Source organism: Mytilus trossulus, chromosome 11 (genome assembly GCF_036588685.1).
Source record: "Mytilus trossulus isolate FHL-02 chromosome 11, PNRI_Mtr1.1.1.hap1, whole genome shotgun sequence".
Classification (NCBI taxonomy): domain Eukaryota; kingdom Metazoa; phylum Mollusca; class Bivalvia; order Mytilida; family Mytilidae; genus Mytilus; species Mytilus trossulus.
The window spans coordinates 24,596,649-24,668,737 of NC_086383.1; the positions used below are offsets into that span (position 1 = coordinate 24,596,649).

Below are 72,089 nucleotides of genomic sequence, written 5' to 3' on the forward strand. Positions count from 1 at the left end.
TTTGTTATTCTTTCTTCGTTTCATGCGCACAAACGTTCCGTTTGCAGCTTGTTGGCCTCTACCCCATTTAGAATAAGTCATCAACTCCCCATCGTTAAATGTCCATTTGTTGGAAGGATTGACCATATTTGTGCCCTGTATACAGATAGATTGGTTATAAACTAGATTAATGTCAGCTGAAAAAAAATTGTGTAATTAATCTTTATATAGTGAAGTTTATAGTGAAAACAAACATGCATGCGCATATATCGCTCAAATCGTAAAAAAGATGTATTGTATTAAGAAGTCATCCAAAACTATAAGTCAAAAGTAGAAAGCATAGCACAAAATAGGAAAATAAGAAAAAAAACAACTTAAGATCCCTTTTTATAGATAAAAATGGTTTTAATTCCGGTAGATTATCTTGTACATTCTTTACGGTTTATCTTCTTTTGTTGTCATTCGTGGTACTATGTTTTGAAAACAAAAACTCTCTACCATATATCATACGTGTATCATACAGATTCGACATTTCTCAACTGAAACAGAACAATCGTGCATGTTCTTATTTTACGGACTAAAATGCCAGTACTGCATTATTTATACACAATCGTGTCCTGAATAGTAAGGCGGACGAATACGGTACTGGAATTGTAATCTACATTTGCAACACCGTTGTCCAACATGTCTTTGCATTCTAAGATCTTAATTATACAATGCATAACCTGTAAGGTCACTATCTGCAAATTTGTAACCCGAAATTAGGCTTCATTTATCTAATTCATTGTTCGATGGACCCGCCCGCACCTATTGATTTTCTAAATAGAGAAACACTTTTTTTTCAATATTCCCGCTTCCCGCATCCGGAATTGTAATCAGGTCCATTTTCATTGATTTGATTTGTTTTTATTATTTGTAGTTGCCCGTTCAATATCGTTTAACTAGAAAAGCATTCAACTTCTATTGTTTTTGAATAATACAGGAAAAATTCTAAACGAGGGGTTGAATATACCGAAAGGACAGTAAAACTCATAGATCGAAAATTAACTGTCAACGGCATGACCAAAATCTTAAGGATCGAAACTGTGGTCACAGCAAAATATGTGTAGTTTTTGCTAACAGTCTATGGTTCATATACGTGTAGTTTGATTAGCTATCTAAAACGTGAATATTTCACACAATACCTAATTGAAGCATGCAGATATATTTTACTTATACACAATGAAGATCATTAACCTTGTATTTTAAATCAAAATATATTTCCACCTTTAGGAGGTCATATTTTGACTCAGACAATTATACTTATGTCTACTACTGGATGAAATCTTTTTTTATCAAAGGCCCAAATAGTACTGGTTTTGCATTTGAAGAGACATGTATTGTCGAATTGCACATCTGCTGAAAGAAAAGTGGTACCGTTAATTTTATTGCAATTGTTTTAAACAAAGCCAAAAATAACGATAATCTGAACTTGATGATTGTACGTACAGTTTATAACCAATTATTTATACCTGTGATAATTTCTATATATTGTTGTCTTTCTTCCGAATCAATCCTCACTAGTTCTTCGCCAGGTGCATTACAAACCATTGCCACGTTAGCATCAGACGCATTAATGGTGGGTCCAAACTTAAAGCAAAGATCCAGATGTCGATAATAGAAGAAATCAGCTTTGCAGCTTCCATTTGCTTCTAAAAATGTAAACAACAAGTGTAACATGTGCCATTATCTATGTTTATTAATTTTGGTATCTATGATGAGTTTTACTAATATCTAACAATTCCAGTCTTTCTTTAATAAATTGATAACGTGCATATATATCGGACTAGCCACCTGCACTCCCTTAGATGCGGTATTTGGTCAGAACAGTTGATATATCTTTCAACATGTTCTATATGAATATAAAATTCTAAATTATCTACTTTGTCTGCTTGTCGATTTACATTTCTGCTGTTCTTATATTAACAACTTGTTCTATGAAGTAAATTGAAGGATAAAATACCAGTTCTGTAATTTAACAATTACAAGTTCTTCAACTTTGTATATTGCCTGTATCCCACATTACATGAAATGCAGAAATTAAAGAGTAACGAAATATTTAAAATCTTTAAAAAAAAATAGGTATTCACATGAACTAGACTTAAGGTGAATATCATCAGTCCGGATTAATTTCACATAAATCCTTGCTTCATATGTTGATGTGTCAATATATTTGTTTAACTTGTATTATTGGAAGTAAAATATCTTATGGATGTTAACCCCATATCTCCTATGGTATGATTTGTTTGTTGTATGGATGGTCGGCACGAGAAGTTAGAAGATAACAGTTTATTTCCATTAATATGCCTATTCTTATGTGCGTATAATTTAAATGGCATTGGTTGTCAAGTTCATGTTAAATTATTTGATCTAAATTATAATTTTCGATTCGAACATTCATTCATAGTAAAGATAGTCCTTAAAAAAGAGTCAACAACGAATGCACTCGCTTTAATGTTCAAGCATTTTTTGCATTTTAGACAAGGTGTCATCTTATATTTTATTTAGATGACCTACGGTCATATAACTCAATCCCAACCTTAATTGGAAGAAACAAATAAGTATGCGCAATTGTATAGTGACGATTATTTAAGTTTTTTTCAGTTTCTTTTTGTAGGTAGAATAATAAACCATATATATTTAAATGACAGATTTACCTTTAAAAACCATAACTTGTCGGTAAAATGTGTAAACGAAACTATAATTCTATTAATGATAACAATGATAAATATTTAAATATAATATACCATGTGTGTGCATAAATCAAAACCCTACTTTCAAGATCTACACTATATAACTGACATTTTAAAAATAATATTTCCTGCAATATTTGTAATCTCCAAGTAATGTTTTTTTTTTTTTATGCAAAACACTCTTCAATTCATCTGTTAATCAAAATATCATAGTGCTGAGTTAAGTTTCTAAATTAAGTAACCTTTCGTTTTTCTTACTTCAGGAGAAATAACTTTGAATTTGTGGACTTACTTATAATCGTTTGGAAAAATATCCAACCAGTTCCGAATTTTGTTCTTTTGGTGTATTTGAACGGGTCTGCATGTAGAATACACGTTTTTGTAATAGTATCGTAAAAAAACGATACACAGCGGTTATCCTTCAAACATTGTATTGAACATTGCATAGAAGATCCTACGTAAGATATACCAAGAGATTTTTCATTTTCGTAAGTTCCATCATACGCATGTACATGTTGAGAAGTTACCTCCCTTACACTAGTTCCTGTTATCAATTCAAAATATAGTAGAACGCAGAGCAAAACACTGCACGCGACTTCCATGTTGCTTTTGACAATAAGCACTACTTTCCCCAATAAGACGTTTTCTGTTTTGTTTCTATTTTTTCGCATTTGATAAGTCATGAATGCAAAGGGTCAATATAAAATAATACGCTGTATATAGATTTCAGGATTTTCCAAAAGTAAACTTTTATCGTCAAGATCAATTTTGGTGAACGGAAATGCATTACAAGGATTCTAAAAGGATACAAAAAAATGGTACCGATCGATATTTTCGTTTCATCGTTTCAAAACTTTTCTTTGATTGTAAATCAACCATTTGTCAAAAATATCAAAACCAATGTGTTGAAGAATATAAAAATTGATTGTCAATGTCTGGTTCTTTCTAAAAGCATGCATACATTGTTAGTTATCCATCATTTTGTATTTTTCTTCTATGAATGATGTTTGTTTGTGTTATATCAACAAACCACAAATAGATAGCAAATGACGTATATGAACTGCCTATTTATGTACGCATGATCTTTCAGATTTGTTACTTTTGTCATTTTTGTGATGTATCTGCATAGAAGATATTGAGACCATAGTTTGACCGGGTATATTTTAAACGTGGATGTATAGATCTTTTGAGTAGGTTGTCTACCTTTAACAAATCAATATGTATTCACAGTGATTGTTTGTAACGATGAAACTTTTTATAATAGACATAATTGATATTGAGATCAATTAATTGAAAAAAAAAACGTCATACTGTTTAGAAACCCGGGTTGTAAATCCCTCAAGCAAAGTTGACCTTAAATTGATTTAATTGTTCTTTTTTTTGCATATAGCTCTTTAACTTGTTTCGGTTATCATACATAGATTTCTGTTTGTTTATACTAGACGTTCAATTAAACATCGTCAAAACTTTGAGAAGATTCAAAAGAGCGGTTTTTTTCGTTTGGAAACTTCTACAATCAATATAATTAATAAAAAAAATCGGAAGTTAGTTTTACGTCATGTCTTCCAGCGTAGGATAAAGTCCGTTCTCCAGTTTTATGTTTGTTTATTCAAGAAGTTCAATTACGAAGTCATCTTCCTCAATTATATCCCTATAAATACTCAGTTTTATGACTACAAGTATGTAGAACAATGAACCTCCGAATTAACAGTGTCAATCAAAATTATAGGTACAAATGTACATTTACATTTTTAAAATTCGGATTGTTTTATTTAATATTTGCAACTGGATTCTATTATGCAAAAGGCTATCAATTTTGACATATTTAAAACCTTTTCCATGAAGTCCAAATACTTCCAAATGAGTCTTAGCTTTAAGGAAGTCATTGAATGTTTAAGTTTGTTTTCTGTATTTAAAAACAAAGTGTACATGCTTGTAACCACCACATGTATACACATATAGTGTTCTCCACGTATTCGATTAAACTCAAACTTATGAATAATGATGCATGTTTGGCTCTACATAGCATAGTGTTTTAGTTACAACTGCGCATTATAAACTCAAAGTATGTGTATTGTTCATAAACAACCATTCAAAGAAATGTTCACGTTTAGTATCATACAATAGAGGACATAACGTGTAAGAATCATTTTTGATTCTTATCTTTTGATAATGTTGATTATTCAAGTCTCCCAGCGTAATTTACGCTGTTGTTAAACTTTTGAAAAATGACGCATTAAAGTTGCAATTTGCAAATGTACCTATATGCATTGTATTATTTTGAATTTGTGAATTACAGCATGAAAAACATTTTTTCTTCGACTAACCCCTCCCAAATCCCCCGTATTACATGATAAATCATGTAGATATCCTCCTACAAAAACGACAAAATGTTTACACAAGGTTCTTAAAGTTATATCAGGAGCCACTGTGTAGTCCATAGCAGCGTAAAGTAAATTCGGCAAAAAATACAAGTTAAGTAATAATTTGCGCAACTTCGTATCCGCCATAAAAATTTACCGCATGACAAATTTAACAGAAAGAATCAACACCATTATCAACTTCAACATCAACATCACAATCAACATTATTATCAACTTCAACATCAACATCAAAAGCAACATCATTATCAACTTCAACATTAACATCAAAATCAACATTATTATCAACTTCAACATCAACATCAAAAGCAACATCATTATCAACTTCAAAATCAACATCAAAATCGACATTATTATCAACTTCAACATCAACATCATTATCAACTTCAAAATTAACATCAAAATCAACATCATCAATTTAAATTCAATGCTGTAAACGTCATTAAAAAATTTAATTGATAAACATGTGTCAACATCAACATCAACTTCAACCCAAATTTAAATTCAATACTGTCAACATCTAAACTATTTTATTCGTTGAAAGGGAAAAACAAACAATGAGGAAATTTAAAAAAAGTATTTTCAGAGCTCCATGAATCTGATTTAGGAATAAATCCAATTTTCTCTTATCCGACCTATGCATATATAGCTTTAATATGAGCGCAATCAATTGCTTCTATGACAATAGAAAAGCCAATTACCCGATTATATTTCTAGTACCCTGAAGTTAATTATTTTAGTACTATACGAGGTTTGTTCTTATATAATCTCTTGAAGCAGGCGATTTCCATCGACCTTTCAATTAAAACAATTTTATCTAACAAAGATTGTGTTGCAGTTTCAAAACATAAAGAGTGTATGAAATTCAGACGGATTGTAACCAAGAAAATTTCGTTAGAATTGCTTCTAATGATATATACAAAAACAAAAGCCAACACTAACAACTTGTTAGCCTTAAATGTTTTTTTTTATTTATTTCAATCGTTCATCATCAGTTTCTTCGTCTATTGAAACATTTTAATAATTTTCCTCAACATCGTATAAAAGAACGTGAAAAAACTTTTACCAGCCTTTTGAAATAAGCCGCGCCCATTAACTTGATATGGAATATACACGGTATCTAAGCGGCTGTTTATAACCAATAATAATCCTAAACACGAATTAAAGACGAAATGAATATTTGGACTCGTTAAGTAACTTTTTGCAGGTTCACCTTGTGTAATAAACTGTGGTGCCTTTTCAGCAATGTTTTTTTCGTACTGGTTAACATTTTCAATAATCTTTGGTATACAATGTATTAGCATTTGTGTAAATAAAAAAAACGTAAAAAAAGATACTCGAAATCACAACTTTTCTTGCGTACTGTAGCTTTTCTGATGAGCTATAATTTTTTTCTAATTCTTCGTAAATTTATCCCTTTCTGCATCCATTGTACAAAAAAAATAAACGTGTGGTTCATTTGATCTCAGATTTTCATTAGTTGTAATCCGATTATGACGTCGAAATTTCTTGCTCTTCTCTGAATGACCTATTGTGACGACATGAAAACAGGCGACCATGCCTGATGACATCACATAGAAAGAACACATCTTTTTGTACATCATTCGAAAAGGAGGAATACGTTTGCCTGCATATTGTTTGACAATCATTAGAGAAACAGATTATGTCACCATATCTCGTGTAATACAATATTTATCCTCTCTCGACAGTGAAATTTTAAATATTTAAAATGTTTGGCGAGCCTCGTGTTTTAAATTTGAAAATTTAACTGTCTCGAGTGGATAAATATCGTATCACACTCGATGCTTAATATACAAAATAATATACTAGACTCCAACAAATATGAGGGTATCACTATCAGCCTTCAATGTGACACAACAATTGAGGTATCTACTCAGATTTATTACTGGCACTTACATGTGTCCAATTTTAAAAGTAAATGTGTTTTTGGCAAATCAGATCGCCACATTCATCTTTTGATCAGAATTCTTTTAAGCAACCAGGTTGAAACCAACCCTGGCCCATCAAACTTGAATGACTCCAGTTACCCATGCTCTATTTGCTCGCATGAGTGTACCTGGGACAGTGATGCCATTATTTGTGATAATTGCGATAAATGGTGTCATATTGGATGTGTAAATATAAGTCCATCAATGTATGAAAAGTTTGGAAATTCATCAGCACTTTGGATATGCCCGATATGTGATACTCCTAATCACTCTAGAACCATTTTTCAATCATACCCCTCATCAGGTAATTCTATTTTGAACCCTAACTCATATTCAGTACTTTCAGATAGTTCAGCTTTTTCCTTAAGCTTTAATATAAATGATAGTCATTAAAACTTTGGAGACCCAGTTGCTACATCATCACCTAAACCACCAGTGACGAAGCAATTAAGAAATAAGAATATTAATAGACAAAACTCATTAAGAGTTCTTCAGATTAATTTTAGAAGTTGTAAAAATAAAGTTCCTCAAATTGAAAATTTATTAACATCATCTTAACCAGATATTATTATTGGTAATGAAACTTGGCTAAACAAAGATGTATTATCTTCTGAAATTTTTCCAAACACACTATTTGAAGATGTATTCCGAAACGACAGGGTCGGAAAAGAAGGTGGAGGTGTATTAATCGCCATTAAAAAAGGTATTATTTGCCAAGAAGTATATAAAAGCAAAAATGTAGAACTTATTGCTGCCCAAATTAATATAACTGATACTAAATCCTTAGTTATTATTTCTGCATATAGACCACCAAATAAAAATGATATAGACTATCTCAAACAAATGATCATTGAAATTAATGAACTTAAGTTCAAATTTAAAAATTCCACCTTCTGGCTTGGTGGTGACTTTAACCTTCCAGACATAAAATGGCCTGAGCAAAATATATCTGGCTCAATGTATTTTAAGGAGCTGAATGAAGCATTTATAGATATGCTGAACAACTTAGGAATTGAACAAATGGTTGATTTTCCAACTAGGAAAGATAATATACTTGACCTTTTCTGCACAAACCAACCTGCATTAATAACAAAAATAAAATCTATACCAGGTATATCTGACCATGATATTGTTTTAGTGGATGCAATCTGCAAGCCCCAAAGATCTAAACAAACACAACATAAAATTTATTTATGGAAAAAGGTAGATATTAAAAAGATAAAAGACGTAACACCTCATTTTATATCTGAACTTATATCTCAGACTAATGAAAATTTAAATATTGACCAATTATGGAATAAATTCAAAGAAGTTAGTAATAAAATAATAGATGATAATGTACCAAGCAAAATCACTAAATCTAAGTACACCAACCCTTGGGCAAATAGGGATATAGACCATTTATGTAAAAAAAACAACGTAAAGCTTACAACAAAGCCAAAAAAACTGGTAAACAAGAACATAAAGATAAATATAAAAATTTAAAAGCTACTGCTCAAAGAGAAATAAGAAGAGCCCAGAGCACATATATGCAAGAAATAATTAGCCCCCAGTTAGAAGAAAAACCTAAATCTTTCTGGCAATTTATTAAAAGCAAAAAAACAGAAACATCTGGAGTGTCACCATTAAGAGGAAAGGATGGCTTATTGTATAGTGAGCCGAATACACAAGCTAACATCCTAAACGAACAATTTAAAAAGGCTTTTACTACCGAAGATACATCCTCTATGCCAAATAAAGGTACAAGTCCCCACCCCACTATGCCAGACATATTTATTGGTAATAATGGCTTATTAAAGTTACATAAAAACTTAAATCCACATAAAGCCACTGGCCCTGATAATCTGCCAGCATATTTTTTACATAATTTTGCAGAAGAATTGTCTCCATTTTTGACATTCTTTTTCCAAAAATCTATTGATACTGGTAAAATCCCATATGATTGGAAGCAGGCTAATGTTGTACCTATATTTAAAAAGGGTGACAAGCATAACGCTATTAATTATAGACCAGTTTCATTAACTGCAATATGTTGCAAAATTTTAGAACATATTTTAACAAGCAACATAAGGAAACACCTTACAATTAATAACATATTAAATGATAGTCAGCATGGGTTTAGAAGCAAAAGGTCTTGTGAGACCCAACTTATCATCAGCATACAAGATCTTGCTAAATCATTGGGATATGGTAACCAAATAGATGTCATACTTTTAGATTTTTCCAAAGCTTTCGATAAAGTCCCCCATAAAAGATTAGCCCAGAAATTAGAATTTTATGGTATTAGAAATAAAAATTTAAATTGGATAAATGACTTTTTAGCTGACAGGCAACAGCAAGTACTACTAAACGGTGTAAAATCTTCAAAAGTAGAAGTTGATTCTGGTGTCCCTTAGGGAACAGTTTTAGGCCCAACATTATTTTTACTCTTCATAAATGACCTACCCGAACATGTAACTTGCAATGCAAGACTTTTTGCAGATGACTGTTTATTATATAGAAATGTAAATGAAAGTTCCGATGCACAATTACTTCAAAAAGATTTGTCTAGTTTAGTAAAATGGGAAGAGGATTGGCAAATGAATTTTAATCCTGAGAAGTGTTATGTAATTCATATTTCTAAAAAAAGTAAACCTTCCACTTTTGATTATATATTGCATAATCATATTTTAGAAGCAGTAAAAGACAGTAAATATTTAGGCGTAACTATAAGCCATGATCTTGATTGGGGAACGCATATTAACAATATTACTTGTAAGGCAAATAAAACCTTAGGTTTTCTTCGTAGGAACTTAAAAAACTGCACACGTAAGGTTAAAAACCTTACGTACACATCACTTGTCCGTCCGGTCGTCGAATACTCTTCCCCTGTCTGGGATCCGTACAAAAAACAACACATCACTCAGGTTGAGCAGGTACAGCGTAAGGCAGCCAGGTTTGTCTTCAATGATTATAAAGACAGATCACCTGGAGCAGTTTCAAATTTAATAAAATCATTGGAATGGGAAAATTTAGAATTAAGAAGGAAAAAGGCTAGATTAACTATGCTGTATAAAATAAATTGGGGGTTAGTTGAAGTTCCTAAGGACAACTTAACAATTTCTGATAGACGCACTAGGGGGAAACATAAATTTAGGCAAATATCCACAAATAAAGATTTCTATAAATTTTCATTTTATCCTCGCACTATTTCGGACTGGAACTCACTACCTGAAGCAATAGGTATGTCTGACACCCTGGAATCCTTCAAAAGTGGCATATCCACTCTAACACTTGAAGGATCCACAGCAACTTATTAAACTTTAAAGCCACTGTACATAATGTATATATGTTATTGATAACGATTTTTCATTGTCATATTATTTTTAAATTAAGTCCATATGTACATAGCACACAAGTTCCGGGAAGTTTTACACTCCTACCTAGGAGTCTACTCCCGTATTCGGAAGAAGAAGAAGAAGAAGAAGAAGAAGAAGATGCAGTTGAATAATCTATAGTGGGTCTCATTGGGGTATAAGCGTGACGCGGGATTGCCGATTTTTTGTAAGCGTGACACGTGAAAGTCAAATTATTATGTCGTGGAAACGGAAAATAAGGTCTTGCGGGACCTGGGAAATGACAAAAAAAATGAGAATTGCTTACGTGTATAGTGTAAGCGGGATACTGGAATATGACAAACCAATAAGCGGGATCCGGGATCGGAACCCCCAATGAGACCCCCTCTATATGGAAGAATCTCTTCACAAGTCAAGAAACATATATTTCTCGTAGGTCAGGGATCAGGCATTATAGGTTTCAATTTTTGTTTCTATTTCTAGAATCAGGCCCATGACATGACTTTGTAAACTTTTCATATTTAAAAAAAATATGTCTGACTTCCTTTAGCTTTATGTTTAATTTCATTAGTTTTTTAGGACTTCCTGTGTAATATTTTCAAGAAAAGAAAAGAAACGAAAATACATATTGTGGTTACCGCTCTTGTAACATAAGAAGAAGAAGATATTATATTTCCAATTATGGGCCCAAAAGGGCATAATCATTACAACATCAATAACTTTCATTATACAATACAAACAATGAGATAACAAAAAATATAGTATTGATAACTATTTAAGTTCTTTAAGAATAAATAACACAAAGTTGTTCAATCTCTTTTTTTATCCGCCATCGCAAGAAAAGTTTGCATTGCTTTCACTACAATCGGTAGTTTTATTTACGTCAAACTGTTCAGACCTAATTACAGCGGGTACCAAATTACCTATTTCAGCTAATAGTATCATACAACGTGTGTATCCACACTATCTTTAGACAGTTACACTTTGTTGACATCATTTTACCTGTACACCAGTATTAAAAGAAAAGACCAATTTATAAATCAGGAAATAAACAGATAGGTTTTCACAGATGTGTATTTATACAAGGATACGTGGGGGTATACATTACTGAGACAACAATCCAACGACGCATAAACAAGAAGATATCATACAGTTTGTATACATATGGCTGTCAAATATGTAAAGCGTCTAAAAATGATGTGGTTTGTGCAATAGAAACTTTCAACTATCTGTAACACAACTCGTTTATAGTTTCTATTGATTAACATTTAGGCAATTTGTATACGTACATAATAATAAAATTGTGTAATATGTTATATGTAAGCATAAACCAATGTGTTTTTATTTTAGTTACGGCTTGTGTTTCTGTCCAAATTGTAACATTTCTTGATTCGTATATATATTGTTTATTCAACAATTTCAGTTTGTTTGGAATCATAAAACATTTACCCTATTTTAGCTTATCTACCTTGTATGGTGTTTATATGTTTATATGAGACAGTTAGTAGATTAGTGTCATAAAGTTAAATGAAACTTTAAATAAAAAAAGTAATGCATATGTTGGTTTTTTTATAATTAAATGGCTAGTTATTAATATGAAACTTCTGAACATATACTTCTTTCTCAGGAAAATTCTATAATTTGTCCAAATTTTTTTTTTAATTGTTTGCTTCCATTAAACAATTCGTCTATATGTTTTCCGTATGCAGTGAACTAAGCGTGACAATCCGTAAACTATACGGAAAAATTATGGAAGAATTGTTTACTGGAAGCAAACAATTCGTCCATATGTTTTCCGTATGCAATGAACTAAACGTGACAATCCGTAAACTATGACTTGAAAACACGACATTTAATAAGCTGCCATATTTTCACATCATAACAAATCGAGAGAAAAAAAGACGCATACTTATACGATATGGGTGCGTTATAAATGATTACATCGTGCACGGAAGTTTATGAAATATATATGAATTTGTTCAAGAATTTGATGAACCTTATTTTTCACCAGTCACTCGTTTCCAATTACTTAAGGTAGCACAAAGATTTTATAACTCCAACTACCAAGTTTTAAAACGCTGTAACTTTCTTTATAATGCTTTATAAATTTATAAAAGTGGTAGTTTTGGATAGCTAACAGGTTACTCTTTCAAATTAATGCAATGTTAGCATTATGCAACAATTATGTAACCAATTATAATGTTAATGGTGTCTAAAATATTTTTCACCAAATTTCCACTTTCAAATGAAATTGGCTTCTGCATAGGTAACCCTAGAGGCTTGATTTTATTATATGTTGTTCCTATGGCCGATATCTACAAAAGGGTGTCTCAGATTTCAGATAGAATGTATAGAACAAATTTTACACCTAATTAAACATTATCTTCTTTTATGTGGTAAGGATGTTTCACTAATTGGAGATTTATGAGAAAATAGAATACCATAGAGACAATCTGAGACACCCTTTTGAAGCCCATGATGTGTTGATTAAGATTTCCTTAAAATTTTCTGTATAGTTAAAGAGATGAAAGAGCTAAATTCATTCAAGTGACCTTACCCAGATTTTGCCACTTATTACATAATAATTGATTACATAATGATTGCATAATAAAAATATTACATTCATTTAAAAGATTAATCTTTCATCTATCTATATGTACCTCTTTTATTATTTTCTATACATTCATAAGAAAGTTACAGCATTTCAAATGTTAGTGATTGGAAGTAAAAAAATCTTTGTATTGTGCTACCTTAAATAATGTTTATTCTCAAAATCAACGTTGTGTATCCATCTGCTTTGTGATCGGTTTCCGTCGGTTTAAGGTAGATATACATATTTAGTCTGATATTCGAAACTATATATTAAGTAATATTGAAAGGTAAATATTTTATTCATTTATCAAGTTTTTATTAATTTATTTGCAAAATTATAAAGTTTAAACTATTTCTTAGAATTGATCTATTTCATATAACTAAAAACAAACCAAATTCATACATGTTTTTGTTAAATACCAAGTTACCAGAACATTTTATTTAACGTTATTGATTTGACCTATCTGATATGAAATATATCACCCGATTAAATATACTCAATGATACGTGGTAAATTTTAATTAGATAACTTTCCAGCGATACAAATAGCACAAAGACAACTAGAGTACAACATACAGTTTTTATATAGTAAAACAATAGGTCATGCATGCAAAATATTCCGCAGTCTTAGAATGTTTGAATAAAGAATGTTGAACGTCATCAATCAAAGATCTGCAATCAGTACCATGGCATATTCTTCAAATAACAAAAAAAACCACAGATACGATAAATAAAGCTTTAGACTAAAATTGATAATGTATCTTAGCAGCTGATTAATTGATAAATCGGTAATAGTTAACGCCATTTCAGCACTAATGGCCATTTTGTGGCAGTCACCTTTTGTAAGAAACAGGAGGGAGCTGACAATCATATTCACTTAAGTTTGAGTCGAACGCGCCGTAATTTTCATGAAATTGTTGACAGGCTATAGTTGAAGAATAGAAAAAAATGGTTGAACTGCTTTCGATGCCCCCCTTTTCAATCGAAAAGAAAATGTTTTATTGAATGAATTATTTGAATAAATTGAATGAAATTATGCCTTCAAAAGATATCTACCGGTTAACTAAGTTTTAATTGTTGATTTATAAACAATGATTTTCCCTATTTCAATATATTCCTTATAACGTCCGTGTACATTTACGCCAAACATTTTTCATTTCAAAATGAAAAATAAATTTTCAAATTGCTCTGCAAATTTTAAAGGTAGTTGGATTTATAAATTTAACAAAAATCTATAGAAATCAATTTCGAAAAACCATTTTCTCTATGAGATTTGAAATTTGTTATTTTTATGAAATTACATTTTTGATTTAACGAAGATATTGAAATAAATAACAATAAGTTAAAAATGATTTTATTTTGTCAAAAGTTTAAAAATATTAAAACATTTTTATTTGCTTGCTTTATGAAACGAAATATATTTCAATCTCATTCTTAAAAGCAAATATTGAAAATACTGATCTTTAGCATTTTTCAATTTAGTTTACAATATCAAAAAATGGAAAATAATCTAACGTGGAGCTTTTTCAATTTGACTTACAATATTGAAAAATGAAAAATGCTCACGCGTGGAGCATTTTTCAATTTGTCTTCAAATATTGAAAAATGAAAAATGCTCCAATTTTTCATTTTTCATTTTACTGTGCAATATTTAAATTTGAAAAATGTTCATAATATTTAAATGTGTAATAATGAGATCGAAAATATAAATTGTTTCAAATAGGCGTTTTAAATGTTTAAATTGGTGACACTTTTTATAAAATATTTTACTTTTTCCGTTTTTTTTTCTAGTTTTAAGCGCAATATATCTTGAAGACCTTTTTAGGTTAAGGTGTGTGTGTATGTGTGTGAACTATGTGTGATATCAACAAATACCGAACAAAAATGGTACAATGACAAGTACGATAATGACCACAAAAAAAATCATTCTTTCTTTTTATCTATATATCTATCTGTCTTTGTAGCTTCTATAAGTTATATGGTTCGCAACTGACCCCCTACGGATCCATAGAAGGTTAGTAAAATCCATAGCAGGTGGGGCCGGAGGCCGAATCCCGTATGTATTTTATTCACCCTCTATGAATCCGTAGGGGGTCAGTAGTTAACCGTATAACGAATTTATCGTACGCTGGACTTTTTCTGCTGCGTTTTGTTGAAAAATAATCAAAGAAACACAACAACATTAATAGATGACGTCACCATTATCGCGTCACGAACCCCCTATGAAAACTAACCCCCTACGGTCTCATAGGGGGTCACCACATGACGGCGTTAAACCAACCACAACGTGATAATTTATCCGCGGTACGATTAATGTTTATATCTATCTTTCGATCTATCAATCTGTCATTCATTGTTTATATTAATCTGTCTATATATCTGACTTTTGTTTTTCTTTGTCATTTCTTTCTTTGAAAAAGAGGGACCAAAGATACCAAAGGGACAGTCAAACATCAGAAAACTTTGCTGGTGCGTTGCTGTTCTCCTATCTTTTCGGGGTTTGGTAATTAATGTGTATTTACGGGTTCACAAATACATACATGTGTATTATATTCAAAATATAAAAACAAAATTCCTTAAGTGAATGAATGAATCAGTAATTTGATTATCTTTTATATCAATTTCTTAACGATTACAAATTTGAATAATGCTACACACAAAAACATTTTCATATTTGAGAAAATTTTCTAAAAATGAAAATTCAACCAATTTTCATTTTTCAATATTTCAAGGCAAATTGAAAAATGCTCCACGTTGGAGCATTTTTCATTTTTCAATTTTGAAAGACAAATTGAAAAATGGTCCACGTTGGAGCATTTTTCATTTTTCAATTTGTATAGACAAATTTAAAAATGATCAAGGTAAGCAATTTCAATATTTTGTTCTTTAGAAGGAGATTGAAATTTATTTTTGTTCTAAAACTATCAAATTCAAATGTTTTAATTTATTCAAAATATTGATAAAATAAAGTGTTTTTAACACAAACTTATCATTTCTTTTGATATTATCCTCTTGGAATCAAATAATGTAATATCATGAAAATTATATATATCAAATCTCATAACGAATGTGTATTTTAAGAAGTGACTATAACAATTTTTTGTAACATTTATCAAACAAATTAACTTTTAAATTTGTAGAGTATTTTGCAAACTCTATATTTCAGATTAAAATGAAAAATGTTTGGCGTAAATATACACGGTCTCTATAACTTACACAGTATAATTTCCTTCATAATTCAAAACAGGATACAATATATTAAGTAAATTTCCGACTGTGTCTACACAAATGTCACGCGATATAAATATTCTTATCTTTAGAGGTAAATTTTCTTTTGATCTTACACACACTTAATCTGCCATTATGGAACCTAATTTGCTGAATTTTCCATGTGTAATTTATCTATTTTTGTTCATACAAAAGTCCACATGTTTTCTGCTGACGGGAATGAACCATGGATATGCCATCTATGTATGGAGAGACGGTTATGACCCAACGATACCCGGATGTAGCTTAAGTGACTTTCTGAACTGGGATAAACATTCAAAATGCTTTACACATACTTGGGACACTCACAGCAGACGACAATGGCTGTGGAACACATGTAAGGTTCAGGGCAGAGAAATTCGAAAGATATTTCTTGCGGACGTTCATCATAAATTACGAGATGGGTTTAATGCCAAATCGTGCGGAATACCTGGAATTCAACTGATAAAACAAACATTAAGTGAAGGTCATTCAACAGTACCTGGACTCCAGATATATGCACTATTTGCTGTTAGTGATATTGACGTTTCAGAAAAGGATTTGATTAAGCACGTGGTTTGGTACAACGATCATTGCGCAGGTATTGTACATATAGTATATAAAAAGTATAGGACAAATAGCAATCAGACAGTCATTTTTGACGATACATATGCATGTCTTCTAACGCATAGATATATCTGAACATTACATTTGTATTTAAATATATACAGGCAAAAAAATAAACATTTATATAAAGGCATGAAAGCGAACCAGTTTTTAAAATTTCAAATATACATGGTTTCATTGATACGATATATGCACTGCTAAATGATTTCGCATTAGATATTTGCAAAACAAAATAATCCAAATGAATTTGAGCGTCACCGCTTTGATTTCAATGCAAACAAACATATTTTATTGTCCCTACTTAACCTACTGCTGTCCTGTATACACCTGACATTTGAATCAAATCACAGAATGGAACTTAAAATCTATGTTACGGTAAATCAGACCGTTCGATTTTCTTTTTTCCCATTTTTTCTGTCAGTTTCTGTTAAAACATACACTACTAATAATTGTCTCTTTGTCAATACCACAATAATGTGTTTTTTTAACTAAACCTAAATTATTTTCCATTATGTCAATATTAAGCTGCAAATGAGAAGTTTGATGGAGTTGCAGTCAACAATGAAGCATATGCATCGATAAAATGTCACAGTGGACAGTCAAAAACAAACACGGTACCTACAAAACCTAAACATGATTAAAACGGAAGCCAGGAAACAAGTTCATGGTCATTTACTGACTCATTACTCTGGCACTGGGGACGCTGTGGTAGTACACAAAAACTGATTACGTACAACGGAAAAACACAAGATGCAGTCAGACACATGATTGACATTTTCGATAGTATCGATGTGCAGGTAAAATTATCCTTTGTTTAGACACAATTGTGTCTATAATTTAAACTAACCTAGCTACATGACAACTGCATAATTTAAACAAACACAAGGTCTGAAGACGGAAACAAAAAGAACAGAAACTAAACTCAAAACTGTGGACAGTTAAATATTGATAGACACCAAAGACTTGGTTTAGACCCAAATTGTTCACTCTTTATAGATATATGACAAGAAACTTTGAATAATGTTATCAGTTCTCTGTGCTCAAGACCATCGTTAACTCCTTTGAACAATATGTCTATATGTTTTAAAAGCATGACTGTACGATTGCAAGCAAATAAAGAAAAGAAGGTTTGTTTAATAAATATATCTATAATTATGTTGAGTTCATGTGGCCATTTGTTATCCCTTTCACAGATCGATATCAATAATTAATCAATGCTATATTTTTCAGGTTGGTTACATCACGTTCCCTCAAATATCTGACCGGACTAAACTGGCAGGATACCAGTATGCGTTAGATACCAGAAAGGAAGTATTCGTCACACTCTACACCAATAAGGTAAGATTGTACATACAAATGAAGTATATCACGTCTTCTAATGTTCCGACCTGTTGTCTCATGATCAGCGATTGTATATCAGAAATTAAGCTGAACAAGATGTAAGCATCGATGAAATTTGTTGTTTCTTGTGGAAACCTTTTGCCACGATATGTGTTTTTTTTTTTTTTTTAATTTCATCAATTCATGAATTTCAAATGTTCAGGCTTGAGCGTTATGTGCTTTTCCCTTTGAAAGTGATTTAAAAATCAGACAGGCGCCTATAAGGACGCACAACATTTATAATATGCTATTTTCATTTATAGTTAATTGGTAATTTTCAAATTGTAAAGAAAAACATATTGTTTGACATTACTATATTACGACGCTTTAATATTCAAAATTTAACCCTATTTCCAATATGACAGATATTGACCATACTTGTTGTTAAAAATGTGCTCCTTTCTGATTTTTTTATCTATAGATTTCATATCTTGCTTCAATTCAACTGTTTTAACATAGAAACTGTTTTGATTACATTTTCAGGGCGATCCTTGCCAGACAACTTTCTTTCCATCTCCTTGTAACAAAGGTAACCACACTGAGGCTGGAATGTTTGCTGTCTTTGATAATTTTAAGAATAATGTAATCGAGCACGCAAGTCCGTGTATTCACTATTTCAGAGGGATATATTCCAGTGGTGGGAACCCTGATTGGCCAAAACATTGACATAACAGACTGTTAACAACGGACATAAAACTTAATTCTTCATAAAGAGTTTGATATAAAAGTATGTTTTAAACTCTTTATTTATTTCAATTCTTAATTTATAAATGCTTGATTTTCGTACAAATTAATAACGTTGTATAGCTTCCGAACGTATGCTATGTAAGCGCCAAGTATTGATTTGTCTTATGCCTTCTTAAGCATTAGACTGGTACTTATTTAACATTTATTTATTGGTTTGTTATGACTTTAATATCTACCTCTGTTTGATGGGGTGTTAGGATGCACATCTCTTAATTCTAAACATCACAAAATGTGTACAATCATCTCATACATTCGAATAAACAGTGTAGCAGTTAAGATTAAAAAAAAAAGATTAAATGTACAGCTCGTAACTTGTTAACTTTTCGCGTTGTTTATCGTAGGTGTTCCGTAATTTGAACGGGTGCCACATTGGGAGCAGGATCTGATTTTCGTTCCGGTGCAATAGAGATTAATCCCGTTTTTATAGAGTTTGTGTTGCTCAGTCTTAATATGGTTTTCCATGTTGTATTTTGTATACATTTTGTACTTTTGAATTCCTTTTCTTCTTCATTTTGGTAAGGCGTTGTTAGTTGTCGACTTATGCGTTTGAGTGTCTTTTTGTCGTGTTTCCCTGTCTAAAGCATAATTATATTTTGCTAATACCAATGCTTACGTCTTACAATTGGGAGGAGGTATCTAAGGGCACTTATTGGGAGAGGATATAAAAGTGTCATCGTTGGTACAGGATACCTAACATAAAAAAGATCTCAACAAGCGACCAAATGACACATAATTTAACAACTATAGATCAACAAACCGCCTTCAACAATGAGCCCATAATGCATAGTCAGCTAAAAAATAAGTTTCTTTGAAACACATATATCGTTCTCGGATATAGAGAACATTCTACGGAAAATATTCTACTTAGACAGATTCGTTCAAAGGGACAGCAACTATCTAGTTTCTCGTATATGGTGGCCAAAATCTAACAACATACGAGAAAAACTGTGAAATTTTTATGAAGACTTTTAATGATGAAAAAAAATCTAAAAGAATCCTAGCAGTATAATCAAATAAGACACCAGTAAACACATACATCGCGTTATAGACAGAATTCCATTTATTAGATATTTCCGTTTGTTCTTTCTATGTTACATGACTAATCTCTCGCTGATACACTATTTGCAATTAACGCGCGTCTGGCGTATACAAAATTTAGTCCTGGTATCTATGGTGAGTTTATTTACTAATACCTTAAAGACAAATTGATTATGTAGCTACTAGTATATCATCACTACATTTAGTTTTTAATGGTGACTTTTGTCCGTCATTATTGTTGAGTGTATTGCTGTTTTCTACATCGCTATTTGTACCAGTTAATCTTTGGTGTGAACTATGGTTAGACTCAACGAAAATGCCGGAATCATTGGAGCTGCCATCTTTTGAAGAAATAACCTCATTGTTGTCAATCCCGCTGTAAAGGAGCTTTGATGTAGATGTATTCCCGTTTCTTTCGGTTATGACGTTATCAACTGTGTTATCAATAGAACCGACCGCGTTCGTTGTTTCTGTAAGCAAACCATTGTTAATGTTATCGGTAGAGCAGTGACAGTTTATCATCGATGGTTGTTCAGAAGGAATATATTCTCTATCCTGGTTTAAGGTGATATCTTTAATATCAACACAGGTAGTGTCATAAACAGGACAACAATCAGATGTGTCAGTTGTATTCTTTTTATTAGCTACATGTATACTAGTTGAGTCCAGTTTGCATTCGATGCCTTCTTTTGTCATCTTATTACTTAAACACACGTGTGAGCACAGTTGAATTGGTTGATAATTCTGGTGAATGTCTGTTATATCGCGCTCTATTTCTCTACGATGGACGCTATTGCACGACACTTTATCGTTGTAAAGAAGAGCATATCCTGATGTGTTCTCGTCCCAGACGTGGAGTGGACCTCGGAATCCATATTTATCTGGTCTGCATAAACTTCCATAAGGCGTAAAACATCCTAAAAAGTTATAACCTATCCCGTCAGTATCAGGTATACGAAGACCCGGTTGTTTTAAAATTTCAGAAAGACGCCATTTTTGTGTCTTTGTTACTTTTACATTGTTCGTCTTTTGAATTCGTGTTTGAACTTTTTCAGCACGACTTAAACTTTTCTTGGGTGAAACATCTGTGACTGCTTCCAAAATGTGGCATCTATTTAGCGTTGCATCAGACTGTTTCAAAAAGTTCATAGTACAACTAACAGCATGGTCCGCGAGCAGACGTACTTCCGCTTCCGTTTTCAACATGGCAATTTGATATTCATACGCAAACCCTAACTCTGACGCAATGTCTCTCAGTGTTTCCAATATATCATGATTAGGAATGTCTAGTAGTTTACTCTCTATTCGTGAAGCTCTTGCACGGCGTACAATCTGATAAATTTGACGGAAAAGTCCTTTTATACTATATGCACCCTTCATTCGACAGGCATTATTTATTTTATTTCTTTTTTCACTAACAATCATGTCAACTTCGTCTTCAAAAGTTGCACAGAAATTAACTGAACAGTTACTAAACGCTTCCGGAAGTGACGCTCCGTTCTCCTGAAGCAGTTTTGCATACTTCCGGTGTTTCTGAACAAATCTTGCTACAAAGCGGGTCACAAATACATTTCTTGTATGATCGATTTCCGGTAGTGTTGGATATGGCGAAATTTTTCTTTTGCTAATTTCCATAGATTCCACCATGACTCCTGTCAAAGAGAAAAATATAAATATATACAATAACAACAATCGTTTAACATGAAAAGCAAATGGGAAGGATGTCTTTAATCTATCTTACAGAACCTTCCGTTATTTTAATTTTTTTATATTCGAATAAAATCATTTTAAAAAAATATATGTAATGTAAAAGGTTAGTCGAAGATTGAAAAGTGTTGAGCACTCAAAATCCAAACACATGTGAGTATTACAGCTTAAGTTGTCGTGATAGATGCTTTCGTTTCTGTGTTCTGTGATATTTTAGGTCATTTGTTCCTGTACTCAGCAGACTTGTCATTTATTATCCCTTCTTCGTACTCAACCAAATATGTTATTTAAGGAATGACTGTAATATTTTATTCTGTCTATGAAAAAATAACATAACAAATGTGGTGCACACTGAATAACGAGCATAGCGGGTTATTTAACAGTGTGCACCACATTTTTATGTTATTTCGAATAGACAGAACAAATATTACAGTCGTTTCTTTTAATTTAATTCTAAATTCCATTTTAAACCGTAGAAAACCATGAAAAAACGTTGATAACGTCACGGTCACATGACTAAATTATGTCTATTGGGTCAAAACAAAATAACGTCAGCCAATCAGAAGACGCGTTACATCCAAAATTAAATTGTAAGATGATAGAATAATAGTATTGTAATGAGCTTTCTATATCGATATGTGAATACATTATCTGTATGTGCATGATTCAAATAAAATGATACGTCCTGCATTGATTATTTGATTTATTTTCCAATGTTTAACGCCACTTTCAACACTACTGGCTGTTTCGTGGCGGCCATACTTTTATTTGTAAAGGAATCCTGGTGAAACCGTCAATAACGTATCAAAAGCATAAGAGAGATGCTAGAAAAAGACTTCACAGTTGAATTTCACTACGTTTATAAAGAAGAGGTAAACAACGAAAGGGATACAAAAAGATAAACGTATGTCGAAGAAAAACAGACAATGTAATTTGTAATTTTTGAACATTTCGGGAAGACTCATATTAGTTTTTTAAGCGGTTAAGAATTTGTAACTTAAAACAAAATATAAGTTATGATTTGTTATCAGAAATCTCAGACTAAATATAGCTAAAATGTGAGGTTTCGAAGGACAATAAAAACATGCCTGCGTCAAAGGATAAGTTATTGAAGGGTTGGTAGATGCTGAACGTCCGGTGGCAAGTATTACATGCATCCTCATGACAATAAACTAAATGCCAACTGGATTCTCACATTTTGAAATTAAATTTCTTAGGAAAACATATAAAGGCAGACCCATATTCATGACTGACATGCCTTCGCTGTAACCTCTTGTAGGTTTACTTTTATAAATTGTTATTTGGATGGAGAGTTGTCTCATTGGCCTCACGCGCACCACATCATCCTATATCTGATTCTCGGCGGAGATACATAAAAGGCTTACCTAAAACCTATACACTATCCTTCCTACAGCGTTAGGGTTTATTTCTACTTTCTCTTTTAATGTACCGCGTCAATTATGCACCTACCGTGAAAACATATGGTTTATATTTGATTCTTTTTGTTGTTTGGTTGCTGACAAAAAGAATGTATTATACATGTTTTTTTACTTCGTATCTATTGAACACATATTAACTCAAAAATGTCGAAGTCCTAAAACGACTTCGAGGATCTATGTTCGAACCTTAAGGTTCATCAATTTGAATTAAGCCACGATGTATTTTCTGAATTCTAATCAAAATTGAAAATCTGAATCTTAAACGATTAACTTACAAGATTATTCAATACCCATGTATCGTAAATCCTAAATATGGCGTCAGATAAGAAAATGAAAATAACCTAATACAATTTCCGTGTACCTAATAATAAACTCTAATCAATTATCTTTATCAAATCGTGTGATCATGTCCTTGATGATGATTTCATTAAGGTAAACAAAATGCACACTATTTCAGTATTTTACATATTAAAATCACATATTTTGTATACATTTTTACATAAATCAAATCATGTATATTATTGCTTTCCGTGTTGTAGTTATAGTTTATTAAACATGTCAACGTATCAGTGTATAATATACGTGGGGAATTTGTTCATGTTTTATTTCAAACTATAATATTTGCTAGTGCGTCATTGATCATCTAGTTATTGTTTATATCTAATGAGAAGGTTCATATCAATACATTGTGAGGAAACATGTACATATTTTACAGTATTGGGAGATTCCTGCATGTCCGTACAGGGCGTTTTCATAAAATTGTTTATAACATATGTAAAGCGAGGGTGAATGGGATTTTAAAAAGAGAGAATAATGGGGGGGGGGGGGGATATAAAGAATAGAGAATAATGAGATGTTGCAATATAAAATTCATGAATACAGAAAAATTGACTATAAGTTATCAAACAGAAATTAGGGACCCTCCTCCATTCAGACCTTCATTAGAACCCATAGTGTAATGGTTATCGCATCTTCTTTTTTTTTTCTCTCTCTCTCCTGTTCCACAATTTGTGAGTATGGTCTTAAAAACAATGATAGTCCGTTGGAAGGGGCGATTAGTGGCTGAACCGTGTTATGAGAGAGCAATATCTCTTGCACATAAAGGACACCCTTGAAGATTTCGCAAAAGAGCAGGCAAATGCCGCTACGAAGCAGCACTCAAACCAGCCAAGTGGAAAGGTATTAAACAAAGTTGTATTTACTTGCTTTCCAATCCACTAAACTAAGTAAATAAGAAAATATAAATAATTAAATTATAAAATAAATGGTAATTTAATGTCGGTAGAAATCTAAAGTATGAAGCGATATCTTTATATATGTAATAATTTATACATCATGTATCTTTATGTATAGCAAATTGTATTTAATGAGGAGAAAACGCATTTACACAGTTCATTGACATAACTTGAGTTCACATTGTATATGAAGGTGGATACTTGTAGTTAAATATGTCATGCTTCAGTTGTTTTAAAATAGATGTTAAAAAAATCATCATATCCAATTGCTTTAAAATTGTTCTTCCGATATAGTGCTACTAAATACAACAAGTGATAGTTCAAATATCAATCAACTTACTTGTTTCGTAACCGCTAGTTCTCCACGAAACACATGTTACCGTAAAACAATCAACGTATGATATAACATGTACTATGCATTATAAATACGTAACATGCATAAGTCATAAGTAATGTATTGCCTGATGACACATTTAACAAAACAATTATTACTGCACACTTTTACCTTTTCTTTATGTGTGAAAATTGACAAGGGTTGACAACCTTAGTTATCCTGAGTCACACCTAACCTCGGATATTGTTATTGATTTAAGCAACAGAAGCTGGATTAAGAGGCTCTTGTGGGAATTGAATGAAAAATACATTTCATTATCGCCATGTCAGTCTATCGTTCAGCTAACACCAATGTGATAGTTATTGATTCCCATTTATCATAGAGTTAATTGTTAAGATTAAGTGCATCTATACCATCTTATTAATGAATAACGTCTAATGTACATAAAAATCAAACTTTTTTTTTACTAGTACTACAGCGTAACATTTGCAACCACTGTTAAAGTGTGTATGCACATTGAATTTTGTTTTTTTAAATTTTATATTTAAACAATATATAAAGAAATATAGTTTCCATTACTGCAAAGTTTGTGTAATGAGATCTTTAATATTTAAAGCGCTAGGCTTGTAGTGCCCTTTAAATAAAGTTCAACTGTTGAGAGTGGAGGATTAACGTGATACACGAGTTATTGTCACAGTGATGAAATCTGATTATGTAGTGATTTTTATCCTTCATTTCCGAAGATAGGTAGAACGTTGTGGTCCCGATATGTGGCATATTCATTCAGGCATGGTAGCTTTTTTCTCTAACAGTCACAATAGGAAATTCAAAAGTAAATGAAAACAATTAAATTTCGAACGATCATTTGCACAAAATATACAGAAATATAATTACCAATTAGAAATAAGAATACCACACCTTTAACAATCCACTGTGTGCATCTTTAAAAGAAGAACTTACTTCTGTAAATGAAACATCATGTAATTATGGAAAATGCTAATTGTGAAAAATTTTCCTAATTATTTATTTTTGGTAAATTCATTATACAATCATACCATATTTACTTATTTTTATATTGAAGATACATTGAAGGAAATGATTGTAGGCGTTAATACATGATAGTTTCCGGTTGGAAATATAACACCCTCTAATAATAAAAGTTACAAGGAAGCTCTTTAAGAACCACTATGCTATATAAGTGTACATTTTAACATCAAAGTAAAAATGTACTCTTAACATCTATATATTATATTACCATGTAAGGCATGGAAAATTGTCAAATCAGAAGTACTTTTAATATCAACGTTTATTTCTGCATTTTTTTTAAAAAGAATGGACGAAATAGCGTCAATAAGTGCTGCATGGACACAAATGATGCAATAACATGAGATTTGATCTTTTATTAACGTAATCCTACGCGATTTTCACAATAACATAAAAACAACAACAGCGCAATCATTTCTCAATTTACTACATTTTTAATATCTATAGAAAATTACAGGGTATGCATGTGCATTTGTGTTTACAAATTGCGACTTGGATGGAGGATTGTGTCATTAGCACATCTATCACAACTTCTTGATATTAACAAATGATCTAATTCTGGTGAAAAAAAACTTCCTAATCCAAATGATGTAATAAAATTTTTATTCAGATTTCCATGAAAAAATCCCCCTACAGAACAGAATAATATCATCAAAAGGAAGCTTTTATGGTTTAATTTGGTGAAGTTGAAATTATCCCATCGTAAATTTTACGGACGCCAGCCATCATGAGTGGGTTGACCGTTAGTGAACATCCGTTTCACTGATGATTGCGGATATGTCACATGTGTCTTTACTACAATCCCGTCCACTTATTAATTTCAACAAAGTTTTCCACCAAATCAGACGGGCCTTTTTATAATATGACAGAGACAACGGATGCTACATGTGGCGCAGGATCTGCTTATATCCTTCCTTAGAACCTGAGATACCTTTAGTTTTAATGTGGTCCGTTTTGATCAGTCTTTAGTTTTAAATGTTGTGTTTTGTGTACTATTGTTGTGGTTTCTTTTAACCATGGCTTAGTTAGTTTTTTTATTATTTTTAAAATTAGGAGTTTGAGTGTCTCTTTGAGATCTTTCGCCTTTTTTCTTCAGCTAAATCTTGCAAACACAATCAATAATAATTCTTCTGCATCATGCAACTGCTATTCTACTATACATCTTTAAAGTGAAAACGACTTTAATCTGATCTAGACCTTGTAAATATATCATAGGCAAAACATACATGTGAAAGGGCTACCAATATGGAATGTCTTAACTTATGACAAGCATATGAACATACAGTTGGTTAAATGTGTCAGTTGAGATCTAAATCCATTGGCAGATATAGGCATGGCTATAGAAGTCGTGCATCATCCCCCCTTTTTTTATCAGACATAATTTCTTTTTGCAAAATCGACAAAATCTATTTGCCTCATTGTGCTCATCTCAATTTACCATTCTGAAAAATTATTTCCCCATTTTCCTCCAACCATGAACCTCATTGTCTATGTTAAACGTCCATTTTACAACAAGAACCCAATTTTTTACTATTGCTGAATGGTTATTTCCATAACCAACCATAAAGCTGACAGAGATTTAAAAACTTTAAAAAAAAAAAAAAAAGATCAAATATATGGTTAACTATTAATTTAGAGTCTGATGAATGGATCTGCAGGTTTTAGAACTAGATTCTTACACAAATATAGACTGGCAACCAAGATATGGCTTGGGTTGATAAAAGTGACATAAAACATAAACATACATGAAGTCAAAGTCAATTAATTTTCATGAAGACTTATAGACATAGGGTGTATTTGGCGCTAAATTACTAGTGTAACCCTGCAACATGGTCCCAAGTCAGAAGCCTGTAATTCAATGGTTTGTTGCTGTGTACATGGGGTACCAAATTTGCTTCACTTTTATTATTTTGTTCATAATTTAGGCAATTGGTTATCTTCTTTGAATTGTTTAACCCCTTTATGAGTCATAGCTATATATAGTATAAGTTTAAAAACAGAGTTTTTTCGGGGTCAATTATTTTTTTCGCCATTTTTTTTTCCAAAAACAATCATTTTCGCCACTGTATTACTTTTTTGGCCAAGGTGCATGAACATGCTTTAATTTCGTTTAACACCCCTAAAAAAGATGCGTTTGACCCGTTGTTGCCTTTGAGTATTTTCTCAAACTAATCTTAAAGTCTACATTGTAATGGATAAACAGTAAACAATTATCTTTTAAAAAGAAGAACTTGATGGGGAAAATTGATTATAGTTTGAACAACTTTGAAGGTGACTTTTCTAGACCATCGTAAATGAAAAAGTTTTTATTCGCCACAATTTTTCACAAATGGCGAAAATGGCGACCGCCAGTGGAAACACTGGTACAAAGCTATAACATGTTTTAGATATCAGACAAAACAATCTGATTGAAGTCAAATTAGTAACTTACTAGATATACTAAAAAAGATTATGTCTTCATCATATAAATATCAGTCCCAATCCTACCCGTTAGGGGTTAAGTATCATACCAGCATAACATATATGAGCGGAACAGAACCCGTGTCATGCCAAACATTGGGTACATCACAAAAGAAACTGAAACAAAAAAGGTGCAAATTGATGGAAGATTACAAAAATTGAAAAAATAAGATGGACCGAGAACACAATTAATTCGTAGTGCATTTCTTTTAGAACATAAATGAAAATAAAAAAAAATCCCACCTGCGCTTTCTCAAAGAAACTTTTACAGTGTGTTGTACTACTTTTGGGACAAATTATATCAAATATATAGAAAACTTCATCGCCTCTAACTCAAAATATGGACAATTTTATGTTTAGGGCGTCTTGAAATCTTTTGACAGCTTCCGAAGTGCTTATTTTCAACCTTTTTCAGCTAGACCAAATCACTACTTTCCTTTAAAATTCTGGACCCAAATTTTTTTACAGTGTAATTTCATCCCCTTACTTGCAATTTGAGGCAGTGAGCATGGAGAAATAAATTTGGAAGGGGTATAAAAATTAATGGCAAGTAACCCACTGTCAACACTGGGGACTATATTTGTGAACAACGAAAATCAAGGGACGACAATGGTGGTCTCGGACCAGATGAAGTGGGAGAAATGAAAATACTTTCGAAATAAATGTAGATACATTTGTATCTGACCAAAATGTTTTGAACGTACCATTTTAAGGACAAAAACTCTATGGTCGGGTTGTTGTCTCTTTGGCACATTCCCCATTCCCGTTCTCAATTTAAAACCACAAAAATACTAAACTCAAAGGAAAATTCAAAACGGAAAGTCCCTTATCATTTGGCAAAATCAAAAGCTCAAACACATCATAAGAATTGATAACAACTGTCATATTTCTAACTTGGCACAGGCATTTTCTGATTGTGTAATATCCTTGTTTGAAACCTAGCTAAACCTCTCACTTGTATGCCATTCGCATCAAATTCTATTATATTGAAACGATGCGTTATCAAAACAGACATAATAGGTAGACGTGTTTAAAAAAGGGGTTAGCATTGTGATATAATCTTGAAAGAAGAAACAAAAATATTTAACAGATTAGCGCCAAATTATAAATATACAAAGCAAATTCGCAAAAATTAGAGAGAAGACTACACAACATTTCAATACATATGCACAACAAAGCATTTAAACTCATTGCAAATCTTTTTCACAATGAACTGATGAATCGGAACATGTACACTAAAAATTAAGTATGTCATTGTAATAATCATAATAATAATCGACATATTGTAATCAACAGATGTGTTCGATAGTGCAAGAAATGTTATAAATATCAGCATTGAAACTTTTTAGCAAAAGAGATGAGGTTTTTGGGCCAACATGTAGCCATTTTTATCGCCAGATTATTGCATCTTTTTTGTAAGATGTAATTGTCGAGGCTCACATTGAGTAATATCTAATGGAATGACACATTTATGTGGTATCAAGACACATAAAAAGGTAACATGTCCATAAACAACGTTTTAAATCCCTTTTTAGCTGAAAGTATTTGTTGTTATTTGTATTCTTTTTATAATGTGAAAATATGACGGTGACACCTATAAAATGCTCATTTTAGTCACAATAATCATTACACCACTAGTGGCCTTTTCTAGATCCTTTTGAATTGGATGACAAATCTGCGTAAGCTTTGATACAAACATAGACTTTTCATTAACAAAGTATTCGGTCATATTATCTGCGAAGAACAATAAAAGAAAATATGCTGTTCATGGTTTAGATTTAAGTACAGCTATTTGTAAGAACCAGGCAGATCTTAAAAAAAGTGATTCATCCAATTTTCCAAATCTCAGTTTTTTGTGTATAAATATCTTCACTACAGTATTTAAGATAAGAATATACAAAAAAAATTCACAAAAAAATAGTGATACAAATAAAAATAATGATATTAAATCACTAGTTGTTCCTATCATTCCTTTGTAAATTGCACACTATTCAATGATGCTTATTTGAATGAACAACTAAGAACCCAGTATAATTATACACCAAATTGAAGTTTTATAACTCCTCTATGTTTATCATGTAAAAAAAAATTGGGTTTTTTAAATATAAGTGTAAAAAACTAGATTTAAAAATTTGTCAGTTTGCCTGAAATTATCTCCCTTTTCCCGTAAAATTATGGAGCTCTATTACTTGAAAACCATAAAAAGTCTATTGTTTACATTCCATATCAACAACTATGGCAGCAGACGTTGAGATGAGATGCAGTTTCTCATGCTTCAGTAATATAAAATGTGATACATCAATCTTCTATCCCACTGAAAACACTGTAATATTGATTAAGGAATGTATTAACCCTCTTGCTGCCGGAGGGACACATATGTCCAAACCGGCAGTGCCGGAGGGACACATGTGTCCATGGCTAAATTTATGCAAGCTTCTCATCGATGCTTTATCTTTTTCAATTAAAAGACCGAAGGTTAAACAGTGTTATGTTTTTCACCGATTGGTCCCAAATGTAACGGTCATTATGTCGTGACGTCATATATAGAATGACGTCGTTATTTGGCATGTAACGTCACAGACGTTGAGCTGTCGTATTTCCCGGCATATAAAATGCAACCTTGAAAAACGGTCGGCAGCAAGAGGGTTAAGGACATAAGAAATCACCTGATTTGTAACAAACTGGGGAAATTTACAAATTTGAATGAGGGACATTTAATTTGCTTTCGGGCTGGGATATTTTCTGTGATGGAAGAATATTCGGTGTGTCCGAATCACAGGTATTCTCTCGGTATGAAGTGGAGGAGGAGCAGCATATTTTGTGGTCATCCTGACCACAAGGGTAAATCCAAGCCTGAATCTGACCGGGCAGTCACGCCTCAGATAAGCCATCACCTTTTGAGAACCAGAGGAGTTGTGCTTCCAATAGGATCAGGTAATCATCTCAAGTTTAAAGATAATTAAGCAGGCAGTTTGATAATTTAAAACACATCAGAACCCAAGCCCTTAATTTGCAGTGTATAAAAGGCTTTTTTTTTAAGAGTAATGTGGGACAAATGGGGGGGGGGGGTAGAGTGAATAATTTTCATTTTGTTACATGTCTGTTTGCCCTCATAACATGTTTGCCCTGAGTCTGTTTACTAAAAATATTAATACTCAGGGCATTGAAGTTAAATAAACTTATTCAGATATTCAAGGGGGAAGCTACAGTACATGTATGTTTAACATGTATTTAAAAAAAATCTGATTAAGTTTGCTTTTTGTCTTGATAGTACTTTGCAATTTGTTTAAGTCTGAACATGGAAGTGTATTATATTGTCAATATAATACTTCCATGGTCTGAAGAACTATCTTTTTTGTCTGTATAATATATCATTTAAACCAACCAATTTTTGGAGTAAATATTTTTGGCCATTGCCTTTCAAACCATGTGTGTACAACATGTACATGTACACATTTTCTCCAAAAATGATTGTTTTATAATGATATAATACAATGTAATACAGACAAACATATGGTACAGGGCTACTAAAATGTCTGCTTTTCTTGTATAGAACTAAATATACAGTTCGGACAAAATTTAAGATGTGGGCTCCTGTGACATGTCATACATGTACATGTATGAATGTGCCAAAATTTAAACTTCAATCCCTGCATACAAGTGTTACTGTAGAAATTTTATAAAACAATCAGGACTTGTTATGAATGCAACAATGATTTCCCTATATACATGTACATGTTCATCATTTATATCTTTCTTGACAAGCTGTGACATTGCATGATTTTGATTTTTATAGAAAAAGAACAATTGTAGTAATAAAATTATATTATCCCTAGGCCCATAGACATGATCGACTTATTAAATTTATTATTAATAATATAAAATGTACAAAATTTTTTAATTTATCCAACACATTTGTATTTTTTTTTTAAATTTAAGTTACAAAATTTACTTGAATGTGCAGGTATCAAAATTATTTCTTTTGTTTTATCTAGGTTTGTGCAGAAATTGTCGACAGATTGTTACCAGAGAAATGGAAGAATCTATATGGCCAATTTTTGAGGTACTAACAATATGAATGTTTACATGTATTATACAATCAAATCAATACACCTTATCACTATTTGTCCACCATTACTACAAAAATTCCAGTAAAATTTTAACGTCTGACATGACAGATAATATCTGACACTACAATGGAAAAGTTCTAGTTGTATTATGCATGTCATAAGTTCAAGCAAAAGAGATTTTTGGTCAAGGGGAACAGATTTCAAAATACTGATATGGTGTATATATATATACAATGTATACATGTAAATGCATACCAAAAAAAAACAAAAAACAATAAAAAAAAATAATTTCATTTGTATTGACACAAAACATTTTTATAATATAAAACCACAGGCCTGAAGGTTAAAAATTGTAGATATTCTGCAGAGAACTAAATGCAACCTTCAAAAATTAGCAAATCCCATACAGCAAAAACCCATATGAAAAGCTGTGAAATCACAAATGTAAAACCATTCATACTAGAAAAATAAGGGTCTATAATTAGGGTACAATTTCTTTTTTAAGGAAAACCCAATATGTTACACAGCAACATACATATGTATATATTATAAACCACTTAATTACAGGCTCCTGACTTGGGACAGGCACTAAAAACTTCAGAATGAGGCAGAATTAAAAATGTTAGCAACCTTACTTCTAACCCGGGACCAGTTTTACATTACATGTTTATAAAATCATGCTTTTTCCATGACAATAAATATAATGTCAGGACTAGTATACATGTTAGTTACATGCACATATATTTAACTGAGTGCGCGAAAACTGTCAGTCCTCAGGATTTTACCACCAAAATTTTGCATAGGCCCACCAGGGGAATTTTTTTTTTGCGAACTATTACATTTTATCAATGAACAAAAGTTATTCTGAGACCTGTCAAACATTATCAAAAGGAGTTGCACACTAGACGGATATATTGATTTTAGAGATCAGCTCTGATATTGATTTAATGTATACATTTCTTAAAATATTTTATATGATTGTAGGTTTTTCAAAGGGCATTATGTTTTTTATGTCAATCCATTCGTCTGTCTGTTCATCGGTCTGTTTGTTTGTCTTCAGGTTACAGTTTTAGGTCAAAGAAGTTTTTGATGAAGTACATCTAATCAACTTAAAACTTAATACACATCTTGCCTCTGATATGAAATTTCAATCTCAATGCTAAATTGTCAACTGAACACAGTAAAATATGATAGTGCAAGTGAGGCTCATGTGATCTATGGACCGATTCTTGTTTTTCTAGTTATTTTGAATGTTTGTAGGCCTTAAGGAATATTTTTTCTATTTTATTTTTCAGATATTTGATGCACCAAATAGGGCAGATCCTGTAGAAGAAAACACAGACTTCAAGCCAGATAGCTTAGTAAAGGTATAAACCTTCATTATTGTACACACTATACTTTGTTGCCAAAATATGTAAAACTTTTCTGTTCTACAAACAAATATATTTCAACCTTTTTGTAGATGATACACTTAAAACTCTTTTTTTATTATCATGATTACATGTATCTTCATGTAGATATGAGAAGATGACTGATGTGGTATGAGTCCCAATGAGACAACTTTTCCTCCAAGTTATGATTTATTATGTGAAAAGGAAACAGTTAATATTTACATGATTTACAGGTCAAAGTCTTCGAAAATATTAAGCAATGATGTTATTTATCCTCCTTCCCATGCCTAAAGCCGTCTGCTCAGTTGCTCCAGAATTCTATTAATATCAATGTGTTGACATCATCAAGTGCAAACAAACATTCCTTATCACTTGCTATAAATACATTTCTTCAATAAATACTCATCAACTACTTTTTAAGGAAGATAAAGTAATACTTTAAAATGTCTGGTTACATGTATATACATATGAGTAAAAAATCATTAATATCTATGTAAATGCATGGGGAAGAGTATCTTAAGAACTATGTATCTTTGAAATCAAGGAACTATAACTCTGCATGGATGATTAATATTTTTTGCAGGAAAATACACATACCTACCCAAATCCATTCTATTAGAAAAATCGAAATTATATATAAACATTTGTTCACACAAATGGCTGTTCCCAAAGATGCCAGCATAAAGGGGCTTTTATTATCCACAAAGGTTTCCCAGAAAAATATTATATCTGTACATTAACCTCAATCTCAGGAATAGAGATGTGATTTTTTTCTGAGACAAGTGCTTGTCGGACAATCCACCAGAACTTGCAATCATCCAATGTTTAGTACTTCAGTACTTTGATTATTTATTTGTTGCTGCACTCAATCACTAAAAAGGTTCACATTGTGGCTAACGGCTGATATTTTACAATATCAATGTGTAAACCCAATAAACTGTACGTAATAGTACAGCAGCGTACATACATACCGTATATATATACAGCTTAGTAACTATCACAATATTTTGTATGATTAAACCAAAAGCAGTTTTGCAAACTTCTTTTTTTTTAACAAAAAACAGACAGATTGCGTACAAAATTATAATGGCATTTTATTTTTTATACACTTCATCAGCTTGCTCCAGCAAGCTTGCTTAATATTCTAGCTGATTCAATCAATTTAAAAAAATGCCTCTATTCAACATGTAATGATGTATGTCAAATGTTTAGAGTTTTTCTTAATTTCATGAAAGCGAACATTTAATTTTATCAGAATGAAGAGCCTGAATTGAAAAGACCACGCAGGGAAATTGTCAGTTGTTTTGATACACCAGGACTGTATGAAGTATCATCACAGGTAAATATACTGTTCCCATACCTAAGTTTGATGAAAATGTTATTTACATTTCAATATTGTAATGGGGAAAGTATGTCCACGAGACAAAAAACAAATAAAAACATTGAATATATAGAAAATATCATATGGCTTTTTCAATATTGCATCCGTATCGACCCGAGACACCAATATAATCCCACGAGCTCTGCTCGAGGGATTATATTGGTTGAGAGTTGATATGGTGTATGATATTGGAAAAGCCATATCATATACCTTTTATTATATACATTAACCTCAATTATAGGACAACAAAACAAAACACATCAAATATAGGGGGAATTCCTGGGGGTCATCCTCACCCCCTTCAAATTGAGAATATGCTTTTATCTTGTAAACGGTCCAGATTCCCAGCCCTAAACCATATATATTCTTGAACTGGACGATAAAACAAATCAAATAAAATTCAAGGAAGGTCCCGGGGTCATCCCCACCCCGTTTAATTTGAGAATGTGCTATTATCTTGTAAATGGTCCAGATCCCCATCCCTAAACCATATCTATTCTTAAACGGGACGATAAAACAAATCAAAATAAATTAAAGGGAGGTCCTTGGGGGTTCATTCCCACCCCCTCTTGTTTGAAAACTTGTAAACAGTCAACATCCCCACCCATAAACCAGATATATTCTTGTATGGGACATTAAAACAAATCACATAAAATTAAATGAAAGTTCCTGGGGGTCACCCCCACCCTTTTCAATTTCAGAATGTACTATTATCTTGTAAACGGTCCAGATCCCCACCCCTAAACCATATATATTCTTGTAGGGGACAATAAAACAAATGAAATGAAATAAAAGGGAAGACCCTAGGAGGTCACCCCACCCCCTCTTGTTTAAAAACTTGTAAAGGGTCAACATCCCCCACCTATAAACCAGATATATTTTTGTATGGGACAATAAAACAAATCACATGAAATTAAATGGAACTTCCTGAGGGTCACCCCCACCCCACTCAATTTCTGAATGTACTTATATCTTGTAAATGGTCCAGATCCCCACCCATAAACCATATATATTCTTGTAGGGGACAATAAAACTAATCAAATGAAAAAAATAAATTTAAGTCTGATAATGCTCTTAAAAATTTGATGAAATCCGATGAGAGATTCAGGGTTTTAGGGTTAACCCAAAATTACTCATCATACCAGCTTAAAAAAAAGTTTTCAAAATTAATTAAAAAATGAGGAACACTTAAAAAAATTTAAAATGTTTCTGGCCTACATGTACAGCAGGCACATAAATATTTCATGGAGTTTGAACTAAATTTGAATATTTTAAAACCTTTCCCCTCATATGTACCAACAACTATTATGTCCATTAAAATGTTCATTTCTTAGTATTTGAAATGGTTGAAGGTTGTCAACAGTTGATAGAAAGCAAAATTGTAAACATTTGTTTTTCAGTCTGAACCATCATTGTCACAAGAATCCAGTTGGAGCCTAACTTCAGATGGTCAAAATCATCTCAACAGCGGAATACATGTTTTGAATAAGCCACTGCAAAATCTAAGTAGTGGAAACATGAGTCCTATCAAATACATGCTTCAACAGCCATTGGAATGTGTACAAGATAGTACTAAGAGGTATTTTTTTAAGAGTTCTTAAACAATAGACAGGTCATAAAGAAACAATTTGTGGCATATAAATTATATAACCATTGACTGCATATATTATATTTAAATTTTCAAACAGAGCAATAGCCAGGGAATAAACAAATATAACAAGTCTTTTTAAAGGAAAAAAAAACTATACACACAGTCCTAAAATTATTTTAACTTGAACAGGACAAAGAAGATTTTTAATTTTCTCATCTATCCAAGGACGGTTCTTTTTATTTGTATATGCCTGTTTTAAAACTTGAATTATTATAGGGTTATTGCATGAATATTGGGGAATATTGTCCTGAGTAGAATTTTTATATTGCATGAGCTTGCGAGGGACAATATTCACCAATATTCATGCAATAACCCTTTTATTGTATAGCACTTAAATTTGCCTCAACCAAATGTTATGAATACACAATGCTAAGTACCACAAAATATAGATCACAATTGGATTTTGATGGTAATACTTTAACTGTTCCTGAGTTATGTATATGATATGCAAACAGGGGGCATCTTCTGTGTCCCATAGACCCATTCCCATTTATTTTGTAATACTATCTCCTTTTCAATTTCAATTGCAGGTATGTAAAACGAAAAGCCTCAGAAGCAGTTTGTACAGTGCTTGACCATATTGCACCTGGACAGTCATCAAAACTTCTTGATCTACTTGTGGACGACATCTGTAATAACAATGCTGTTGACAAGCAAAATGAGAGCAAAGATGAATTGATGAATTTGATATTGAGATTGTATGATGAAGCTGACAGTAATGCATTAAAAATGCAATTACTTTCAATAATATCAACCACATCATTAAACAGCAAATCTCAGCTGCTAGAATTGATACCTGGAATATCAAAATGGAAAGTTGACCAGAGTAGAGCACATGCAACACGCTTTGGTGTTGGGACAATACAAACTGAAAAGACCCCAAACTACAGAAATAAGATGGATCAGGAAAAACTGGAGCATGCAATGGCATTTTTTCTGGATCCTAATTTTATACAAATTTGTTCCTTTGGAAGTAAGGACTTACATTTTGATAATGGAGATGTCATAAATATACCCCAAGTAGTACGAACAACTTGTCATTCTGCACTGATACATATGTATAAGACAGTATGTACAGAAGCTGATTTTACTCCTCTATCAAACAGTACTCTATTCAAAATTTTAACAACTTGTTCAGCAGCAAAACGGTCTAATTTATGTGGACTAGATAATATTACTACTGATGGAACTTTTGCAATTGAAAATCTTATCAGAATGACAGAAACTCTAAGAGAGTTGGGATCCAATAACACAGTACTTTCATCCCTCAAAACAGCCTTGGCAAATTTCAAGTTGTATTTAAAAACAGAGTACAAGTTCCATGTAACTATGTCAAATTCATGTCAAACCCATTGCATCAAGTATGCATTGAGCAATCCAGGAAATGTTCTGCTTCAGGAAAAATGTGACCATCAACATCAGAATGACTGCTCCAAATGTTTACTGTTAACAAATGCAAGATCTCAGCTTGAAGATGAAATTCAGAAAATACAATGTAAGTATTTTTTTAAATGTAGAAAATTATAATTTATATATCTTTTGACTGGTCATTTCTTCCTGCAAATACAGACATTTTCAGAATCCAAATAAAATTTTACTGACAAAACAAAAATACAATGATCATATATTCTTGATTGTTTTCTTAATATTTAGTATTAAAGCTAATAAAGGATAAAAGTTATTTTTCTAGACCTCACTGTATTACCTATGAATAGATCACAGTGAAGATACGAACATAGTTTCATTAACATTCAATTGCTTATGGAAGTAAAAATTTAACAAAAAATACTAATAGACCAATGTAATTCAAGTACTTGTAGATCTTTATGCAAATCATATAGAAATTATTAAAAAAAAATGCAAAATCTACTAAATATTTGTCTGTAAATGTCCAGTACATTTCCAGAAAACTGGAATATATAGCAATACAAAAAATGTAATGTTTAATGATGAAATTGCTATATTTATTATGAATTTGGCAATTTCAAGAATTTGTCATGCTATTGGCAGTATTGCTATCAAAAATATCAGCATCATATTTTAATTTAAAATATTATTAGAATATGATGATAACTATGCATTGAACACAAGATGTAGGGGTATTTTTTCTCAATAAAATGTTGGGTTTTTTTTAAAGACTGACTAAATATCTCTTTGATGTTTCAGGCAATGAAACCAGAGTTGAATTTCAAGATTCAGTTATTAAAGATTTTGAAAAAATCTTTGAATGGAAAGCACATGTTTTAAGGACTAACAACCAGGAAGAATGTCGTCTTCATCTTCTTGAGGATCTGGCATCTAACCAGACATTGATTGTTATGGACTGGGCCATGAAGTTTTTGCCTGCCTTGTTTAGGGAAAAGCAATCAGATTTTTTCGGCCAGAAGGGCATGAGCTGGCATGTTACAGCTGCCATTTTCAAAGCTGAAGATGGATCATTAAAGGTAAGCTGAAAGCATAAAACATGTAATACATGTTATAATACGATAAATATCAGCAAATTATTTCCCTGACCCAAGTTAAAGGGTTTTGAATATTTCCACAGTTTAAATACTGTCTTTTGATTTTAATGAAAGTTGTTCTCGACCACTACAGCTTCTTTCTTATATAAAAAAGATGTGGTTTGATTGCTAATGAGACAACACTCCACAAGAAACCAAATGACACAGAAATTAACAACTATATGTCACCATGAGGCTTTTAACATTGGGTAAAGCCCATTCCGCATAATCAGCTGTAAAAGCCTTGAAATGACAATGTAAAACAATTTATATAACACATAAACAAACAACAACCACTGAATTACAAGCTCCTGACTTGGGACAGGCACGTTTGTTTATTTGTAACTCAGATCATGTTTTTGCATATATATATATGCATCTATAGCTAGTTATGGCACCCTCAACGGAGTTGGGGTGACATATTGTTATTCTACGTTTCTTTTTTTTCTTATTATGTCACCCGATCGACAATGTCGGGTGACATATTGTTATTCCTCCGTTTCTTTGTTATTATTATTCTTATTCTTCCAATGATTTTTGTCCGGCAGCTTTTTTGGAGACAATGGAACCTGACTCTTGATGATAGTGAACTATAATGAGGAACAAAAAATTTCGGGTTGCAGTGGGTCTCAAGACCCAAAAAAATGGCTGCCGTTACCATGGAAACGGAACAATTGTGAAAAATTCCAGTTTTTGTTTTTGGTGAATAATTTGGAATTGCTTAAACTCAGAATCATTATATTTTGATACAATGAAGGTGCCAGGCATATACTGGTTTTGGGTGATTTTGGTCAGTATTGGAACTACTATGTTGCCATGGAAACTACACCAAAAATTTCAAAAATATGAAAATGCTCCAATTCATTTGAAACTTTAGCATAACGATGAGCAACTTTAGTAGATGTGGAAATTGGCGTTGGAATTTCAAAAATGTCTGCCGTTTCCATGGAAACAGGGCAAAAATGGTAAAAACGCTTTAAAAACCATTAAAAGTTGCATTTACTTCCTTAAAATGGTAGGTCAAATCCATTGAAACTCTGATGGTATGTTCCCTCCCATGTACCAATGTGGTATCTGCCATTAGAAATTTGGAATGGTATCTGTTACCATAGAAACCAGCCAAAATGTCAAAAATTTTAAAAATTTCAAAATGCTCAAAAAGTAATGAAACTTAAAAGGATTGTTGACTTTCAAGTCTGCATGAGACTTTTGAAGTTGGAATTTCCAAAATGGCCACCGTTGCCATGGAAACTGCAGAAATTTCAAAAATGTTCAAAATGCTCCAAACTTAATGAAACTTAATATTATTGTCAACTGACATGTATAGATGAGACTTTTGACTTTAGAATTTTCAAAATGGCTGCCGTTGCCATGGAAACAGCAGAAATGTGACACTTTTGTCAACGCACTTATTGTACTGAAAATTTACAGAAAGATATATCGCAATTCATAGATCTGCATTCACTGTTTAGATGTTTCAAAATGGCTGCCACTTAGTGGCAATGGGGGGAAGGGTGACATCCGCTATTGCTTGCAATGGCAATTCTAGTTATGTCACCCGATCGACAATGTCGGGTGACATATTGCTTTTCTTATGTTTCTTTGTTATTATGGCACCCTAAACGGAGTTTGGGTGACATATTGTTATTCTTCGTTTCTTTTTTTCTTATTTTTAATATTATTTTTCTTCCACTTTTTTGTCCAGACGATTTCTCGGAACTGTATGGACCAATCCTAATGGAACTTTACAATAATGTTAACCACCATGTGCAGATTTGCAAATAAGGGTTGGCACCACCAAGATGACCGCCGTTACCATGGAAACGAAACAAATGTGAAAAAATCCAGTTTTTTGTTTTGGTGAACTTTTTGGATACTATTTAACTCAGAATCATTATATTTTAATACAATGTAGGTGCCCACTATATACAGGTGTTGGATGATTTTGGCACTCATTGGAACTACTATGTTGCCATGGAAACTACTCCAAAAAATTCAAAAATCTCAAAATGTTCCAAACTTAATGAAACTTCATGGTAACGATGAGCAACATTGGAAGATGTGGAATTTGGCGTTGGAATTTCCAAAATCGCTGTTGTTACCATGGAAACAATGCAAAAAGGTCAAAACTTTGAATTTTCACAGAACATTCCAGAACATTAATGTTATAGTTTATTCTAGAGACATTAAATGGTATATGATTTTGGAGGGAATAAATTGCAGCGGGGGTTTGACTTTGGAATATTCAAAATGGCCGCCGTTACCATGGAAACAGAAAAAATAAAAAAAAAATAAAAATGCTTCAAATTTATTGAAACTTATAACAAATGTTACTCAGCTAATGTAGACTTGACTTTTGAGTTTGGAATTTCCAAAATGGCTGCCGTTACCATGGAAACAGCAAAAATACAAAAAAAATCAAAATGCTTCAAATTCATTGAAACTTATAACAAATGTTGCTTAGCTAATGTAGACTTGACTTTTGAGTTTGGAATTTCCAAAATGGCCGCCGTTACCATGGCCACCGCTCACCTGGCAATAGGGGAAGGGTGCCATCCGCTATTGCTTGCAATCGCAAATCTAGTTATTATTATTCTTCCACCTTTTTTTGTCCGTCAGCTTTTTTGGAGTAAAATGGAACAAATCTTAATGATAGTTCACCATAGGGAGGAACTAAAAATTTCGGGTTGCAGGTGGGTCTAAGACCATAAAAAATGGCTGCCGTTTCCATGGAAACAGAACAATTGTGAAAAATTCCAGTTTTTGGTTTTTGTGAATAATTTGGAGATGCTTGAACTCAGAATCATCATATTTTAATACAATGGAGGTGCCAGCCATACACTGGTTTTGGATGATTTTGGCAATCATTGGAACCACTATGTTGCCATGGAAACTACTCCAAAAATTTCAAAAATATGAAAATGCTCCAATTTTTTGGAAACTGTAGCATAACGATGAGCAACTTTGGTAGATGTGGAATTTGGCGTTGGAATTTTCAAAATGTCTGCCGTTTCCATGGAAACAATGCAAAAAGGTCAAAATGCTCCAAAAACTTCCAGGTTTGGTAAATTACTTTGGTATGCTTGAACATGAAAGCATAAAATTTTTACACAATATAGTTGTCTACTATATACAGGTTTTGTATGATTTTCACAATCATTGGAACTACTATGTTACCATGGATACAGGATCAAATATTTCAAAAATTTCAAAATGCTTCAAAATTGAGGAAACTTAATATGATTGGTGACTGGCAAGTCTGGATGAGACTTTTGGAGTTGGAATTTTCAAAATGGCCACCGTTGCCATGGAAACTGCAAAAATGTCAAATATTTTCAAAATGCTCCAAACTTAATGAAACTTAATATTATTGTTGACTGGCATGTATAGATGAGACTTTTGACTTTGGAATTTTCAAAATGGCTGCTGTTGCCATGGAAACAGAAGAAATGTGAAACTTTTGACATTGCTCAAAATGAACTGAACAGTTACAGAAAGATATATTGTAATGCGTTGATCTGCATTCACTGTTAAAATTGTTTTCAAAAGGATGCCGCTTAGTGGCAATAGGGGAAGGGTGACATCCGCTATTGCTTGCAATGGCAATTCTAGTTATGGCACCCTCAACGGAGTTGGGGTGACGTATTGTTATTCTACGTTTCTTTTTTTTCTTATTATTTTTCTTCCACCGAATTTGTCCAGCTTATTTCTCGGAATCCAATGGACCAATGTTGGTTAAACTCTACTATAATAAGGACCACCATGATAAGTTGTGCAGTGGACTTTGGCATGTGCATGATGGCTACCGTTACCATGGAAACAGAACAAATGTGAAAAAATCCTGTTTTTTGTTTCGGTGAACTGTTTGGATATGCTAGAACTCAGAAACATTCTATTTTAATACCATGTAGGTGCCCACTATATACAGGTGTTGGATGGTTTTGGCACTCATTGGAACTACTATGTTGCCATGGAAACAACTCCAAAAATTTCAAAAATCTCAAAATGTTCCAAACTTAATGAAACTTCACAGTAACGATGAGCAACATTGGAAGATGTGGAATTTGGCGTTGGAATTTCCAAAATCGCTGTTGTTACCATGGAAACAATGCAAAAAGGTCAAAACTTTGAATTTTCACAGAACATTCTAGAACATTAATGTTTAATAGACATTAAATGGTATATGATTGTATATGATTATGGAGGGACACAATTGCAGCGGGGGTTTGACTTTGGAATATTCAAAATGGCCGCCGTTACCATGGAAACAGCAAAAATACAAAAAACTTCAAAATGCTTCAAATGTATTGAAACTTATAACAAATGTTGCTCAGCTAATGTAGACTTGACTTTTGAGTTTGGAATTTCCAAAATGGCCGCCGTTACTATGGCTACCGCTCACCTGGCAATAGGGGAAGGGTGCCATCCGCTATTGCTTGCAATTGCAAATCTAGTTTTTCTTATTCTTCTTCCACACATTTTGTCCGTCGTGTTTCTAGGAATCCTATGGACCAATGTTGATGGAACTTTACTATAATGAGGACCCCCATGTAAAGTTGTGCACCTTGGTATGGAATGGTAAAAGATGGCCGCCGTTTCCATGGAAACAGCAAAAATGCGAAAAAAATCAAAGTGTTCCAAACTGACAGAAACTCCACAGGAATGTTAACTGGCATGTGCTGATTTCCAGTTTGACTTTGGAATTTTCAAAATGGCTGCCGTTACCATGGAAACAGCTAAAATGTCAAAAATTCTAACTCTTTCGTTATAACCCTCAGCTGGATGAAACTGTATTAAAATGTTACCCGGTATGCTGAGATGTCAAAACAATATTTGGATAATCCAAAATGGCCGCCGTTGTCATGGAAACTTGGGGCAAGTTTTGCATTGACCCTATGAAAAAATGCATAAAATCCGCATTTTCTCAGAGAATATTGAACCAAAGTAAATGAAAGTGTATTGATATATAACATGACATGTGGCAATGAGATGTACGCTTTTAGAATTTTGGAATTATCTACTGTAACCATGGTTGCAGCACAAATGTTCAAAATTTCCAAAAAAAATTAAGTGCTGCAAACTGGATGAAACTTAACAGGAATAGTGACTGACATGTGCGGAGTTGCATTTTGTAGTTGGAATTTTCAAAATGGCCGCCGTAACCATGGAAACAGCAAAAATATCAAAAATTTCTAAATGCTTCAAACTTAATGAAACTTTGCAAAAATGTTACTAGACATCTGTAAATGCATTCTTCGACTTTGGAATTTTCAAAATGGCTGCCGCTTACCTGGCAATGAGGAGAAGGGTGCCATCCGTTATTGCTAGCAATTACAAATCTAGTTTATATTGTTTTTATATTTGTTAAGCAAACTAAAAATCTGAAACTAACGTGACTTTTCACATTTATTTGAAGCAATTTTATTATTTTACAGCATAGAACTTTCACTCATCTGTTTGGTACAGTAAAGCAAGACTGGTTTGCGGTGGCCTCTGCTTTAGAGCATACTTTGAACACAATTAAAGAACAGATGCCACAGATCCAGGAGGTTTTTCTACGTTCAGATAATGCTGGTTGTTACCATTGCGGATGTTTGTGGTTGAGTTTAAATGGTATTAGTGAACGAACAGGTAAGATAATAAGTTTGGTGATAAATTAAAAGTAAACAATACTTTTCAAATTGTACTCAGTTGAGCACATGTTATTGTATAATAATGTCTGTCAACATGTTGTACAATTACTTTTAAAAAAATCAGTTGGATTTTAATAATGTTTTGGAACATAGTTGTCAAAGTTAACTTGAAAGTTTGAGTCTAGGGCCCAACTTTCAAATAAAAGGGACATATCTATCATCTGCTTCATTATAAGGTTACAATGTAAACTGCAACAATGGACAAAAAACCCCAACTCTTTAACACTAAGGACTTTGAACATGCAAACATTTGCATTCCCCATAAATAAAAAAATCATAAATCTGTACCATTCATGTTGCTTTTGTCTTTGTTGCACATCATGATCAAAATCTTGATTTCTTACGTGCGTATTATAAGTTTTATAACTCTTTGATGTTTAGAGCCTATAACTCTTTGATGTTTAGAGCCATGACATTTCTCATCTTAGGCCAGACATTTGAAAAATTGTCTTCTTGGATATTTTCATATGGATAAAGAAATGACATGGAATTTTAGTAAGGAGTAAATTTTTTTCTCAAGCATGTGTTGATTGTCATAACCAAACTAATTTGTCTATTTATGTTCCTTGTTTACACAAATCATATACTGTTCAATTATTTAGTAACAATGACATTCTATGTATTATTTCTCAGTAAGCCTTAATTAATAATTTGCAGATAGTCATATTAGGTATTGCAAATCTTCATAAGTGTTCATTGATTAAGTTGAATGTTTTAATTTTTCAGGTATTACAGTGGTTCGTTATGACTACAGTGAAGCCCAAGCAGGAAAAAGTATTTGTGATGCTAAGATAGCACACATGCGCTCTAAAATGAGAATGTATGTATCCTCAGGGAAAAATATCACTACTCCATTTGATATGCAGGATGCTATTATGGGAGGAACTGGAGTGGCAGGATGTCAGTGTGCTGTTGTGGAAGTAGACACAACAAAACAAACCATGATTGGTCACCGCATTAAAGGAATTTCGAACATCAGCAATATATCTTTTGATGGAGATGAGATCATTACATGGCAAGCATACAATATTGGTATAGGCAACAAATTTAAGAGAGGTTCTGTCCTAAAATCTGAACAGAATGAAACAGGATTGAAAATTGTTTCCAATTTCCAGGAGCCACATCAAATGACTGGAAATATCACAAGGAAGGAAAGGAGAATTTCAACTAATGATGATGCACTAAATGAAGATCAGTCAGATGAATTGTTCTATTGTACAGTACTTGGTTGCACTGGTCAGTTCTCATCCTACCAATCTCTGCAGGATCATATAAACCTATCACGTCATTCAAATGAAAAGATGTCAACATATGATAAGATTAGGCATCGCTGGGTTGCGAACTGTCAAGCAAATCTATTAACATCTAAGGAAATGCTGAGACCAACTAACTGTTCAGGTGACCTACAAACTAATTCAGAAGAAACTGAAACACCTACTGAGTATGGTTGGGCTTTGAAAAAAGAGCGAAAATGTGTGCGCTTCAGTAAAAAGGTAAAAGAGTATTTACAAAATAGATTCCAAGAAGGTGAAAAATCTGGCAGAAAGGCAAATGCATCAGATATTTCTAAAGATATGAAATCATTACGTAAAGAGAATGGGGAAAAGTTTTTCAACAGTGATGATTGGTTGCAACCATCCCAGATTGCCTCTTATTTTGCACGCCTGTCTATCTTTGGAAGAAAGGATATTGAGAACAATACAGAGATTGATGAAGATCTGAATTCTGTCATTCATGCTATAGAAGAACAGGATGTTAGGAACCTTATTGCAGCAACAATTACAGAATAGGACAAGTGACTACAAACAATATTGCCTAAAGTTTGCTTTTTTAAAATTCAAATTACCCAAGAAGTATAAATTTAAACAAAGATTATTTTTGTAGTCTATGCTGTTGGTTATAAATATTTAGAAAATGTTAAGAAATTGAAAAAACATTCTAATGCGAAATTCTTTGTATTCAATTTGTTAAATTTTTGGTCAACGTCAAGGTAAACATTCCATTATTTATACCTATGATTTTTTAAGAATGCTCAGACACTATTTTGATAGCCATTTTCAAAGATATATTCATGAAAATAGACGTTTCATTAGGATAGAGATATAAACTTAGTTGTAAATGAGAATTTGTTGTCAATATGTAGCCAAAAAAATTTCAGATACATGAAGTCCACAATAATCCTCAAATTTTTATTTAACCATAAGTTTAATATATATACATATATATAAACAAGTCTGAACTGAAAACAATGTTTAAACCTATATATGCATGATGATTCAAAATTAGTCCCAATTTCTAAAATTTAAATTTTATTGACCTACATATATTATTGATTTGGGTAAATTCTACACAAAATTATCAAACTCTTAAATATGATCTATTTTTCACAACCCTATTTACTAATTTAGGGATTTTTTTCAATATCTAGTAATTATGAACATTTGTGTTTTTCTATTCCTGTTCATTGAAGCAACGTGTTATTGCAAAAGAAGTATTTGTTATCTGATTTGAATGTACATATTATTTGAAAGCAGTTTTTAATAAAATATCTTATCAAATGACATATATTTTTGGAAAGTTCAGCAACATTTTTTTTACTCTGAAAAAAAACTTTATGTGTCTTTTTAATCGTTTGGTTAAAAAACCATTATGCAAGCAAAATGTAATTTGCAGAACAGGATGCAACCCTCTGGCGCACTGTGAAAAGTCGTAAGGTTGTAAGTCACTGGCGAAGATGGAATAAGCTCGTAAACTTGGCCTGCTGCAAATTAAATCTAGCTTTTAATAATTTATCATTTTAAATTGTAATTCATATGCCATTTGATAAGGTACATCATATATATATATATATATGCTATGATTATTTTATGCCTAAAAAAATTTGCCTACACATTCAGTCATGGATGGTTTATTGACATGGATACAATTTATACAGTTAGACGCTTAGTGTAAGGATTGGTATGTGGTTGATTTTAAAGCCCTTACATATTCAGTAAGTCATTGACTTAAAAAATTTCATAGTTATAATTAGGCAACATCAGGCGCTTCAGAAAGTAAGCATACATTACTTCTAGTCAAACACCCCTGTGTTTCACACAATGGTAATTTTCTGCTGAAAATAATATATGACAAGTAAAATTGAGAATGGAAATGGGGAAGGTGTCAAGGAGACAAAAAACAGACCATAGAAAAAACAAGTGCACTGTTGTAATTCAGTATACACACATTATTACAAGTGTTATTATGTGGAAGAATCCTAAAATTTACAATTGGTCATAATTTTACCTTGAATGATTGAAATCAAAATTGAAAGATGACTAGGAAGAACATTATGATTTTTAGATTTATTGGTCAACAGTAAAATCACAATATAGATCTAAAAATGGATCTTTCACTGAAAAAGTTGTTTCTGGATGATACTGTAAATTGAACAATTAACCATGAAAATGAGTTCAAGCTTTCGAGGTCAGATGATCCATACCTGACAAAAATTTACACCTAGCAACCAACCTATGCATTTAATATAGACATATTTCTCTTTGTAACTTAGAATCAAATTTAACCATGAAAATTACATTGACCAATTGCAATGCGCCATGAAATTGAAGTCAAGGTCGATGATATTTGCCAGACAGACATTTTTTCATAAAATACTTCCATACACCAAATAAAGATTACCTATGACATATATATAGTATGCAAGAAAAAAACAAACTAATACTTTACAAACCACTGAAGTACGAAAAAGTCAAAGTCCGTTTACACCTTCCAATTGGACAAAAAAAAAACAATTATTTCTTAATTTTCAGTAAGTATGCTTTTCTTGTTGTAATTTGATGATGTTCCCATGGTTACCAAAAGCAGATCTAGTGATTACTATCTAGCTGTTGAGTATAGAATACAAACTTCATTATTTATATGTATCCAATACCTAGAAATCCATGTATTTGATGCTGATTCTTGATTAATTCTGCAATTTCAGATCGGTTGCTAAGGCTTTTTTTATGTTGCTATGGTCTTTCAGCCATTTAAATTAAAGCTTATGCATTTTCAAAACATATAAGTTTTATTGTCTGTTAATTTACATTCCTAAAAAAAATAGCAAAATTCTTGATAATGAACCAGTATTGTGCTTTGTCATTTTTATGAATTTTACCAATTTTTGTTGCCATGGTAACAAAAATTAACAAAAAAACCCAGATGTTTTTTTCTTGCTTTTAATAATTAAATATCTGAACTTCAAGATGCAATCATAGTTTATAATGAACTTTTCTGCTCAATGTCAATTTTTCTTGATTTAAAGTATGATATTTAAGCTATTTTCAGAAAATGTCAAAATACAGATTTTTGCACCTTTTTAAATACCATTTTTGCCTAATATCAAAAAAAAATTTCACAACCTCAACATCAAAATATAAACTTCAAATAATGCCTAATTATATGGTGAAATTATTTTTTTTCTTGAAATTGTCATTATCATGAAATTACTGCAACCAAAAAGTAGACATTTTCCAATTTTCATGACTGATTTCATTATAAATTCCTCTAAAAAATGGCTGCATGTTTCCATAGCAACCGTTCAACAAAATTTAAAAAAAAAGCTGGCAAACTTTATTTCTATCATAGCTGCCTATTATATAAAAAAATTAAGCAGTTCTGAGACATACATGAATCACCCCCTGCCTGGATCTTACAAATAGCTGTACTTTAAAATGACTAAAGTTGTACTAGGTATTAGTTTTCGCCATAACAGGCTTAGCCGAAAACTGTCCTTTCTGTAAAATATTATGTTATAGGCTTAAATCATACTGAAAACATTGTTTAACACGTCAAACAGGTCAAAAATGCAAGCAAATACAAACTTTTGACACTGACGATTTTTTTTTCATCAATTATGAAAATTGGTTTGTGATTAAATTTATATTGAAAATAATCTTACATGTTGGTCCCTTTAAACAGTACCTCAACTTCAAACTGACAAAAAGGAAGTACAGCTGTAAAACAAGTGTATTGCTTTAAAAGTTTAAGACACATTGAAGCCGTATCATGATTTTTGCGTGCACAATGATTGCTCTAAACGTTTCAAAATAAATGAAGACGATGAAAGTATATTGTTAATGCAAAAAACGAAGAACATAATATCGTAAATTAAATAGGTGTGTGGCAATTCCCTACATACATTTGTTTCTTTTGGGGTTGTGTTTCTTACTAGGTGAATGAAAAAAAGAAAAAACTTGTGATGGCGGGTCGAGTTGAACCATATCGAGTGCACCACAGTCGATTTTCTCAAAAAATATATGATTACTATGAACGAACAAAAATAGGTTTGCATGTTCCATACACGATATATTGTACTGTTCCAAATAACCGTCTACAAAATACCTGTAAGACAATGGATGTGTATGATGCAAACAAAGGGGGTTTCGCCATAGAAGGAGCTGCAAGGAACAGATGTATCATAAATTATATTTTTTTAAATCTTCATGTTTTGTTGATAAAACAATGGTGTCACACACTGTCTGATAGGATTGTTCTCTAATTTTGTGCTATTTTTAAAATTGATCGGTGTGAGAAAAATATTCCCCTAGTGAAAAATCTGTTCTCAGCAAAATGGTCGACATTTATTTGTGACGTTTATTTTTCTAACTTTTTTCTATTGTGACGTCATACAAAAATTCCTCAACTTTCTTTAAATCTTTGAAAAGGAAGGATAAAAAACATGTATATAGAGAATCAGATTCCATTACTATAACTCGTATGATACGATATTTCTCCACTCTCAACACATGCAACAGTTTTCGACACACAGTTTATGTCATCAGAGAGTTTACTCAGTGATTCTATACGTCATCTGTTGTTAAAAGGGATGTAATCTTTCGCAAACTCAATTCTCGATATAAAGTCAAAAAGTTGGCCACGAAACTAAATGCATAAAATTATTGAGGTAATTCGAATATGTTGTGCATGTACTGTGAGATAAAACTGCTGGTAAAACGCATGGCATTTTGCGACGATTTTATGTTGTTTTTTTTTTAAATTCATAAATTTCCCTACGGTAATATCTGTTAACACATATTTGTTATGAATACCTTAGGTTTTGCATATGCAATAACCCCTCAAAATTGCCCGAGGCAAAATAGAGATATTGATATTGTGCCCTGTTCCAAATGACGTGACGTCATTGCATCATTAACGACACGTTTGTGATAAATCGTTTAAGATTTTACCTTTTATGTTTCATTAAAATGTTATAATTGACCTTTTTTTCCCTTTTCTTCAGAACTAAAATATGTGATAAAAAGATTATAACATGTCTTTTCCATATTGGCCCGGGTATCATCCCTCGACCCATATCGGCCCTCGGCTAAAGCCTCTTGGCCGATACGGGAGTCTCGGGATGATACCAGGGCCAATATGAAAAAGGGCATGTTCAAATCTATACTTATTCGTTAGAGTTCCTGATTATTATACCTTAACATTTGGGATAACTGCATAATTTCAAAAATGTGTCCTCTTAAATGTCTCACGACGTGTTTAAGACGTTATTAATTAGACTGTCGACACGAATCAAATGACACTTTTAAAACATGTTGTGTAATGTCATCTTAGTTCATACATCGAGACAAAAGAGGATTTGATCATTTAGTAGCAGTAAATAAGGTACATATGAATAGTGAGACAACTAAGGCTGGGTATTGGGTTGTAATGATTTCGATAATATCATTGCTAGAAACTTTGTATCATACGTAGTACGTTACGTATGTTTGATTTTCTGTTGGCCACACTTGAGGCCCTTTTGTGGTTTGATCTACTATTTTGTATTATATTTTGGATAATCAAATATCGGTCATGCTTATCTAAAAATTGATTAGTTTTGCGGTTGTTGAGACTCGTTGAAGTGTGTTGTAAAAGACAATATCGGTTGTTCTGTTTCAAAAGTAATAATAATACTTTTGAATTCAAGTATAACCATAACAAATTATTAAGGAAAACTTTATTTTGCGAACGTGTGTAGATTTATAAAACTTCCATGCGATAAACCTGACACGCACTCATTGAAGTGGATGTTTATCATCTATATAAGATAAAACAAACGTTAGGTCAGACTTTGCAGAACGTTCCAGGAAATACATTAGATCTTCAAATTATCAATTTGACAATTTTAGTAGATACGACATTATATCGTATTTTCTTGTTTCTTTTTCTGTTTAGACAAGAGGGTAGAAATAAATGTGTTGCAACGATTGTCTTCATTGTGAGTATTCGTATTATTGTCATAATTTTTTTACTAAGTAGCCCTACCATACTAAAAAAAATATGTATGCTTTTTTAACTCTTTTGTTTCTCAAAATATTTATGTAATTTGTTTTCTATTTGCATAATCTTTGGCTTTTAGATGCTTTTAACACGATATGTATGAATCGATATGTTACTTTACAAGCATAAGATCGATTTCACTGCTGGTGCAATGTTTGTCTACTTATGCTATGTTCACACCACACACTTTGTACAGTAATCATGTTAACAATAGTTTTATGTAATGTACACTGGTTAATATAGGCCGTGTTCACACCAAACGCTGTGTACAGTAAACATGTTTACATTTGGTTTAATGTAATGCACACTAGTTTCACATTATATTTGTTCACATCTATGCACCTTGTTTAGCTACCTGTACACAATTTGATTTAAAAACATGGGGTCATACAGAAGATTAGAATGAACAAATGTTCTGACTCTAAAGTTTGCCCATACATTATAGTGCCAAATATTGAACTGGTACCATAGAAAGAAAAAAATATATAAACTTTCGCCCGAAAAAAAATCTGTCTCAGATGTCTCGATTACGTATTGAAAACGTAGGCTGCATCAGCTTGCTAACAGACCAGACTAGAATTTAGAGGTTAAGGATCACTACATTTTTATCTTTTCTGGGGGGGGGGGGTTATGGATTTTTTCTGGACAATTTTTTTTTGCCCTCGGTGGAAGACAATCTATATTTTTGTCGACAAGTCCAAAACATTTTTTTTCTTTCAATTTTAGCATAAAATATAGTGGATTCAGGGTGAAACAAACAATTCTATTTTCTCAGGGTCAAAAACAAATTATATTTTTCTTCAAAAATTGGAAACAAACTTTTTTTTCCAAAACAAATCCATAGCCCCCCTCCCCCCACGAACAACAAATGGTTGCTGCCTTAGCAAAAGGAGGGGGTTATGGTTTTTTTAACGGACTTCAGATACTGCACAAACAAACAATTAGCCTCACCCTTTTTCAGTAATGCATTTATGAGTGAATCGTTGATTGAGTAAAGACCAGTGGCAAATATTTCTGTCAGTGTGTACGTCCAGTCGATTGGGAAGACCTTTTCAAAGGAATAATGTGTTCGGCAATGATGATGGATGAGTCTTGTTTGTCTTGATAAGGCAGCAACCATTTGATTTTCGGGGGGGGGGGGGACAAATTTTTTTTTTCGCCTGCGGCGAAATACAATCTATTTTTTTCGCGACAAGTCGAAAACAATTTTTTTCTTTCAATTTTAGCATAACATATAGTGGCAGCTGAGGGTGAAGCAAACAATTTTTTTTTCTCAGAATCAAAAACAAATGATTTTTTTCTCCAAAAACTGGAAACAAACTTTTTTTTCAAAAAAAAAAACCATAGCCCCCCCCCCCCCCCCCCCCCCCCCAGAAAATTAAATGGTTGCTGCCTAAGGGGGTAATAAGGCTAGGTAACAAAAAAATCATAACAAATAAATATCAAGTTTAGACAAATATTTCTTCAAAGAACTTTATTAATAAGTGTTATTAGTATCAATTTTATATAAAAATCGCTTCTTTTTTAAATATACATGAGAAAATTAAAGTTCTGAATGCCTAGTTTAGTGTACACTTAACCTACACAAGGCCTACATCGACTATCGACTGCATGTAGACAAAACATGATTTACACTACATGTAAACATTGAGTTTTATCAATGAGAACGTAATGATGTTTAGTTTATGTGTGAGTTACACTAACACAACACCGAGTTTAGATCAATGTGAACACGGCCATACACTTGTTTCTCATTAAATTTGTTCACATCTATACACCAGGTTAAACTAACTGTGCATGAGATTTGTTCACGCTTGCAAATTAAATGTCTTTTGAATGTTCAATACATAAAATCGAAATTCAAATTTCTCGTTATCACTTTTCTAGCAATTATTCCAATAGATCGTAAAAAAAGGGTTCATATCGCCCATCCTACCTACTGCATTTCTATATTTTTTTGTATTTCTAAGTGAATATGACCGGATCTGAGATACAGGTTAAACATTAGAATTCACCGCACAATCTTACTTATTTTAATAATGCATTTTAATGAATGAGTCGTTAATTGGGTAAAGACTATTCGCAAATATTTCTGCGTACAACTATTCGATTCAGGAAGAATGCATTGTTTGTTTGGCAACGGTGCTTTCTGTCTTAATAAGAGGGTAATAAAGCTACCTAAAGTTTGTTTTTTTAACAAAGTAATATATCAAGTTGAGACATATAACTCGGTGAAGAACTGTATTGATAAGAGATATAAATATTACAAAAAACGTTTCTTCCTAAACTAAACAGGGTTAATTTCATTATCTATATACCCTGTTTTGTTTATACTTAGCCCACACAAGGCCTTAATTGTCTTTCCACTCAATGTAGATAAAACATGATTAAAAACACATGTAAACATATAGTTTTATCAAGGAGAACGTAATCATGTTCAGTTTACGTATGAATTACACTGACACAACACCAATGTGAGCAAGTGATGTTACGCATAGTAAACATTGGCGAGCTCCACGTCTTGACCTATGATTACACTTAGGCTTTTGATATTTACAGTTGACGAAAACAAAGGGCTATCTGAGAATTAGACTAAAACAAAAACAATAGATAAACTAAAAAATAATATACAATTTTTCGACGACATACTAATGCAAAGCAAATTGGACACAGCAGATTTTTTACATCGCTGCATTGGATATGTAACCACAACATCCCATAGGTTTGTATCTGAATTTAATTCTCACGAATTACCTTATAGTTATTAAGTAACAAGTAAAATATTTGATTTTGTAGAAATTTTGTCTACATACATGTATTCAGTGGCTTTCGAATAATCTATTGTTTTGAATGAGGAATATGATCTTTTTATCAAAGAACCAAAGTTGTGTCTCTACTCAATTGTGTTGATCAAATCAGCAAAAAAAATTCGATAAGATGCTACAATACCAACGGTTCAATTAAAACATGTAATATGTGATTAGCAAAAAACACAACATGAAATGCCTTCTGTTTTCATGATAACATTTGTAATCGAAACTGCTCCTTAGCGGACTCCGTGATTATTTATTTTTTTAAGATCTCTTTAATTATTGCACACAAAAACATCTCAAACCTTGTAGTCATGTTTACCTGCGTCGTTGAATGTGCTTGACATTTGCTCTCTCCGTCCCTCATACAATATGTTCGAAGGATCTGTCGTGTGAAATACTTCCTTACAGTTTCCCGTGCTTCTTGAAAAGGGAATGAATGTGGTCGGCAGCTTAATAATACATGAATGTAAGCGTGTGTGGTATTTTTACATCTCCCGAGCAGCTTCTTTTTGTTGCCGATAATTTGAAATTTTACAAATCTCAGTTCACAGTAAACATGTTCGTCAAAGTTCTCTGCAAATCTAGTATTGGTATTTAATTTGAGAACATAGACAATAAAAGCGAACTATTTCAATACTCCTATTTCACATTTAAAAACAGTCTAACGAATATTTTTGAATTTATATTCGATGCAAAGATGTTCATACTTTGTGATGTTGTATTTTTCATTGATTTTAAACATGGACAGAAGTCTTTGCCCTATAAAAAAAAAGATAGCTAAAAATGTCCAGGGAGGCAATTACAAGCTTGGTGTTATGACGAATAAATAATTCAGAACCACCAAAACGTTGTATCCCCTCATTTTCTACTGACAAATATGACGTCAAATATGGAAACTATATGTCCAAGCATAATATGAAATATTGTCAAAAGTCCCCTAATTGGTCGTTCTTTCTGTTCACAAAGTCGTCTTGAAACTAATTTCTTTTTTTCGTGACTTAGCCAACGCCAATTTGAATTATTTTAGTGTGTCATGTAAAATATGAAAATTGTTGATTGTCTATTCTATCATACTCGTGACATCTATTGCTTGTTGAATAAAATCCAGCACAATAGTGTACACATACAACTTCATACATGTATTAAACCCTGTTGATACTCTATGGCAAACGACATATGAGCTATACTTTATTTTTGAATAACAGTTTATATTTAGTTCTGTGTCTACCAAACGTTTTGAAATTTAATGCTACATGAAAGCGTAATTTGTTTTCTTATAGCAATTGTCACAACTCTCGACACCGACTAATGACACCTACAGTTTATATGTAAGACGAAGGGTTAGTCTCAAAATAAAAAAAAATATTTAAGTACTACGTTTACTGTTATGCATGTATATGTATTTTTGATTTTAGTTTCTTGTGTACAATTTGGAGTTTAGTATGGCGTTTTTATCACTGAACTCGTATATATATTTGTTTAGGGACGACCTGAAGGACGCCGGTGCGGTCATTTCTCGCTGCATTGAAGACCTGTTAGTGACCTTCTCTTGTTGTCTGTTCTATGATCTGGTTGTTGTCTCCTTCGCACATTTCCCATTTCCAGTCTCAATTGTATGTACACTGTTCTAATAAAAGAACATGTTTAAAAAAAAATAAGAATATCTTTCTTTGTAATACACTATGTTTATAACATGTATTTAGATGACATTTCATCAATTCAAATCATTGTCGAAACATTGTAAATAAAGTAACACAAGCTCTAGTGAGCATTAAAAATCGACATTATAATACATTATACACAAGCAAATAACATGCAAACAAAACATACATACATACATTACAGCAGGATAAAAACACACATACTACATACATGACATAAGCAAATAAATGATACTGTTCATGATCCAGATACAAATATAAAATCATAGCAAGCTATTTCTAGTATAAAAGCATAAAAAGCCAAGTCAGGTTAAGCTCAAATCAGAAACACTAATGACATGCATTACATTGGCAGGAGCTACATATTCCAGGTCTATATTAGATTGAAAAATTAAGTTAGAGAATTGCCTGTCGTATGCGATTTGGCAGCTCATTACATGATCAACAATACAGCTAAGTACCCTCATCATGCTCCTGGAGTAAGGTTTAGATTTCTGACATCATAACTTAATTTAACGAGTTGCTTTTTCTGTATGATCATTGTCAAATTTGGTATTGTTATTTTTGAATTTTGAAGAGAAATAAAATAACGATGTTAAATATTGAGTTTATTACACATAAATATAAACTCTGTCACCATGAAGCAGCTTTCGTTGGTGATATATTTATCTATTGATAAACCATTAGTTTTTCTCTAGAGTTATTGCATGTCATTTTTCAAATAAAAAAAAATCTACCCATTAAAAAAGTTTAGATTCACCATGTACTAATATGTTTTGTTTTTAAATCGAATAATTCCAGGTGTAAGGCAGGCATGGCAGATAACATTGAAACTAAAACCGGTCGATGGAGTTTGATGAAAGCATGGCATACTATATATATTCTTTCTGTAATATATTTCTTGGGGGAACGTATTTTAAGCATACCATTCTAAATCAAAGCATGATTAATATTTGAGTATTATTATTTTTCTAATAGGATGATGTGGCTTTTTTTATTATTGATAGTAAACCTTCTTTCAAGCCTGCTGTCACAAGGTATGTTTGTCTAATTTATTTTATGGGCTATTGTTTCTTCAAAACAGTAAAACACAAGCACCAGACATATGTACAATATTTTCGATATTAACGTTAGTATTTTAATAAAGTTTATAACTTTTGATTCTTTCAATCATATAGATTTTTATCATACATGGTATAAGACTTTTCTATCAGTAAAGTATTGTTCATTTTAACATGTTTAATAGAAATTCCATCAAAATACAATAAAGTTTATGTAAAATTACCATACTAAAAGTTTTCTTCCAATTAATGAATCCCTTTTAGTCTGAATCTGAATTATACAATTTCTAATATCATGCACGTATATAATGTAAAAAACTGCTTCCATACACTATATATAGTAGACAAAAACATTGGCCAAAGTGTGCGATCAAAAGGTGTATCAGTTTTTCAACAGAATGTTCTGTATTGCATGTCTTTATCTATTATAATTTTGACACGATCGATAACTTCATTAGCGACATACAATTTATTAAAGATACTGATAAAATATGAAAAAACATGTTATCATATTAAGGGAATTCATATGTCTAACAAGTAGCTTCGATCGATAATAAAATGCACTTTTTTCAAATGCATTATAGATTTTTTTGATTTTTTTTTCCATTGTGTGTGTTAGATAATAACCAATATCGTTTAAGGAAAGGGAACATTCAATTTCTCGTTTTCCACAAAAATATCTGTACCTTATACGCTGGAACAATGAAATTTAATTCCAGTCATGAACTCTCTATTTTAGATCACATACGCTTAGTTTCTGGAGTTAGATTAGAAGTGTTGCATAATGGTCGTTGGGGAACCGTATGCGATGATTATTTTGACGACAGAGGGGCAGTGGTAGCCTGTCGACAACTTGGGTTCAAGTAATTGTCATTCTACTTTAAAATATTTTTAGCTGAAAAAAACAGTACCATAGTAATGGAAACATCTAAAAACAGACAAAGCAAAATCATAAAAGTTACTTTTCCGACATTAAAAATGGAACGACCCAAAAGACTATAACTTATTATAATACATAAGAATATTTGCAAATAATCAACCATTTACATTGTACCCCTGCTATATCATGCATCATCCACAATCTAATTTACGATAAATTCAGTAAATATAACTTTTTTTTCCAAAATAAGATGGACCCGTGACATTTTACGTAGTTCAGTTTAAAAACTTGTTTTATACAAGGAAACCAACAGATATGACATTTGATTATCAACCTCTTAAAAATTGTTGTTTATCAAATTAAAACTTTTCATCAGAAACCTTAATTACTATTAAGAGACTCAGTAAATAGTTATCAGGTACCAGGATTATAATTTAGTTCGCAAGACGAGCGTAACGTCTACATAAGACTCATCAGTGACGCTAAGATCAAATCAGTTGTAAAGCCAAATAAGTACAAAGTTGAAGAGCATTGATGGTCCAAAATTCCAAAAAGTTCTGTCAAATACGGCTAAGGTTAACCTTGATCGTGTACACATTTTGTTGGTTAACATTTTCATAAATTTGTGCTATTTTAGGGGTGGTATTTTCATAGGCAATTCAGTCGGGAACGTCAATGGTAAAATTTGGTTGGATGATCTAAGATGTAAAGGGTCAGAAGGGACGCTGGAGGAATGTCGAAGAAACGATTGGGGAAGTCACAATTGTCAGCATTCTGAAGATGTTGGGATACGTTGTGACTATTTTGATCGAGCTTCTTACGGTAATTATAAGTATGACATAGTACATCATTCGTTCTGTCCTCACAAATTTGTTCATTTGAATCACAGGTAAAAGATCGAGAAATTAATTTGCGCAATTTTTATCAAAAAGAAAACTGTAATATAATAAGCTATCATATACATATCTCACTCGAAAGCTGAGTAAAAAAGCATATCATCACAAATATTTAAAAATACATGTATGTTAAAGGTGATATGTTTGTTAACAGGGTTTCCCCTGGAACAATTATTTTTTTCGCCACATCTTTCGCCAAAACAATATATTTTTCGCCACTTTATTATTTTTTTCGCCAAATAACATAACTATATTTTTTGTTTAAAATTTACATTTTGTTTCTACCCCCCCCCCCCCCCCCCCCCCCACCCTCTCTCCCCCCTTTTCCTTAAATAAGATGATGTTGCCCATTGTGTCTATGATTATGCTCTCAAACTTATTTTAAAGTTTACATGTTAATGAATAAACACTAAAAACCTCAACTTCAAACTGACAAAAAGGAAGTACAGCTGTAAAACAAGTGTATTGCTTTAAAAGTTTAAGACACATTGAAGCCGTATCATGATTTTTGCGTGCACAATGATTGCTCTAAACGTTTCAAAATAAATGAAGACGATGAAAGTATATTGTTAATGCAAAAAACGAAGAACATAATATCGTAAATTAAATAGGTGTGTGGCAATTCCCTACATACATTTGTTTCTTTTGGGGTTGTGTTTCTTACTAGGTGAATGAAAAAAAGAAAAAACTTGTGATGGCGGGTCGAGTTGAACCATATCGAGTGCACCACAGTCGATTTTCTCAAAAAATATATGATTACTATGAACGAACAAAAATAGGTTTGCATGTTCCATACACGATATATTGTACTGTTCCAAATAACCGTCTACAAAATACCTGTAAGACAATGGATGTGTATGATGCAAACAAAGGGGGTTTCGCCATAGAAGGAGCTGCAAGGAACAGATGTATCATAAATTATATTTTTTTAAATCTTCATGTTTTGTTGATAAAACAATGGTGTCACACACTGTCTGATAGGATTGTTCTCTAATTTTGTGCTATTTTTAAAATTGATCGGTGTGAGAAAAATATTCCCCTAGTGAAAAATCTGTTCTCAGCAAAATGGTCGACATTTATTTGTGACGTTTATTTTTCTAACTTTTTTCTATTGTGACGTCATACAAAAATTCCTCAACTTTCTTTAAATCTTTGAAAAGGAAGGATAAAAAACATGTATATAGAGAATCAGATTCCATTACTATAACTCGTATGATACGATATTTCTCCACTCTCAACACATGCAACAGTTAAATTTTAATTATTTAAAATGGTCGACAAGCCTCGCGCTTTAATTATTAAAATTACACTGTTTTGAATGGAAAAATATCTTAACATGCTCGTTGCAGTTGTGGAATCTAAATGAATACGAGTGCCTGTTATAATGATGTTCGACACACAGTTTATGTCATCAGAGAGTTTACTCAGTGATTCTATACGTCATCTGTTGTTAAAAGGGATGTAATCTTTCGCAAACTCAATTCTCGATATAAAGTCAAAAAGTTGGCCACGAAACTAAATGCATAAAATTATTGAGGTAATTCGAATATGTTGTGCATGTACTGTGAGATAAAACTGCTGGTTAAACGCATGGCATTTTGCGACGATTTTATGTTTTTTTTTTTTTAAATTCATAAATTTCCCTACGGTAATATCTGTTAACACATATTTGTTATGAATACCTTAGGTTTTGCATATGCAATAACCCCTCAAAATTGCCCGAGGCAAAATAGAGATATTGATATTGTGCCCTGTTCCAAATGACGTGACGTCATTGCATCATTAACGACACGTTTGTGATAAATCGTTTAAGATTTTACCTTTTATGTTTCATTAAAATGTTATAATTGACCTTTTTTTCCCTTTTCTTCAGAACTAAAATATGTGATAAAAAGATTATAACATGTCTTTTCCATATTGGCCCGGGTATCATCCCTCGACCCATATCGGCCCTCGGCTAAAGCCTCTTGGCCGATACGGGAGTCTCGGGATGATACCAGGGCCAATATGAAAAAGGGCATGTTCAAATCTATACTTATTCGTTAGAGTTCCTGATTATTATACCTTAACATTTGGGATAACTGCATAATTTCAAAAATGTGTCCTCTTAAATGTCTCACGACGTGTTTAAGACGTTATTAATTAGACTGTCGACACGAATCAAATGACACTTTTAAAACATGTTGTGTAATGTCATCTTAGTTCATACATCGAGACAAAAGAGGATTTGATCATTTAGTAGCAGTAAATAAGGTACATATGAATAGTGAGACAACTAAGGCTGGGTATTGGGTTGTAATGATTTCGATAATATCATTGCTAGAAACTTTGTATCATACGTAGTACGTTACGTATGTTTGATTTTCTGTTGGCCACACTTGAGGCCCTTTTGTGGTTTGATCTACTATTTTGTATTATATTTTGGATAATCAAATATCGGTCATGCTTATCTAAAAATTGATTAGTTTTGCGGTTGTTGAGACTCGTTGAAGTGTGTTGTAAAAGACAATATCGGTTGTTCTGTTTCAAAAGTAATAATAATACTTTTGAATTCAAGTATAACCATAACAAATTATTAAGGAAAACTTTATTTTGCGAACGTGTGTAGATTTATAAAACTTCCATGCGATAAACCTGACACGCACTCATTGAAGTGGATGTTTATCATCTTTATAAGATAAAACAAACGTTAGGTCAGACTTTGCAGAACGTTCCAGGAAATACATTAGATCTTCAAATTATCAATTTGACAATTTTAGTAGATACGACATTATATCGTATTTTCTTGTTTCTTTTTCTGTTTAGACAAGAGGGTAGAAATAAATGTGTTGCAACGATTGTCTTCATTGTGAGTATTCGTATTATTGTCATAATTTTTTTACTAGGTAGCCCTACCATACTAAAAAAAATATGTATGCTTTTTTTACTCTTTTGTTTCTCAAAATATTTATGTAATTTGTTTTCTATTTGCATAATCTTTGGCTTTTAGATGCTTTTAACACGATATGTATGAATCGATATGTTACTTTACAAGCATAAGATCGATTTCACTGCTGGTGCAATGTTTGTCTACTTATGCTATGTTCACACCACACACTTTGTACAGTAATCATGTTAACAATAGTTTTATGTAATGTACACTGGTTAATATAGGCCGTGTTCACACCAAACGCTGTGTACAGTAAACATATTTACATTTGGTTTAATGTAATGCACACTAGTTTCACATTATATTTGTTCACATCTATGCACCTTGTTTAGCTACCTGTACACAATTTGATTTAAAAACATGGGGTCATACAGAAGATTAGAATGAACAAATGTTCTGACTCTAAAGTTTGCCCATACATTATAGTGCCAAATATTGAACTGGTACCATAGAAAGAAAAAAATATATAAACTTTCGCCCGAAAAAAAATCTGTCTCAGATGTCTCGATTACGTATTGAAAACGTAGGCTGCATCAGCTTGCTAACAGACCAGACTAGAATTTAGAGGTTACGGATCACTACATTTTTATCTTTTCTGGGGGGGGGGGGGGGTTATGGATTTTTTCTGGACAATTTTTTTTTGCCCTCGGTGGAAGACAATCTATATTTTTGTCGACAAGTCCAAAACATTTTTTTTCTTTCAATTTTAGCATAAAATATAGTGGATTCAGGGTGAAACAAACAATTCTATTTTCTCAGGGTCAAAAACAAATTATATTTTTCTTCAAAAATTGGAAACAAACTTTTTTTTCCAAAACAAATCCATAGCCCCCCTCCCCCCACGAACAACAAATGGTTGCTGCCTTAGCAAAAGGAGGGGGTTATGGTTTTTTTAACGGACTTGAGATACTGCACAAACAAACAATTAGCCTCACCCTTTTTCAGTAATGCATTTATGAGTGAATCGTTGATTGAGTAAAGACCAGTGGCAAATATTTCTGTCAGTGTGTACGTCCAGTCGATTGGGAAGACCTTTTCAAAGGAATAATGTGTTCGGCAATGATGATGGATGAGTCTTGTTTGTCTTGATAAGGCAGCAACCATTTGATTTTCGGGGGGGGGGGGGACAAATTTTTTTTTTCGCCTGCGGCGAAATACAATCTATTTTTTTCGCGACAAGTCGAAAACAATTTTTTTCTTTCAATTTTAGCATAACATATAGTGGCAGCTGAGGGTGAAGCAAACAATTTTTTTTTCTCAGAATCAAAAACAAATGATTTTTTTCTCCAAAAACTGGAAACAAACTTTTTTTTCAAAAAAAAAACCATAGCCCCCCCCCCCCCCCCCCCCCAGAAAATTAAATGGTTGCTGCCTAAGGGGGTAATAAGGCTAGGTAACAAAAAAATCATAACAAATAAATATCAAGTTTAGACAAATATTTCTTCAAAGAACTTTATTAATAAGTGTTATTAGTATCAATTTTATATAAAAATCGCTTCTTTTTTAAATATACATGAGAAAATTAAAGTTCTGAATGCCTAGTTTAGTGTACACTTAACCTACACAAGGCCTACATCGACTATCGACTGCATGTAGACAAAACATGATTTACACTACATGTAAACATTGAGTTTTATCAATGAGAACGTAATGATGTTTAGTTTATGTGTGAGTTACACTAACACAACACCGAGTTTAGATCAATTTGAACACGGCCATACACTTGTTTCTCATTAAATTTGTTCACATCTATACACCAGGTTAAACTAACTGTGCATGAGATTTGTTCACGCTTGCAAATTAAATGTCTTTTGAATGTTCAATACATAAAATCGAAATTCAAATTTCTCGTTATCACTTTTCTAGCAATTATTCCAATAGATCGTAAAAAAAGGGTTCATATCGCCCATCCTACCTACTGCATTTCTATAATTTTTTGTATTTCTAAGTGAATATGACCGGATCTGAGATACAGGTTAAACATTAGAATTCACCGCACAATCTTACTTATTTTAATAATGCATTTTAATGAATGAGTCGTTAATTGGGTAAAGACTATTCGCAAATATTTCTGCGTACAACTATTCGATTCAGGAAGAATGCATTGTTTGTTTGGCAACGGTGCTTTCTGTCTTAATAAGAGGGTAATAAAGCTACCTAAAGTTTGTTTTTTTAACAAAGTAATATATCAAGTTGAGACAAATAACTCGGTGAAGAACTGTATTGATAAGAGATATAAATATTACAAAAAACGTTTCTTCCTAAACTAAACAGGGTTAATTTCATTATCTATATACCCTGTTTTGTTTATACTTAGCCCACACAAGGCCTTAATTGTCTTTCCACTCAATGTAGATAAAACATGATTAAAAACACATGTAAACATATAGTTTTATCAAGGAGAACGTAATCATGTTCAGTTTACGTATGAATTACACTGACACAACACCAATGTGAGCAAGTGATGTTACGCATAGTAAACATTGGCGAGCTCCACGTCTTGACCTATGATTACACTTAGGCTTTTGATATTTACAGTTGACGAAAACAAAGGGCTATCTGAGAATTAGACTAAAACAAAAACAATAGATAAACTAAAAAATAATATACAATTTTTCGACGACATACTAATGCAAAGCAAATTGGACACAGCAGATTTTTTACATCGCTGCATTGGATATGTAACCACAGCATCCCATAGGTTTGTATCTGAATTTAATTCTCACGAATTACCTTATAGTTATTAAGTAACAAGTAAAATATTTGATTTTGTAGAAATTTTGTCTACATACATGTATTCAGTGGCTTTCGAATAATCTATTGTTTTGAATGAGGAATATGATCTTTTTATCAAAGAACCAAAGTTGTGTCTCTACTCAATTGTGTTGATCAAATCAGCAAAAAAAATTCGATAAGATGCTACAATACCAACGGTTCAATTAAAACATGTAATATGTGATTAGCAAAAAACACAACATGAAATGCCTTCTGTTTTCATGATAACATTTGTAATCGAAACTGCTCCTTAGCGGACTCCGTGATTATTTATTTTTTTAAGATCTCTTTAATTATTGCACACAAAAAACATCTCAAACCTTGTAGTCATGTTTACCTGCGTCGTTGAATGTGCTTGACATTTGCTCTCTCCGTCCCTCATACAATATGTTCGAAGGATCTGTCGTGTGAAATACTTCCTTACAGTTTCCCGTGCTTCTTGAAAAGGGAATGAATGTGGTCGGCAGCTTAATAATACATGAATGTAAGCGTGTGTGGTATTTTTACATCTCCCGAGCAGCTTCTTTTTGTTGCCGATAATTTGAAATTTTACAAATCTCAGTTCACAGTAAACATGTTCGTCAAAGTTCTCTGCAAATCTAGTATTGGTATTTAATTTGAGAACATAGACAATAAAAGCGAACTATTTCAATACTCCTATTTCACATTTAAAAACAGTCTAACGAATATTTTTGAATTTATATTCGATGCAAAGATGTTCATACTTTGTGATGTTGTATTTTTCATTGATTTTAAACATGGACAGAAGTCTTTGCCCTATAAAAAAAAAGATAGCTAAAAATGTCCAGGGAGGCAATTACAAGCTTGGTGTTATGACGAATAAATAATTCAGAACCACCAAAACGTTGTATCCCCTCATTTTCTACTGACAAATATGACGTCAAATATGGAAACTATATGTCCAAGCATAATATGAAATATTGTCAAAAGTCCCCTAATTGGTCGTTCTTTCTGTTCACAAAGTCGTCTTGAAACTAATTTCTTTTTTTCGTGACTTAGCCAACGCCAATTTGAATTATTTTAGTGTGTCATGTAAAATATGAAAATTGTTGATTGTCTATTCTATCATACTCGTGACATCTATTGCTTGTTGAATAAAATCCAGCACAATAGTGTACACATACAACTTCATACATGTATTAAACCCTGTTGATACTCTATGGCAAACGACATATGAGCTATACTTTATTTTTAAATAACAGTTTATATTTAGTTCTGTGTCTACCAAACGTTTTGAAATTTAATGCTACATGAAAGCGTAATTTGTTTTCTTATAGCAATTGTCACAACTCTCGACACCGACTAATGACACCTACAGTTTATATGTAAGACGAAGGGTTAGTCTCAAAATAAAAAAAAATATTTAAGTACTACGTTTACTGTTATGCATGTATATGTATTTTTGATTTTAGTTTCTTGTGTACAATTTGGAGTTTAGTATGGCGTTTTTATCACTGAACTCGTATATATATTTGTTTAGGGACGACCTGAAGGACGCCGGTGCGGTCACTCGAAAGCTGAGTAAAAAAGCATATCATCACAAATATTTAAAAATACATGTATGTTAAAGGTGATATGTTTGTTAACAGGGTTTCCCCTGGAACAATTATTTTTTTCGCCACATCTTTCGCCAAAACAATATATTTTTCGCCACTTTATTATTTTTTTCGCCAAATAACATAACTATATTTTTTGTTTAAAATTTACATTTTGTTTCTACCCCCCCCCCCCCACCCTCTCTCCCCCCTTTTCCTTAAATAAGATGATGTTGCCCATTGTGTCTATGATTATGCTCTCAAACTTATTTTAAAGTTTACATGTTAATGAATAAACACTAAAAACCTCAACTTCAAACTGACAAAAAGGAAGTACAGCTGTAAAACAAGTGTATTGCTTTAAAAGTTTAAGACACATTGAAGCCGTATCATGATTTTTGCGTGCACAATGATTGCTCTAAACGTTTCAAAATAAATGAAGACGATGAAAGTATATTGTTAATGCAAAAAACGAAGAACATAATATCGTAAATTAAATAGGTGTGTGGCAATTCCCTACATACATTTGTTTCTTTTGGGGTTGTGTTTCTTACTAGGTGAATGAAAAAAAGAAAAAACTTGTGATGGCGGGTCGAGTTGAACCATATCGAGTGCACCACAGTCGATTTTCTCAAAAAATATATGATTACTATGAACGAACAAAAATAGGTTTGCATGTTCCATACACGATATATTGTACTGTTCCAAATAACCGTCTACAAAATACCTGTAAGACAATGGATGTGTATGATGCAAACAAAGGGGGTTTCGCCATAGAAGGAGCTGCAAGGAACAGATGTATCATAAATTATATTTTTTTAAATCTTCATGTTTTGTTGATAAAACAATGGTGTCACACACTGTCTGATAGGATTGTTCTCTAATTTTGTGCTATTTTTAAAATTGATCGGTGTGAGAAAAATATTCCCCTAGTGAAAAATCTGTTCTCAGCAAAATGGTCGACATTTATTTGTGACGTTTATTTTTCTAACTTTTTTCTATTGTGACGTCATACAAAAATTCCTCAACTTTCTTTAAATCTTTGAAAAGGAAGGATAAAAAACATGTATATAGAGAATCAGATTCCATTACTATAACTCGTATGATACGATATTTCTCCACTCTCAACACATGCAACAGTTAAATTTTAATTATTTAAAATGGTCGACAAGCCTCGCGCTTTAATTATTAAAATTACACTGTTTTGAATGGAAAAATATCTTAACATGCTCGTTGCAGTTGTGGAATCTAAATGAATACGAGTGCCTGTTATAATGATGTTCGACACACAGTTTATGTCATCAGAGAGTTTACTCAGTGATTCTATACGTCATCTGTTGTTAAAAGGGATGTAATCTTTCGCAAACTCAATTCTCGATATAAAGTCAAAAAGTTGGCCACGAAACTAAATGCATAAAATTATTGAGGTAATTCGAATATGTTGTGCATGTACTGTGAGATAAAACTGCTGGTTAAACGCATGGCATTTTGCGACGATTTTATGTTTTTTTTTTTTTAAATTCATAAATTTCCCTACGGTAATATCTGTTAACACATATTTGTTATGAATACCTTAGGTTTTGCATATGCAATAACCCCTCAAAATTGCCCGAGGCAAAATAGAGATATTGATATTGTGCCCTGTTCCAAATGACGTGACGTCATTGCATCATTAACGACACGTTTGTGATAAATCGTTTAAGATTTTACCTTTTATGTTTCATTAAAATGTTATAATTGACCTTTTTTTCCCTTTTCTTCAGAACTAAAATATGTGATAAAAAGATTATAACATGTCTTTTCCATATTGGCCCGGGTATCATCCCTCGACCCATATCGGCCCTCGGCTAAAGCCTCTTGGCCGATACGGGAGTCTCGGGATGATACCAGGGCCAATATGAAAAAGGGCATGTTCAAATCTATACTTATTCGTTAGAGTTCCTGATTATTATACCTTAACATTTGGGATAACTGCATAATTTCAAAAATGTGTCCTCTTAAATGTCTCACGACGTGTTTAAGACGTTATTAATTAGACTGTCGACACGAATCAAATGACACTTTTAAAACATGTTGTGTAATGTCATCTTAGTTCATACATCGAGACAAAAGAGGATTTGATCATTTAGTAGCAGTAAATAAGGTACATATGAATAGTGAGACAACTAAGGCTGGGTATTGGGTTGTAATGATTTCGATAATATCATTGCTAGAAACTTTGTATCATACGTAGTACGTTACGTATGTTTGATTTTCTGTTGGCCACACTTGAGGCCCTTTTGTGGTTTGATCTACTATTTTGTATTATATTTTGGATAATCAAATATCGGTCATGCTTATCTAAAAATTGATTAGTTTTGCGGTTGTTGAGACTCGTTGAAGTGTGTTGTAAAAGACAATATCGGTTGTTCTGTTTCAAAAGTAATAATAATACTTTTGAATTCAAGTATAACCATAACAAATTATTAAGGAAAACTTTATTTTGCGAACGTGTGTAGATTTATAAAACTTCCATGCGATAAACCTGACACGCACTCATTGAAGTGGATGTTTATCATCTTTATAAGATAAAACAAACGTTAGGTCAGACTTTGCAGAACGTTCCAGGAAATACATTAGATCTTCAAATTATCAATTTGACAATTTTAGTAGATACGACATTATATCGTATTTTCTTGTTTCTTTTTCTGTTTAGACAAGAGGGTAGAAATAAATGTGTTGCAACGATTGTCTTCATTGTGAGTATTCGTATTATTGTCATAATTTTTTTACTAAGTAGCCCTACCATACTAAAAAAAATATGTATGCTTTTTTGACTCTTTTGTTTCTCAAAATATTTATGTAATTTGTTTTCTATTTGCATAATATTTGGCTTTTAGATGCTTTTAACACGATATGTATGAATCGATATGTTACTTTACAAGCATAAGATCGATTTCACTGCTGGTGCAATGTTTGTCTACTTATGCTATGTTCACACCACACACTTTGTACAGTAATCATGTTAACAATAGTTTTATGTAATGTACACTGGTTAATATAGGCCGTGTTCACACCAAACGCTGTGTACAGTAAACATATTTACATTTGGTTTAATGTAATGCACACTAGTTTCACATTATATTTGTTCACATCTATGCACCTTGTTTAGCTACCTGTACACAATTTGATTTAAAAACATGGGGTCATACAGAAGATTAGAATGAACAAATGTTCTGACTCTAAAGTTTGCCCATACATTATAGTGCCAAATATTGAACTGGTACCATAGAAAGAAAAAAATATATAAACTTTCGCCCGAAAAAAAATCTGTCTCAGATGTCTCGATTACGTATTGAAAACGTAGGCTGCATCAGCTTGCTAACAGACCAGACTAGAATTTAGAGGTTAAGGATCACTACATTTTTATCTTTTCTGGGGGGGGGGGGTTATGGATTTTTTCTGGACAATTTTTTTTTGCCCTCGGTGGAAGACAATCTATATTTTTGTCGACAAGTCCAAAACATTTTTTTTCTTTCAATTTTAGCATAAAATATAGTGGATTCAGGGTGAAACAAACAATTCTATTTTCTCAGGGTCAAAAACAAATTATATTTTTCTTCAAAAATTGGAAACAAACTTTTTTTTCCAAAACAAATCCATAGCCCCCCTCCCCCCACGAACAACAAATGGTTGCTGCCTTAGCAAAAGGAGGGGATTATGGTTTTTTTAACGGACTTGAGATACTGCACAAACAAACAATTAGCCTCACCCTTTTTCAGTAATGCATTTATGAGTGAATCGTTGATTGAGTAAAGACCAGTGGCAAATATTTCTGTCAGTGTGTACGTCCAGTCGATTGGGAAGACCTTTTCAAAGGAATAATGTGTTCGGCAATGATGATGGATGAGTCTTGTTTGTCTTGATAAGGCAGCAACCATTTGATTTTCGGGGGGGGGGGGGGGGGACAAATTTTTTTTTTCGCCTGCGGCGAAATACAATCTATTTTTTTCTTTTCGCGACAAGTCGAAAACAATTTTTTTCTTTCAATTTTAGCATAACATATAGTGGCAGCTGAGGGTGAAGCAAACAATTTTTTTTTCTCAGAATCAAAAACAAATGATTTTTTTCTCCAAAAACTGGAAACAAACTTTTTTTTCAAAAAAAAAAACCATAGCCCCCCCCCCCCCCCCCCCCCCAGAAAATTAAATGGTTGCTGCCTAAGGGGGTAATAAGGCTAGGTAACAAAAAAATCATAACAAATAAATATCAAGTTTAGACAAATATTTCTTCAAAGAACTTTATTAATAAGTGTTATTAGTATCAATTTTATATAAAAATCGCTTCTTTTTTAAATATACATGAGAAAATTAAAGTTCTGAATGCCTAGTTTAGTGTACACTTAACCTACACAAGGCCTACATCGACTATCGACTGCATGTAGACAAAACATGATTTACACTACATGTAAACATTGAGTTTTATCAATGAGAACGTAATGATGTTTAGTTTATGTGTGAGTTACACTAACACAACACCGAGTTTAGATCAATGTGAACACGGCCATACACTTGTTTCTCATTAAATTTGTTCACATCTATACACCAGGTTAAACTAACTGTGCATGATATTTGTTCACGCTTGCAAATTAAATGTCTTTTGAATGTTCAATACATAAAATCGAAATTCAAATTTCTCGTTATCACTTTTCTAGCAATTATTCCAATAGATCGTAAAAAAAGGGTTCATATCGCCCATCCTACCTACTGCATTTCTATAATTTTTTGTATTTCTAAGTGAATATGACCGGATCTGAGATACAGGTTAAACATTAGAATTCACCGCACAATCTTACTTATTTTAATAATGCATTTTAATGAATGAGTCGTTAATTGGGTAAAGACTATTCGCAAATATTTCTGCGTACAACTATTCGATTCAGGAAGAATGCATTGTTTGTTTGGCAACGGTGCTTTCTGTCTTAATAAGAGGGTAATAAAGCTACCTAAAGTTTGTTTTTTTAACAAAGTAATATATCAAGTTGAGACAAATAACTCGGTGAAGAACTGTATTGATAAGAGATATAAATATTACAAAAAACGTTTCTTCCTAAACTAAACAGGGTTAATTTCATTATCTATATACCCTGTTTTGTTTATACTTAGCCCACACAAGGCCTTAATTGTCTTTCCACTCAATGTAGATAAAACATGATTAAAAACACATGTAAACATATAGTTTTATCAAGGAGAACGTAATCATGTTCAGTTTACGTATGAATTACACTGACACAACACCAATGTGAGCAAG

At 32.3% G+C, this 72,089-nt stretch overlaps 2 protein-coding genes and 1 pseudogene across 3 annotated transcripts; 2 read left to right on the top strand and 1 right to left on the bottom strand.

Moving 5' to 3' along the window:
• The first annotated feature begins 16,212 nt into the window (after positions 1–16,212).
• On the top strand, positions 16,213–19,244 carry LOC134690907 (uncharacterized; annotated as a pseudogene).
• A 694-nt stretch (positions 19,245–19,938) lies between these two features.
• LOC134690908 (uncharacterized) lies at positions 19,939–24,834 on the bottom strand. Of its 2 annotated transcripts, none has more exons than XM_063551070.1 (2): positions 24,728–24,834; positions 19,939–21,658 (listed from the first exon to the last, which is right to left on the bottom strand). In XM_063551070.1, exon 2 carries the CDS (start codon positions 21,651–21,653, stop codon positions 20,178–20,180), a length of 1,476 nt encoding a protein of 491 aa, XP_063407140.1. In that variant the 5' UTR covers positions 21,654–21,658; positions 24,728–24,834; the 3' UTR covers positions 19,939–20,177. The 2 variants fall into 2 exon arrangements, with proteins under 2 accessions (XP_063407140.1, XP_063407142.1); XM_063551072.1 differs by lacking the exon at positions 24,728–24,834 and adding an exon at positions 23,099–23,187.
• A 6,114-nt stretch (positions 24,835–30,948) lies between these two features.
• Positions 30,949–46,702, top strand: LOC134689883 (uncharacterized). The gene is made up of 9 exons (XM_063549852.1): positions 30,949–31,159; positions 32,221–32,288; positions 33,591–33,662; positions 34,942–35,025; positions 36,468–36,646; positions 37,249–38,213; positions 38,885–39,162; positions 44,655–44,850; positions 45,639–46,702. Exons 1-9 carry the CDS (start codon positions 30,973–30,975, stop codon positions 46,700–46,702), a joined length of 3,093 nt encoding a protein of 1,030 aa, XP_063405922.1. The 5' UTR covers positions 30,949–30,972.
• Positions 46,703–72,089: the final 25,387 nt, after the last annotated feature.

Coding starts and splice junctions, on each gene's coding strand:
- LOC134690908 (XM_063551070.1), bottom strand. CDS start 21,653: ATGGTGGAATCTATGGAAATTAGCAAAAGAAAAATTTCGCCATATCCA.
- LOC134689883 (XM_063549852.1), top strand. CDS start 30,973: ATGGAAGAATATTCGGTGTGTCCGAATCACAGGTATTCTCTCGGTATG. Junction 31,160..32,220: donor TGTGCTTCCAATAGGATCAG/GTAATCATCTCA, acceptor TGTTTTATCTAG/GTTTGTGCAGAAATTGTCGA. Junction 32,289..33,590: donor CTATATGGCCAATTTTTGAG/GTACTAACAATA, acceptor TTTATTTTTCAG/ATATTTGATGCACCAAATAG.